Source organism: Pithys albifrons, chromosome 2 (assembly GCF_047495875.1).
Source record: "Pithys albifrons albifrons isolate INPA30051 chromosome 2, PitAlb_v1, whole genome shotgun sequence".
Taxonomy (NCBI): Eukaryota; Metazoa; Chordata; class Aves; order Passeriformes; family Thamnophilidae; genus Pithys; species Pithys albifrons.
The window spans coordinates 115,020,148-115,089,247 of NC_092459.1; the positions used below are offsets into that span (position 1 = coordinate 115,020,148).

The following is a 69,100-nucleotide window of genomic DNA, read 5'->3' on the forward strand; positions in this document are numbered from 1 at the left end:
TAAAACACTGGACTCAGAGAAGCAGAGAAAAGCTCTGCATTATGTCTCTGCTTAGGCTGAATGGAGCACTGGGAAAACTTCTTAGTTTTGCATCCTAATCCCATAAGTAAGGGCTAGGATGTAAAAGTAGCCACTAAAAGTAAAAGCTCATGTAGCCAGGAATGGCACACATCAGAATGTTCTGGTCTGAGAACAACCTTCAAAGTTTCTGTAATTGCTTTGTCAACTGTTGAGAGTAATCCAGACCCCAATTTGATATTACTCCATGGCCTTTTCCATGCAAAGTTATTTGCTCATGCACAGGTACCTGTATTTAAATGGCAATAATAAGCAGGTAGCTTACCAAACTGTCCTATGAAGATCTAAAAAGCCATTGAGCCAAGACAGTGCCAAGCAGCAGCAAAAGCAGAGCTGCTCTATGTGGAGGGATGAGCCTGGACTCAGGCAAGGATCAAGCACCTACCCAGCCTGAGCTCAACTAGGACTCCTGGAACTGGTCCCAGGTGGGTCTAGTTGGGGTGATTAAAGGCCTATCTGTGTCCTCAGGTGATGGAAAGCTCTGAAAGGCTTCATGAGCTCTCAAGTTTCTGCCTCTGAGGGTGTCTGATACTGACAAACCCTTAGTGCATGTACAGACAATCTAAAGAGCTGAGCTTGATCAGAGCAGCTCCGTGACCAAGCCCAGGGGAGCAAATATCCTGTGATATTATCTGCGGTTTGACAACTTCACAACTGCTTTGTTCTCATTAAAGTAACTATTTGTTGCCCATGGCGTGTCAAATATGCATCCTTTATACTTCTGCAGTCTTTTTCCAGGGTATGAGTTTAATCTGAAAGAATTTCCATTATTTTCTCTGTTTCTCTGTCCTGTCGGTTTGGTTCTCTTTTTCTGCTATGCTTTACTTAGGTGTTATACCCCTGAGAAACTCAGAAGTTTAATGGAAGGAAGACTTTCTGTGGAAATCTGGCTCGTGGAAAAGCATTTGCCCAGTTCCTGTCGATTCAACCCCCTTTAATTCTGTGTCTCCTAACACAACTGCACCTCACAAACACGCTTTTCTGGGTTTTACCATTGCACCTCTGGAACTGATTCTCTCAGGGCAGCCCCAGCCCAACAGCAACCCCCGAGGAGGCTCGATGGTCTGGGGGGGTCACCTTGGAGGTGGCGCGACAGGGGGGCAGAAGTGACCCCGAGCGGCCGCGTTCCCGCCGCGCTGTCCCGCGGGGCGGAGGGAAGGGGAAGGAGAAGGGGAAGGGGAAGCGAGGAAGGGCCGCCTCCCCGGGGGTGCCGCCGCTCCTCCCTCGCCGTGTCTCAGAGGCCAGCCAGGTGCAGGCGGAGGGCGCTGAGGCGCGGGCAGCGCTGCCAGCGGGGCCGCAGGTGAGGGACGCGGGGTGATGCGGGCGCGGGGCACCTGCGGACGGCTCTGCGCTGGGGCGGCACTGCCCGACAGCCCGGCTGTGTTTGTTTGACAACGCTCCTCGCTGCCGTTTGGCGCTCCGGGCCCCTGCAGGAGCCTCCTCCCCGGGGCCGCGGCTGCCCGCACTTCCTCAAGGGCGGGCGCTGCTCCCCGGGCACCCCTGGCACCTCCGGGCACTGCGGCCCGAGGGATTCTGCGGGAAACATCGTTCCACCGCTCTTGACCTCAACCCCGGGTGCTCAGCATCTTGAGCTGGCTCGGCTCGCATCGTGCTCCGCTCCCGCGCGCAAGTGGAAGTTTGGGGCTGTAAGGGCTGCGATCTGCGGAGGGTTCGGGCTGCGAAGCCACCGCCGCACTCTGAGAGCCGCGATGGGCAGAGTGCGCCGTGGGAATCCCGACTGGAGTCAGCAGTAGCCTGGAGACGTGTTTCTGGCCTGTTTGGTCTGCCCGTGCCAGGCCTTACAGCTGAGCCCACGTGGAGACCAGGGGCTGGAGAGCGTCCCCGAACAGGTTCAGGCTGCCCTGGCAGTTTGGGTTCGGTTGGGTTTTAATCCTCGGTAGTTTGTTGTCCTCGTTGCTTTACTTGATCCCATTTCACCGCCAGGTTTTGTTTGTGCTGTGTACTCCGGTAGATTTACTAGTGTTTGTGTTGTCTCATATTCAAACTGAAACCTCCTGGATTGCAGAGAGGTGGAGACGAGGGCGGCTCTGGGGAGTGATGGAGCGCCAGGATTAGCTGCACTGAGGCCATGGTTTTCCAAGCCAGCACGAATGAAGGGAAGGGTTTCACCCACCCTTTGGGCTGCTCATTTTCACCCATGTCAGCACAAGCATTTGTGTGCAGAATTAGACTGGGAAGCGAAACCAAATTTAAAAAGAAACAAAAAAAATCCAGATCATCTCTCAAACGTACTCGTTGTTACAAGAGGGCAGATAAGGCTGGTGCTTCTCTGTAACTACTGGTTTATAGTGGGACAAGGCTGGGCACGAGTATAGTTCATCTGCCAGATTCCAGCCCTGTGCTGCTGAAATAAAATCACTTAGTTCTCATCCTTAGGCCATCTGTGGATTACTTTGGAAGTTGTTATTGATGCTTAGGAAGGTGACTATGGGCATTTTGACTTTTCTAAAGTCAGGAATGATAGCTCTTCTCTGCACCTTGTACTGCCCTCATGCTGAAAGCCTCATCTGCCCAGGAGACACCTCCGGAGCTGGGTCCTGGATGCTTCAGGAGTCACAGCCCTTCCCCTCCACCAGGTACCTCCTGGTTGAATGCATAGCTAAGCTCTTAAATCCATGTGGCACACAGCAGCACAAATTCCAAATCCTCTATCCCAGAGACAGGAAAGCCACAGTGTTTCCCAGTGTCCAACACAATGCCTTTATTTACCAAGGCAAGCCAAGCAAACTTCTTGGATAAGTATCAACCCTTGTTGGTTTAGTAACTGTTTGGTGAGCAGGTGTGGGCTGGCATATCCAAGAACCCCGGTAACAATAGTGCCTGTTCAGTGGCCTCTTGGAGTCACACAGTGAGGAAGTTGCAGTTTTCTGACCTAGGGCTGTCTAAATGTCATTGTAATTTTAGAATTTCCGGGCAGACTCTCAGCACTGTTTCAGTGGAACTCATTGGTAAGGGGATTTCCCCCTAAAAAGATGGCTTTGAGCTGTTTTTATATTCATTCATTTCAGAGAGGATCCATCTAATCCTTAACACCTACACTGTCTTTGCCTTTTTGTTTGGAATCACTTTTCCTTATTAGTAGAATTTGTCATTACCACCTCATTTCTGTTATCCCTTTGATACCATTTTACATCAGAAGGGTTGACACTCTAGGAGTTGAAGGAACCATGTCTACAGCTTGGTGTTCTGAGAACAGATTTTAAGAGAACTTCACTGGAACAGATGACTTTGATTTACACTGTGCTCCATAACACAAATACTGCATGAAATGTAATGTAACAACGTATCAAAAGTCATCCTGTTGAAATTCTTAAATCATAATATGCTAAGAAATATGGGTAATGCCAAAAAATCTTGGGAAGATTAAGCTGTAAAAGAATGGCTGCTCAGGTGCAAGAGCCTCCCTGTGAGCCTGGAAGGGAACCCCAGAATGAACACTGAACTGGGCTCTGCCTCAGAGTAGTATCTTTTGGCACTAAAAGCTTCTTTTATTATCTACTTGGTAACATAAAGCTTTGTTGTTATAAATTTGGTAAATAGATGATTTTAAATTTTCACCCTGTATCTACACTTCAGCTTAATTTTACATTAGTGTAAACTAAGCTGGTCTGATCTTGCCCTGCAGTCGGTCCTAGAACAGATCATTCCTTCTCTTCCTCTTCGCCTGTGACAACTGTCCTTGATTTTTCTGGGTTTGACTTAACTTTCAGGTTAAACATTTTGAATTACTGAATCCTTGTTTTTAAAAGAGATCTACAACAGCCTGTTAAGATTGTTACATCCCCTCTGGCCTTGTTTGTAAACATCTCCCTGGTTTTTTTATGTTAAAAGCAGCCTGTGCGGGGCACCTTCAGCAGTGTCTGTCACCGGGGTCTTGTGTCTTGCTGAAAGTCTGCATAAGTGGAAGTCATTCACTGTAGTGCCTAAGCCCCAACTGCAAAGGCTTGTTTTGGGACAGAGCTGATGTTGTATCTCCTCTCACGGGTTAAACAACACAAATCCCACCTGCAGCATCAGTCACTTTATACCTACGAGCTTTTTCTCTGGAAATTAGCAGAACTCAACCAAAGCTTCTCCTTGGATTCTTCTCTGGTTTGGCTTGGCACAGTTAGTGTGTACCTGTCCTGGCAGGAGCCTGGTGGGATCTCAGACAATTCCCCCTGCTGAGCCAGGACACATCCCCGTTCCAGGCAGCAGGAACTGCAGTTCTGAGCCTGGATATTGCTGGCAGAGAGCCACTCAGGTTAATTGTCTCCCCTCTCATCTACCCACACAGGTAAAACTGCTCTCTGGATGTGGTCCCACGGGACCAAGCTGGCAGAACTGCAAGTATAAACTTTGATTTGCAGTGAAAATTAGAGCCCTAAGCGTACAAGTCAACGAAATTCCTTGTTGGCTGGACAGATTGCCAAAACAGATCCCAGCCACAACTGCAGCTTTATGGTGTCCAGACTGGCAGATTAGCACTGGATGGGGAGAGAACACGGGTGAAACTGGGCCATCTCTACCCCACTGGAGGCAACTGAGTTGGGGGCACAGCAAAATCCAAATAAAGCCCAAAAGCCCCACATTCCTATCTTGCAACTGTAATCACCAGAGCAGAGTCTAGTTCTGAGGCAACAAGATAACCCCTCTGAAGTTCCAGCCAAGCCGCCATGAAGTCTTGGCAGCATGGAATTATGTTGAGACTGTGGAGAAATGCATTTGTTGGGAGAGTGGAGGGAAAACATCCTGTTTGTTTGATTTGTTTTTGCAGAGCTCACACAGACCTCTTTCAAAATGACTTCCTCAAGTGAATATGGGGCTCACACCTGGGAGCTCTTGCTGACAGTTGAGCATCAACTTGAAGATGTAGAAAAGGAATTTTTTCTACCGGTCACAGGGGACCTTCATATTGGAGGCCTGATGCTGAAATTAGTAGAAAAAATCAGTGAGTAAAGACCTCTTTAATTTACACAGTGTTATGAAAATTATGAGTGCAGCTTTCCCTCTACAAAGAGAGGCTCTGCCCCACTTCTGTGTCACAGCACAGAGCATGGAGGTGCTCTCAGAGTCAGGGTTTATGTGGTCAGAGCCCCTCCCTGTCTGTGGCTAAAGCCCCCATGCTATCACAGCGCAAACAAAGCTTGGGGTTTGCCTTCCAGTTAGACAAAAATAACCAGGCTGATTACTCAACTCCCTTTCCAGCCAGGTGTTATAGGTGGGTATTCTGCGGGTTTATCTACATATGGCAGTCAGAGACAGGATCAGTTGTTAAAAGGCACTTCAGAAATTACTGTTCTCTGTGCTACTGTGGCATTCTAAATCTGAGCCACATTATCCACTGCATACATTCAGGAAGGAACAGCTCAGACTGACCAAGTCAAAACTAGGAAATTAAAAGTAAAATACCCTGTGTACAGTCACAGCAAGTGAGCACAAGTGGAAAATACTTCTGTCACCCTGTGCACACTTACACATGCAACTGAGCCAGAAACGGATGCAGCCAGAGTTTCCACTGGGTCAGAAGACTAATTTTTCACAGTATTTTTTTCTGTAGCACTCAACTAGTGTGAAAAGCTTTCTATGTTAATATTTAAAGCAAATCTGAGACACGGTTTTTACCAGGGAACTCCAAAATAGGACAGGGCTCTGCTGTGTTAGACACACTGAGGAACAGCCTCTGCCTGGGGGAGCTGATGAGGAGGAAGGAGGAATGATGGAAAAGACTGAAACAGCCTGACCAAGAGCACACAGAAACTTCACCTCCTACTACACATTGACAGTTAGTTCCCAGTGACTGCCACAAGTATTCAGCAAATGGGTCTAGGGCTGTGGTTGCTGCCTTGATGTAAATAAATGTTGTTCTTGGCAGAGAACTGTTTCCAAACCATGTTGTTTTGTGTATTTGCTCCACAGTTTATTAACAAGCATATTGTATTTTCCTAGATGTGTCACAAGATTGGTCAGACTATGCTTTTTGGTGGGAGCAAAAAAAGTGTTGGCTCCTGAAAACCCACTGGACCCTGGACAAGTGTGGGGTGCAGGCAGATGCCAAGCTGGTCTTCACCCCCCAGCACAAAACGCTGCGGCTCCGCCTGCCAAACATGAAGACTGTGAGACTCAAGGTCAGCTTCTCCACTATGGTGTTCAGAGCTGTCAGTGACATCTGCAAAATTCTCAGTAAGTAAAGCTAAAGCCCCTCTGGCAACTAAGTTGGAGCGTTTTATTGGGCAATGTTGTTTTGATGTGAAGTCCTTCCTCACAAAACTGTTGAGCTCAAGGAGAAAGTTGAGTCAACCCCATGACAAAAGACAGAGTTGTTGGTTTTTAGGATGCAGTGTATGTCAGTGGTTCTCAGTCTCTGTGATAACTGATGCAAACACTGTCAGAAATGTGTCCCATGAGCTGCAGGAGGACTGGATAGTCAAGGTCCTGTTGGTGGGTTTGTAGGAATCCTTGTCCTGCTGGTTATTCTATGCCATAGACTAAGAGCTTGGGCTTGTCAATGTCCTACACCAGCCTTCACCACAGGCAATTTTATGGTGTCACCTGATTTATCACCTGTTTTCCCTTAGCCTATTGGTCATATGTATTCACTTCAGAAGCAGCATGTTTTAAATGTTCACAACTTCCACCTGGCCAAACCTGTTCAGATCAGGCCATATCTCATGACCCCACACCAGCTCTTGAATGTCTCACAGCACTGAGTCTCCAAGACTCTCTTTCCAATAATGGAGCACCTCCAGTAGAGATGAAGTTTTGGATCATCCAGATGTGTGCCTGTGCTCAAGAGGGAATAAACTGAGTCTGCAAACAGTGTTCAAAATCCCTTAGTTTTAGGGTAAAATGGGGATTAAAATCCTTATTTAAATTTAGATCTTCAAAGCTTAGCTCTTTAACACACTCATCTGCAGAAGGAATTTACTGCCTCGTATTGACCATAGTGCAGCTTTTAATTTCATGTCATGGCAGTGCATTGTGAAAGGTGCAATCTGTCTGTATTACCCTTAACAGCTCCACTGTAATTATGCCATAATTGTACAACTGGCATTTGCCCAAATCAAATATTTCTTCCATATTGAGTCAGTACAGAAATGCTGTGACTTTCCTCATGAGTGAATACTGTCAAAAAATGTCTTTGTTTACCCCAGGGTAAAGGTTCTTCAGAAATGAAGTGCCAGGTTTGCAGCTGAGAATATCTGTCTGAATCAGTGGTGCATCAGGGAATAGTGGGCAGCAAAGACAGAATCCCCTGTGAGAAATCCAGGGAATAATAAAAGGCTTGGACTCCAAATACAGTGGTTCTTCCTTATTCATAATTCAGATATTATGCCCAAAGGTGATTGCAGAGCCATTAGTGAAAGAGTTTTTCCTGGTGTTCTAAAATGCAGTTACACTTCCTACAAAAGCAGGCTTAAATCCTGTCAAAACTCATAGTCCAAAGCCTTGTTATAGAATTACTGGATCTTTCCATGGCTACTGCTTTCATCCTGCTAAAAATAAAATTCAGATTGCAACATGAAGCTTCCTGAATGTGCTAAGTTTCATCTTGCTTCACTTCCCAAACTGCCATTGTAGATATCAGACGGCCAGAAGAACTGTCTTTGTTGAAGCAATCAGGAGACACACTCAAAAAGAAGAAGAAAAAAGACAAGAACAGCAAAGAACCAGTTACAGAAGATATTTTAAACCTGCACAACTCCCCAGTGAGTTCTGGATTACCAGGTAATGAAAAGTCAATATGATTTTATTCTTCTGACTGAAAGTCAAAAAGAGGAAGTTCTTTGTTATGAAACTAAACCCAGGAAGACCAGTTTATGTAGGATGGTGGTCACAGAGACATGGCCTGAAATGAGTGGCTTCAAGAAATCTCCAATATATCAATATTTTCCTGTTGTTTCTATACATGTTTTCCTTTTCATTGATATGGAAAGGCCATACCAGAAAACAGGATGTGCTGCTGCTGTTTGAAAATGTGAGACCCCACTTAAAATATTCATGAAATTTGGCAACCTGCAAGCAAAATTAGAAACAAAGGCTTGAAAGTATTATGTGTGTCCCACGTCCAACACAACTGAGATATCTCACAGGGCAGGAAAGAGCATTTCTGGCCCTGAGGTCACCTCACCAATAAAAGCACAAGGCCAGGTGGAAACAGCAGAGATAGGAGATTGTCTTCAAAGAAACGGGGGTTTATGTCAGGAAGTGGCAGACAAGACCATTTTCCCCAGAAATAATATGTTACACTCTTAATTTGCAGCCAATCCAGGATTGTACAGCAAAACCATGACACCCATTTATGACCCTGTCAGTGGCTCACCAGCTTCTTCCACCATCACCTGGTTCAGCGACAGCCCCTTGTCGGGTCAGAACTGCAGCGTCCTCGCCCTCAGCTACCCCAGCTGCTCCCCAGAAATGCTGGCAGAGATGTACCAGCCACGGACCTTGGCTGACAAAGCCAAGCTCAACGCAGGGTAAGGTGCCTCCCTTTGACATCCTGTGCCTTTAGAATGATGAGGGATGTCACTGTGCAGGCTCTGGACTCAATTCTGCTGTCAGATGAAGGCAAAGTCAGTTGAGCACTGTGGGCACGGCTAAAGGACAGCTTGGATAGCAAAGTCACAGGGCTTTAAATGGAAATGGGCATGTGCATAATTCAGTAATTTTACATCACAAAGGGACTTACTGAGTTCTGCACAAGCAAACATTGCTTATTGTCCAGCACAGAGAACACAGAGCACTCAGGGCTCTCATGGTGCATCAGAGAGGATTGTCTCTCTAGCACTAACATTTGGACTGTCATTCATCTGTGGGGCATTTAACAGCGACTTGGATAATTTGATTGGATCTCATTGGATGACAGAAGTAGCTGGAATTATAAACCAGCCAATACTGGAATCAAAATATTACAGACAGATTCTTGCTTAAATGTACCTCTTTTTTCTGGCAATGAAGAAGAATCTCACTGGCATCATCCACCCCACAACTAGTTACTGCTCAGTCTCTGGCATCTGCTCCTGATGTTTTGAGTAGTGCTGGAGAAAAAAAAATTAGGAAGATTGTAAGTACTGTGTTTATACAATGAAAGTTAGAAATCCATACGAATATTCCACCTTCTTGAGTTATGTGAATTTTACCTGGACTTGCAGGAATTAGAGCTGCTTTTTCCCACTTTTTGTTTCACGATTGCATTGGAGCTCTGCAGGCGTGGTGGTTTTTCCTGTCCAGATGAATCTGTGGGTTGTTTTCTTCCCCAGCTGGCTGGATTCCTCTCGATCCCTCATGGAACAAGGCATTGTGGAGGACGACCAACTTCTTTTACGTTTTAAATATTACACTTTCTTTGATTTGAATCCAAAAGTAAGAGCTTTGTTTTTATTGCTGTTCATTGTTTGCCTGCTTTCATGTCAAGGAGCTATATAATAATAGAGAATACAGAGATAGATATATAGGATTTTAGGTAGAATTTGTTACAGGCCCTTCAGAAATCAACTTCTCCCCCTCAGCTACAGCCCCACTTTTACCCTCTGGACACTAAATCACCGTTTCTCACCTGAAATAAGATCTTGAGTATAAAGATGAGATCTGAAGAGCACCAGAAACAGTATTCAGTTTCCAGAGGGGTGGTTTACTTTCTCTCTCTCTTTTGACTTGAAAAAATTAAGAGAAAAACCAGACCAAGAGTATCCTAAATGATGTCATGGTGTAAGCCCTGTTTTTGAAAGTGAACTTTAAAATGACATTTATGTTCCACTGCCCTCACTGAGTTTCACAGCTTTTCTGGGTTGAACCCCTCAGAAGTGGTCAGGGCACTTTCCAGCTCATCTGGCATGTTTTTGGACAAATGCCACCCCCACTAAAATTCAATCCCAGCCAGTCACAGAGCCATAGGGTGAGACAGCCCAAAAGAGCTCCAGGCAGCTCAATACCTCAGCTCTGCTGGGAGAGGTCACGCCCCATGGTTTGCTCTGGGGCTTGAATATTTCTGTGAGTCACTTCAGCTTATTAACCAAGTAGATAATAAGAAACAATCACTGTCCAAAAAACAGGTAGTGAGTAAAAGCAGACATGACAAATACGAAGTCAGTGCAAAGGCAGAACTGGAAGCGAAAAAGCCAAGAGCCAAGAGGGGAAGTGAGGGACACGAGTTCCGCGTGTCACACTCGTATCAGCCATGTCACGTTGTTCTCACTCCCACAATGTGGTTTCACATTTCTGTTAGGCCACTCCAAGGCCTGCTGCCTCAAAAGGGGGTGTCTCAGCCTCCCCTTCTGCCTCAGCCAAGGGCTCCTGATGCATTTTCTGTTGGCTTAGCAAGTCACTGTGACCATGCACACAATCCACAAGCTGGTATAAGGGAAGGATAGGAACAAGGCAGAGGTGGGAGGAGGAAGGAGACGAGGGTTGTGGTTCAGCCCCAGTGCTGGCTGAGCTGCAGCTGATTGCGGCTCTGTACCTGGTGGTCACTCACGGCCAGTGCTGTCCCTTCCCTCAGTACGACGCCGTGCGGATCAACCAGCTGTACGAGCAGGCACGCTGGGCCCTCCTGCTGGAGGAGATCGACTGCACCGAGGAGGAGATGCTGATCTTCGCCGCCATTCAGGCACGTACTTGATCCGGGTGGCAAAACCTGTTTCCCAAGAGGCAGGCACAAGTTGGACAGGACTGAGATAGAGCCAGGCCAATAGCTCTGCTTGCACTGGGGGTCTGCTCCCTGGGTGAGACACAACAGCAGCGACCAGCAGCTAAACCGCCTGAACTCAGGGGCAGCAGTAACACCATTATTCAAACTGGCACAGACAAGTATGGAACCCCAACTAACATTGTCTAGAGCAAACCACAACCAGGATGCAACTTTGATACCAGATCAGAGGATTAATATGAAGTGTAGTCCCCACATCAGCTCTTCTTCCTGAAAATTTCTGTAATACCCACATTTGTGCTGTAGCCCAGGGGGAAGGTCAGGACACTATGGAGTACATGGAAATTTAACATGACCAAGCATGGCTTAGTCCCTGACCATAGATAACAAGGCACAAATGTTTATTGGTAATAAATTCCTTCCTTTCAAATGTAAATGGAGCTGCCAAAAATTCAGAGCCTGCCACTGCAGAACACCAGAGAGTTTGCTGCCAAGTTTCCACCTGTTATGGATGGCACCTGAAGTTTACAGTTCCAGGGATGCAAATGTAGCACCTTGTCAGACTCCCAGAACAGGGACAATGATACCAGCAAAGGAATGCAAACACTGGCAATTAAAATAGGAAACTGTTATCAGCTGTTGCACTGCAGGTCACAGTGGACATCCTCTTTCCTTGTGAAAAAACCCTGGTTCTGTGCTGCAGAACTTCACACACCTGTTCAGGTCCTGGAGGACTAAATGGCCCTTTTCGTATGCTGTGATTGTGTGTTGCTAATTGATATGCTGACTATTGGATACTGATGTTTTATTTTAGTATCATGTAAGCAAGTTGTCGTTGTCATCAGAGGCACAAGATTCCACCTGTGAGTCAGAAGTAGATGAAGTGGAAGCTGCACTTTCTAACCTGGAAGTGACACTGGAAGGTGGAAACACAAGTAACATTTTGGTATGTCCTTTGGGATCCTGGAACTGCTTTCACTGTGTCAAAAGTGTTGACTCTGAGGAGCCTACCCAGTTCCTGAGTTTTTTAACGTGATTACAGAGTATATTGTACTAAAATTATTCCTAATTATTCCCGATAGGAGGACATCACAGACATCCCAAAACTTGCTGATAATCTCAGGCTAGTTAGGTGAGTTGTTGAAATAATTAATAAAACATGCAAACCTTAAGCTTAATAAAACAGGATAAAACAGGCTTAACCTTACAAGAGATCTCCTGAGTTTTTCATTCCATTCTAACAGTAGATCCTGTGGTTATAAATTAACAAATATCCCTAAACCAGCCTAATACCATCCTCTTCCAGTCTTTCTCTTGCTGCTTCTGGCAAAGTTTCTTGGCAAGTCTTTCCAGCTCTTGGGGTAACTGTACTTATTAAAAGCTCAGACTGTTTGTATTTCCTTGTGCTCACCGGTCATCACCTCTAAACAAAAGGGCTGACAGTTTTATTTTCAATCACATTTTACCATTTTTTCCAGTGAAAAACTAGAAGAAACTTGTGGTTCTCCCTGAGAAGAATTTCTGAAAGCAACCCTGGGGAGTGTATTTTTTAAACAAAAGAAACAACCCAATTACCCCTTTCTAACCAAACATGGAGGCTGTTTTTTTAACATCAAAATTACTTTCTGTGATCTCACTATAGTATCTTGATTTATATGTGATTCAAATGACTGCAGAGACCTCAAGTCTGCAGTACCTTTTATCATAAAACAGCCCTTGTGTTTAAGAAAGATAAAGTTTCCTGTTGCACAAATATTTATCAGATTCATTCCGTTGACAGATGGTGTTTAATAGGCAGGAACTGAAAACTGCACCTGAAAAATTGTAACTGTTGTTAACTGTTAGGAATTGTTAATTATTAATTTCCAATTAGGAATTTTATTTGACATTTAAATTATTAAGGTGGCTTCTGATGAAAGGGAATTTAAGGTTTTAACAGTGGATTGTTTGTTTTCCCCAGCAGTAGAGCAGTTTGCTTTTAAAAGTATTCAGAGGTTATTTTTCATGATGAAAAAGTTCCTGAGTGCTTGATAAATCACTTTCTAAACCTAAGACATTGTAGGAACTAGGTAAGGTGTAAAACATCTCTTTAAAGAAACAAACACATTTTGCTACTGTAATTATTTGCTTAATTGTAAACCTGAATGCAAAGCTTTGCATGTCCCACTGCTTCACTCTTCATATGGGGAACTTCTATTCCTATTTATTCCCAGTATGCACCACATTAGCACACTAGAAAATGCTGTTTCCAGGTGGATGACAATATTGTGATGACAATATTTTTTCCAAAACAACAAAAAGCTTTTCATAAAGTTTTCAGCAACTTTTCTTTAATAGAAAAATAAATTTGTCTAAAAAAATTAAAGTACCTTATTTTTGAAGAATGTCACTGTAGAGGAGAATTAAAAGCCAAATTACTTGGCAGCTTTGAAAATCCACAATGTTCTTCTAATTGAAACATAAAAATTGCCATTTTCTAGAAAGGATTCTAGACTATGATTTTTAGAAAGGGTCTAGGGAAGGTAAAAGTGTGTATAATAAATCACTGTTTTCCAGAGAGCTTTATACAACTTGTAGATTTAAAGGAAGGACTGGAATGTTTTTTTTTCTTGTTTCTTTTTTCTAACTTCATTGCTGACTTTGTTGCTACTTGTGAAGTGCTTCTCTACTAAAATAGTGCTAATACCTCTGTTTTTCTCTCCTGTAATTAGGGAAGGAATATAATTTTGTTGTGTTAGATAAAGCCAAAAAGGTGGTCTCTACTCCCTTTCAGTTTGATGAATATAAATTGGTTTTATGGGTGCAAAGACTCAAGATCAGGAGCTGTGAAAAACTGTTGCCAGTTCTGGTGCACATGAACAACCAGGGGGTTACACTGGTGTTACTGACTTCATGGAAAAGCCAGAGATGGGATTCAGCTGGAATCTGGGGTAAAACCTCATCAATACCCAGGATAACCAGGGTTGATTCCAGGCATTTTCCACCCCTCTCACTGATGCAGGTGTAACTCACTAAAGACACAGTGTGACCTTGAATTTGGGATCCACCATAATACTTGGGAGTGACTTGGCCATTTGTACCTGTCAATACAGACAAATGTGATTTCTTTGTTTCCTGTAGGCCCAAGAAGCTGGCACTCAAAGCTATCAAGTCATATTGGTTTATCTTCAGAGACACTTCAATATCTTATTTTAAAAACCAGGAATCCGCCCAAGGAGAACCTATTGAGAAACTAAACCTAAAAGGTAGGAATTTTCCTTTCTTTCCTTTCCTGCTGTATTCATGAACGGAGGAAGTCAAGCAATCCCTGCCAGACTCAGGCAGACAAGCACAACAGCCTTTAATCTTGGAGCTTTTCCAGTCCCTGAGACTCCTAAGCAGGCAGACCACACCTGCAGAGAGGCCTAAACAAAAAGTAGTCAGTAGTTCAAACCAAGATTATCTGAGCCTGATTTTTAAAATGACAGGTACTGCTGACTCCTTAAAGATGTCAGATAGAGAAGGTGACCTGTGGGATACTTTTATTTCCAAATATTTTTATCCCACCTGCAATGGCTGTGTTCAGCTCTGTGCTTGGCAGACACTCCCTGGCAGTAGGGAGGGCAGCAGGGACGAGGATGCAGGGGCAGGAATGTGCAACCCTGTGCTGTGCAGGGACAACTCCAGCACCTCCTGGGGGCCTGGTTTGTCATGCATGGGATTCCATGGGCACAAACAGCTTCTGGAGGAGCAGCCCTGGGTGTGCCCACGGAAACACCAGCACCCTGGACAGCCTCCATCTGCATCTGCTCCTGCAGGGACACCCTTTGGGCACATCAGGATTCATCCTGGAAGAAACCTTTGAAATAGAAGATTGACCCCTGTGAACACATGACTCTGCAAACCAATCTGCATGTCCTCAGTAGGTCAGAGAAGTGCATGGTAAAACCAGCCAGGGGAGCTGGAGCCTCACCAAGTGGCCTCTCAGCAGTTCCTCTCCAGTTTTGTGGGCATTCCTGTCCTTTCTGTTCCACACTGACTCTTGTGCTCCCTGAGCTCAGAGCTCTCACCCCTGGCAAGCCAGACCAGGCACGGAACTGGAACTAAAACCTTTCCTTAGGCCTAAGCTTCCAAAGTCCTCTGATCTCAAAGGAAAACAACTTCAGTATTAAATTCAGTTCTTTAGTATTAAATTAGTGATTAAAATTAGTGATATAGGAATGAAAACAATTCACTTCCTTCTGATTCTCTGTGATCTAGGATGTGAAGTTGTACCAGATGTAAATGTTTCAGCAAAGAAGTTTGGAATCAAGTTACTAATTCCTGTTGCTGATGGCATGAATGAAGTGTATTTAAGATGCGACAATGTGAGTAACAAGACAAGGGAAAGTTGGGATTCCAGATTTATGGCAGATTGATTAGAAGACCTGTTGTCCTGTTTTAGAATTTGTGTGGAAAAATAAGGATGCTGCAGAGAGTTTATTATCTAAATCTTTAGTAAAATTTAAGAATGATGTGGTGGCCTGAAAAATACGTAACAGTTATGGGGACAAAAGGACAATAACCCTGTGTTTATCATCAGCTTCTAAGTAAAGCTGATAGAAAGAAAAAAAAGAACAAACTATCAAAAAAATAAAAAGAGGTTACAGTATTTTGTTCCAATGTTTTCAGAGGGCTGTGGTTTGGATTTTGTTCTGTTCTTTTTTCTGAATTAGATCTCTCCCCATTCAGATGAGGGCAATGTGATAAGGATCTTACATTAGTTTTCAGTTTATTTTGTTTGTATTGAAATGTGTCAGACCAAGTTGTGCAAAAATGTTCCGTGGGTGAAAACTAGTCATGCAATAAAATTTCCATGAGTGTCTACCCCAAAGTACTGGATTTCTTTGAAAATGTAAAGCCTACCTGTTCTGCAGAGGCAGCTGTGTGGGTGGCACTGGTGCCCCCAGGGAGGAGCAGTGTCCAACCTGTCCCTGTTGATTCCAGGAGGATCAGTACGCTCGCTGGATGGCTGCCTGTGTTCTGGCCTCCAAAGGCAGAACCATGGCCGACAGTTCCTACCAGCCCGAGGTCCAGAAGATCCTGTCGTTCCTTCAGATGAAGAACATGTCTTCCCAGGCTACCTCTGACCCAGACAGTGTGGATATGAAACCCGAGTGCTTTGTCTCCCCACGCTATACCAAAAAATACAAGTCCAAGCAGGTACCCTGGGCATGGCTGGGTGGCTGGGGGTGGTTCAGGGGTTGCTGAGGGGTGAGGATGCATCCAAGCAGCATTTCAAAGCTGTGAAGCAGAATCATTTGTCCCTTTGCACAAGGCCTTTTCTTTAAAGTGAACACAGGGACAGGTGTCTTGTACCTCTCCTACATCCACACCCCCTCCTAAGTCACCCATGATGTTCTGCTCCTGATACACTGTCCCTGGAAGTCCCTTCAGAGTAAGAAAGGAGGGGTTTAAGGACAGGGAGCTCCTCTGCATCTGAAACAACAGGGTCTTCCTGTCCCCTTGTCCTGAGTGCCTCTCCTTCCTCTGCACCTAATTCCTTGTCCACTGCTTTTGCTGCAGAAGGGCCCAGCCTCTCCATGCCGAGGACAGTCTGCACTGCTCTGTCCTGCCCTGGGCACTCAGCTCTGTCCCCAGGTGCTCTCTAGGGCACACCTGCACAAATGGTGACGACCAAGTGTCCGAGCATGGGACCAGAGCTAATGGTGTTTGATTTAGTGATTTTTGTTCTCCACTCAACTGAAACCTCTCTCTCTCCCCCTGTGTTTCCCAGCTGACCGCTCGCATTCTGGAAGCCCACCAGAATATCTCCCAGATGTCCCTGGTGGAGGCCAAGCTGCGCTTTATCCAAACATGGCAGTCCCTCCCCGAGTTTGGCTTATCCTACTACATCGTAAGGTAATCCCACTCCCACAGCCAGGCCAAGCTGCCATGGCGTGGTCATGCCCAGTGATTTGCAGGATGTTCTTTGACTCCCTGTTCTGGAAACATTCCCTATTTTTTCCCTGCAGACTTTTTTTACCTCTGGTGACATATAAAATATTAAATCTCTTTTGATTATATGACTTAATATAACTAGAAGAACACGTGTCAACATTATAGAAATGAAGGAACAAAAATTATTTTTTGCATTTTTTCCAGTAAAAATACAAGCAAATTCATACATTCAGGAAGAACTTTTTTGAAGAAAACAATGAACTGGAAAGATTTCAGCCAGACCTACCTGCCTGATTATTTCCCATCTTACACCATGGTTCACTAGCCCACACTTTTGCTTTATAACCAATCCTGTTCAAAACAAGAGTCCAAGCTCTCCTCAATCCCACATTTTTTCACTTTCAGAGGAGAGCAGGTGAGATGTTTCTCTAGACAGAAACCATTGCAAACCAGATCCGCTCAAAGGTTTTGGGGTTTTTTTTCAGGTTTAAAGGAAGCAAAAAGGATGATGTGCTTGGGGTGTCCTACAACAGGCTGATACGGATAGACATGGCCACAGGAGATCCCATCACAACATGGAGGTTCTCCAACATGAAGCAGTGGAATGTGAACTGGGAAATCCGCCAGGTAAACCTGGAACAGCTCTGCCTTCGGTGCTTGCATTTCAGACACACTGGAGGATGCTTTCAGAAAGTATTTTCAAACCTCAGGGAAAAGATTTTGAACAAGTTGTGACATGTCATTAATGAGCTGCCTGAAGTTTTTCCTAATGGAGTCTGCAGTCAGAAACGAGAAACTAAAAGACTGCCAGTTTTAGAGGTTCCTACCAAGCTTATTCTTTACAAGTTGCCCTTGATTTTGATGGAATGAAATACAGAGACTTCAAGGTGAATTCTGACATGTTACATTTATTGCTGTCAGTAAAAACCTCATTTTATCTCTCTGTGCAGTGCAGCTCATGCATCATCCTCTAAATTGTGGTGATTCAGTCTCTATTACAGACTGAGGATACAGGATTTGCCTTTCAAATCCCAAACTGAGATTGCAAGGGCTGCAATTCTGTGTCGATATGTGGTCCCTGATTTGGGGTTTCAAAGCTTGAAGCCAGCTCTGTAAATTATACATTTCTGGGGTGGAACTGGTGTGACCTGATGTAAATTGGAGCAGCCTGAGAACTGTTCCTGCTTACAGAGTTTTCCACATCCATCTGCCAGAACCAGGAGAGATCAGACACGCTCTCTGTTGCTCTGCTGCAGGACTCCCTCTCTCAGAGCCTGTAATTGTGGTAAAGTTGCTGGGTTTTCTTTAAATCCCTCTCAAAAAAGAGAGAAACCACAGTTAGCAACAAAGCTCAGTCTGCTGTATTTCAGAACTGACAGTAGCTGGAAACCAAAACCTGGAGCCCAAATGCAGATTTAAGGCCAGCACATAATAAGGGACAGATTAAACATTAATGAGTAAGTGCACAAAGAGTCAGGATTGCCATTCCTGCTCTTCCCAGTGTTCACTTTATAATGCCATTGGGAAAAGAATTACAAGCACGAATTTGTTGCCTGCCTGAACAAGTAAAAAGATTTTGACCACAAGAGGGCCCTGATAGAGCAGAGAATTAAGGGACAAGCGGCCAAACACCCTCACATGCAGCAGAACAGAAATCCCGGTTAGCAGAGGCAGGTAGTGCTCCATCACAGTACTTGTGACCCAGCTGTGCTGCCACCCGTTGTTTCTCTTCCCAGATGTGCCTTATCCCTGTGCCTGATTTTGCCATACCTGGTTTTTTAGGTTGCCATCGAGTTTGACCAGAACGTGTTCATCGCTTTCACGTGCCTGAGCGCAGACTGCAAAATCATCCACGAGTACATTGGGGGCTACATCTTCCTGTCCACACGTTCCAAAGACCAGAACGAAACCCTGGATGAGGAGCTCTTCCATAAATTAACTGGGGGTCAGGAGTGAGGCAAAGTGAACTCTCTTCCCTCTGCCTGCTGCTTGTTATAGCTGAGACCAAACAAAAATCTCTCTGATTGTCATTGGTGGCTACTAATTATTGTACATGTCAATTAATCTTTGTACTATGACTAGGACTGTTTACAGTTTTTGTTAAATATTGAAGGTCATTGGATGTCGTATCGCAACTCCCTCATCAGTACTTCAGAAAATGAAATAATTTTTGTTTTCCTTTTGTACAGCTTGATGTTTTTAAATAAAGAGTGCCTGGCCACTGGTCATTTTTTTATATCTAGTATTTCTAATTGCAGCAATCTGTATAAATATCCAGGACATGTAACCTGAGGGTTTTGTACGGCAAATTTTCTCTGTTACAGTCACGCAACATCCACTGCTAAACTGGCTGTTGTTAAAGAGCCCAGCTTTTATCAGAACCAAACCTGAATAAATACATATTTTAAAGCTACATGACTTGTCTAACACCTGCCCTGAGAGCACAAAACATTCCATCAGTGTTCCAAAGTCCTGCAGACTCAGATATCGAAACTCCTGTAGTGATTACTCAGTTGCTCAAAAATGTAGCACCCATGTCTAACTTCATCCACTCAAGTGGTTCCTTGAGAGCCAGAGACGCTACAAAATATTCATCTTGGCAAAACTGGATCCAGAACATTGATCTTTTGAGGAACTTTGTTGGTAACCTGTTAAAAAGGCCTTGGAGTGTGAGCCTTTCTTTCTGTCCCTGTTACTCTGTTTCACTGTGACATCTCACTGAACTAAACTTGCTCATGTGTGAGGAACTAGAATTCTGAAGAAATGATCCTACGGGTGATGCAAACTGCAAAGAGATTGATGCTCCAAGGGCTGGAGCACCTCTGCTCTGGAGACAGGCTGAGAGAGCTGGGGGCGTTCGGCCTAAAGAGGAAAAACCTCCAGGGAGACCTCACAGCACTTTCCAGTAATGGAGTCCAAGAGGGCTGGAGAGGGACTTTGGACAAGGGCATGGAGTGACAGGACAAGAGGGAATGGCTTCTCACTGACAGGGGGCAGAGTTAGATTGAATGTTAGGAGGAAATTCTTCCCTGTGAGGCTGGTGAGGCCCTGGCACAGGTTGCCCAGAGAAGCTGTGGCTGCCCCATCCCTGGAAGTGTCCAAGGTCAGGTTGATGGAGCTCTGGGCAACCTGGGATAGTAGTGGAAGGTGTCTCTGCCCATGGCAGGGGGATTGGAATGAGCTGAGCTTTTAGGTCCCTTCCAACCCAAGCCACTCTGATTCCTCAGTGATCCTGTGCCTGAGGAACCAGCTCTGCAGCCACCAGCCCTGCCTGTTGGAAGGAGCCACAAACACCAGGTTGAAAGAAATTCAATTCTACTCTGCAATGCACAGTGATCAGTAAAGCAAGGACAGGGTGAAGCTGGGAGAATTCATGGAACTGCTGGACAAGCCCAAACTGGTTTCACATATCTAAAGGAATACAGTGGGGGCATGTGTTGTCATATCACCAAGAGATGCTGCAGAAATCACTGTGTTAATTCATAAACATCACTGGGACCAAAAAGCCCTGATTATTATGCCATGCCCTCTGCTCTTCTCCAGTGCCTGTCAGTAGGCTGCACTGTAATCACTCCCAGTTTGTGCCAGTTCAAACTATACATTTAAAAAATAAAAAGTACAGCCTGCTTCCCAGCCCCTTGTTCTTCCCTCTCCTCAGCACATTTTATACAGGCTGAGGGACTGAAGGACCATCAGTTTTCCCTCAGTACTTTCCCACTTCTCCCTTGCTTGACACAGGCCCAGTATTTTCCTCGTGCTATGAGAACCACCTATATGAGTGTCCAAATCCAAACATTTGCCGTATTTAAGGCCTGCTCATATGTGCCATGGGAGAGCTGAATGCTCTTATTAGTGCCAGCACCTCTTACACAGACAGCTGCTTTCCAGGCTCAGCATCCACTCAGGCTTTGCAGTCAGGATCCTGACCATGCCTGCATTGGAGCCCCTCAATTGGCACAGACTCCTATAAATTGCTCCCTGGGAAGCACAGCCCCCTGCAGTGCAGCCCCTCATTTGGCAAGGACAGACCCCTATAAATTGCTCCCTGGGAAGCACAGCCCCCTGCTTGGCACTTCTTGGAGAAGAGCTTGCTATTCAACTGTTAGATGGAGGTCCTGGAGCTGCCACTTGCCTACGTGACCTGAACACCGGATTGCAGAGACGGGAAATCTGAACCTAAGTTTCATTATGAGAGCATGTGGCTCATTTCGCTGCTGAACAAGCACATCCACTTGCAATCCAAGCTGACTGGACTGGGATTCCAGAGAAACTATCAAATATTTCCATTTTCTTTCCTGCCCCTCCTTTAATCCCATCCCATGTGTCACTGCTACTCTGCAAGGAGGCTCTGCCAGCTCATCCTGGCTGGCTGTCAGCCCTGTCCTTTGCCTTCTGGCTTTAATGGAATGATCCCCTGCTGCTGTCCTCTCTCCACATTTCTTTAAGTCAACAGCTTATCTCCTTGCTCCACTCACCTTGCAAGGCTTTTCCATTATAGGTAAGGAACACTAAGGAAAGGAATCTCAGTCCTGCAACGACCTGATCAGACCTGGTTCATCCCACCTGATTTTCACACAGGGTTAAACACCACAGGGCTCTCTGGTCTGCAGCAACCACTCTATTCATCCCACAGTGCCCGATGTGGGAGAGGTTTGCCAGAGTGAGTGAAAGCAGGACAAGGGCGTCTGCCTTGAAGTTTTGCAATACAGAGATGAAATCCTGGACAGGAATGTTGTTTAGATGAAAACAAAAACCTTTCAGGAAACTTATACCTCAGCTCAGCCACAACCCTACTCTGTACACGGTGCTTCGATAAACCCAGGTCAGGGTAAAACACCGCAGATGTCAGAGGTTTGCTCTTACTCACATCAAATTCCGTAGGGAATTTCACTGCAACGTGTGTTACTGCAGCAGAGACATACACCCAGTTTTCTGAAACCTCAAGCTAAATAATCCTATTCCTGCATTCTCTCCCTGTTCTCTATAGGAAAATGTCTTGCTCGTGCTTGCTCTGTTGACAGACCTGCAAAACATTTCTTTTGTTGGCTTTTAAATCCGTACTCCAGATTTCTTTAGGATATTTTCATTCTTAACCATCACTTGGATCACAGCCAGCGAGAAACATTCACCTCTTAAACTTTACAGCCTGGTACCATCCTCGCCTTCTGCTCTCCCCAAGCTCTGCTTATCTTGGTGTCACTAAGGAATGCAGGACTCAGCCCGAGCATTCCTGCGGGCAGAGGGGCTTTGTGCAGCCCTGGATCACCCCGGGGAGGGGGCGTCTGTTCAGCCCCTTATGCATCACCCCTGTGAAAAGCCTGACAAAAACGCCAGCCTTTACTGAACACTCCCTCAGGTTGCCACTGAAACTGTTAGAAAAGCAGAAAAAAAGGAGAAGAATAAAAGGTGGCATGAGAACAAACCAAAGTGAGTCACAAAGGGGAAATCTCTGCCTGTTGTTACCAGGTATTTCTTAAAAAATGGTGAGAGAGGGCTGCTGCCTGCCCTGGAAACCTTCATCAGTAGTTGGGCAGCAGCTTGAGTTATAGGACCACATTCCAGATGATTGGAGTTTGCAGCTAAGTAGAGCTGGGAAGATACAACAACACCTGCTGCCAAAACTGGGCATGCAAAAAGCAGAAACAAAGCAGGAAAATAAAAACAAAAGCTCATTTTCCAAGGTTGCTCTGCCTCTTGCAACAGGTCCTCTGTATCACTCAGAAATCAAGTGCCTCTGGGCAAACAAAGCCACCACCTCCCTTTCACCTTCACAGAAATGAGCCTGACAGTCTGCTTGTCTCCAAAATAGTCAGTAAGGTTGAACTCATTAAAATTAAGGAAGCTTTGGGTTCACCAGGTTTCCTGGAGTATTTTTTGTAAGCTATCGAAAAAATAAGATAACAACTATCCTAAAATAATCAATGAAAATTCACTGTCTAACTACTGAGCTAAAGGCAGCAAACCACCACACAGGTAGTTCCCAGCCCAGGGCAAAGTCAGACCACCTCCCTGCTCCCCGGAGGAGAGCTCAGCACCAGGTGTGTGAAGCCACAGGGAAGGCTAGAGGAGCCGGACTTTGCTCCTCTTATACCAAATTCTTCAGATTTTTTTAACCTCCTCCCCTGTGCCCTTTGAACCACAGGCAGTGCGGATCCCTGGCGGTACCTGCGAGTTCGCACGTGCCGGGCCTGCACTGCCCCGCTCACACTCCGCCCCACCAGGGTCAGTGTGGGATTAGCCCCTCATTTAGGAAACTGTCTGTCCTGCCTCGGAGCCGTTCCACAGGGGAACAACGTGTACATCTCGCCAAGGGAACGGCAATGGCTCCAGAGAGTCCTACTGAAAGCCCCTATCTTGCTCTGTGGATGTTCTGGTGTTTCTCAAGGTCCTCTCCCCACGCAGATAATGAACGACACGGGCTGTAGATAAGCTCTGCTTACACGTGCACATGCAGCCTCAAGGTTTTGGGGCAAGCAAGACGTTTATCTGCACTTTAGCACCAAAGCAGGGCTGTTCTGCCTCCATATCAGAGATCTGTTTTGTTGTCCTGATAAAGGAAAGCACAGACTACTGTTCTCCTTGAAAATTTTAGTAATTAATTGTCTTACAGTAAAACAGACCAACCACCCTGTTGCTTTTACTTTGGAACAATCTCTATCAATTCATCCCTTTCTGGGATAGTGACTTTATTCTCTGCTCTCCATCAGCCTGATTATTATTTGAATTGTGGGAAGGCTAAAAAACCCAGCTCAGGGCAGGTCCCTTGGTGGGAGATGGTTTACGTTGTCAATCTTACTTTTCTAGCAGAGGATGAGAGAAGTAAGGGAAAGAGAACTCTGCCAAGCCATGCGGTACACAGATGCTGGGCAGGGAACACAGCCCACGCACGCGGGACCGGGACAGGCCCGCCCTCTCCATCAGCACAGAGAATTCCTCTCCGCGGGAGCAGCAGGTGAGGGTTTCACTTCTGACATTTCCTAAGGGCCTCCTTAGAAAAGTCATTTGTCCTGCGTGAACATTTCTGGGATTTACTCCCAAAGAGTAAGAGTCTTGGAGAGAAATTTAAACACTTGAAGCCCTTTATTGGCGCCTAGAGAAAACCAAAGCCCATGTCAGGAGACAGAGCCTCAGCTTTACATCATCCTGACCTGCCAACAAAGGAACACTACAATTCCTCTCCCTCCCCCCGTCAGGGGAAGACGTGAGAGCGGGGACTACTGACATTGATCTTTTCCCTTTATCCCCCTCCTCTTAGACAAAGACAGACAGGAGCAGCCCTCCCTGAGTGTCGGGAAATACGAGCCCTCCCACCCACCTCCCGCCAGGGCCAGAGGAGCAGGGAAGGCTGCCTGGAGCCGCCCCTCTCTAGGCGAGGGAAAAGCTGGATGCGGGGGAGAGAGCCTGGAACAAACCTCGCCTGAGTTTGTGGGCAGAGCCGCGAGCAGGGAAGGCTGGGAACAGAAAAGAGGCATTTCACGCTCTCGGCTGAGTCACCCAAGTGTATAAAATCAAGGCCAGGCAATCGGAGCCGCGCGGAGCGGAGGCACGAGGCAAGCGGGACTTTGGGACAGGTACGTGCGTGCGGATGCGGTTTAGAGGCAGGGATTAAGATTAAATCCAAGACTGGAATCCAGTAGTCCAGTTCTTCCCACCCTTTCCCTGCCATGTGCTGCGGAGCAGGGAATCCAGCAGCTCTGGTGACCGGGAAGCCCTGAGGCTGCTTGGCACTTTCACGGTTCCGTCTGACAAAAAGGACACAGATTACCAACAGACACTATTTTGGTGGTACAGTGTATACGATTTTGCTGGTCCCTACTTCAAACTTGGGATGGCAGCAACGGATGATGATCTGGGCAAGACCTGGCACCATTCATGGAACACAGCAAGTAGCTATTAAAGTTTGGAATAAGTCTGAGATATTTCATACTATGTGAGGTTTAGGTCACCTCCCTATTTAATATATTTTTGGATGAGGAATGATGCCTGGCAGCACAAAAGACAGCTCAGTGAGAAGAGCACTAGTTTGGGGCTGGAGTTAATTCCCTTCTCTGACACAGATTACCTGCGGGGCCTTTCACAAGTCATTTAGCACTTTTTGGTTCTTTTTTAAATGACAAAGACGAAGATGGGGTAGGAGGAGGAGGGAGCACAGAGGGAACTGTAACACTGAATAATAACATGTTTCTTGGCGCTCAGGCCTTTGGGGCCCTGATCCAGGAGCACACTCGGTTCCTGACCGCTTCCACTGCAATGTGGTTCAGGATTTGCTTTTCCAGGCCATCCCTTTCCCAGCAGCTGGGCTCTGCAGCCTGTCAGCACGGGCAGCTGATCGGGAGCCCCAAGTGCCTGCAGGGTCCCCACCGTGCCTGTCGGTCAGAATGGGGCAGAACGGCCCTGGCAGAGCCCACACAAACCCCGGGGTTTTGCTGTTCCAACTTCTGCTAAGTGAAGGAAAACCTTTCCTAACACTTTTACCTGCCCTCTCCATTGCAACTCAGCCCAGTTCGGGCTCCTGTCCTTTAAAATTTGACAATCATCCTCTGGCTTTGCATACTACACTGCTTTGCACAGCCTCACAGAGAACAACCCTTTGCCATGGGCACACCTGCCCTGTTGTTTGGGCATCACCCCGTTGGAAAACTCTTTCCACTGGGCTGATCAAACTGGACACTGCAGCAGGACAACCTGCTGCACTGACGGTGCTGGTCTGAGGTACAACTTAGTTGCTTCTTGCATGAAAACCTGTAGGTACACTTAGACTAAGGCTTCGTGGTATTTCTATCCCCAAGGGTTCATGCTTACTTAGGCTTAATTACAGAATAGCTATTAATTATCACTGATCACTGTCTGGATGTAATAAGAAAGAGCTTTAAAAATGTTTCACTTTTAAATAGCTTGTAGTTGCCGGGGGGGGGTTACAATTTAGCTCTTACCGTTGATGTTTTGTTTTTGCTTCCCTGAAACTAAACCCAAACAGATCTTACGAATTAATTGCAAGTCACTTCGGAGAAGGATGATTTCAGGCTTGCTCATCTTCTCTCTGCTGATGGGGAGTACAGCATCTGGCCCGCTGAGCAGAGCAGAACCTGCAGCCTCCAGGGATGTCACCACCTTTTTCCAACTGGCTCAGGAAGACACTTGGGAGAATGTTAATCTCACCAGCATGTCCTGTGAGGCTCGGAAGAACAGGACCTGGGTCACCCTGCAGCTGACCAACAGCAGCCTGACAGCTTTCCCTGTCTGCCTTCCAGAGGCTCTGGAGACCCTGGATCTCAGCAACAACCTCTTACAAGAGGTGAACGGCTCGGAAATAGCGAACCTTCCGCGGCTGCGTGTCCTTTCGTTGAGGCAGAACCACCTCTGGTCACTCACGTGGGGATCTGAGCCCCTCAGCAGTCTCCTCAAGCTGGACTTGAGCTTTAACAAGCTGTCGTCTGTGCCATCCTGCCACAGCTCTGCCCTGCCTAACCTGAGGTGGTTGTCCTTGGCTGGAAATCCACTTGTGGAAATCCAGCCGCTGGCTTTTTCCTGTTACCCTCAGCTGCAGGCCTTGAACCTCTCTGCGACGCTGCTGGGGCAGGATGACAGCAAGGGAATTAGGGAGTCTGCTTTTGCCATCAGCACAGCTCCCACTGAGGCCACGGACAGGCCTGGAAGCTCCATCAACGTGCTTGATCTGAGCAGGACCTTTCTTGAGAAAAGTAAGTTTCTGGATTTCCCACTGCAAACACGGGGTTTGGTCGGGCTAGGGGAGCAGAAGCCTTGCTGGATGATGAGTCCCATCCTGGCAAAGCCCAGGGTGGAGGGGGAACACCCCACACTGGAAGCTGCAAACAGCTGGGCCAGGCCTGCACAGCACTCTCACACAGAGCAGCCTCCCAAAGGGCAGGCAGAGACCAGACACCATGAAACAGGACTCTTTGTCCCAGTGTAGTCACCCACCTCCATCCTAATTCCACTGTCTGCTACTGACAGTCATCCCGCTGTCAGCCCTGGGATTAGGTTTGGGACACAGAGGAGGAAATTAATTTCTCTTTCCAGACAGGCTGCTGAAATCTTTCTTTGTCCCCACAGCTATTGCTTTGTACCTCTGCATTGAAGGAGCACAGAGAGGAGCTTTTTGTGTCAGCCACAGCCAAATACTTCCGCGCAGGGAGACAATCCCCGCCCTGAGCGGTTTACAGGATATTTTTTTCCTCTTGCCTGCCTGCCCTGCCAGCCCCAGTTTAACAGTGAGGGGCTGAGGCGCACAGATGTTCCACGCCTTGCCCAGCTGCTCTCAGCCTGGGGCAGAGCCGGGGCCTTAGGGGCTGCTCAAGCCAGAGGTGCCACTGCAACTCCCATTTAACTGATACACCACCAAATCTCCCCATTAATTTGCCTAATCCCTCTTGTGAGTAGTGAGTTACACAATTCAGTCATGGGATGGAAAGGACCTTTTGTACCAGACCTATTCTTTCAGTTTCATGCCTCTTGGCTGTTTTTCCTGTGCTAGGAGAAATAAGAAGTTACTTGCCTTTCTTGCACCAGTCAGGGCTCTGTAAAAAATCTCTGATTTCCATCACTTCTCTAAGCAGAGAAATCCGTGTTCATTTAATGTCACCTAACAAGAAACCTGTTCCATATCTCTTATCGGCTTTATTGCCCTTCTATCTTCCCTTCTTTTTCTCTGTCCTATTTTACATATTAAAAACATACATATTACAAAAATGGAGATGCATGGGTGTTTATACACTGCTGTATGGATTTCTGCTCTATTCCTTTCCCAAACAGAACAGCTGCAGAGGATGACAGAGATATTTTATCTATATGAATTCAAACTCTCTTTCTAGGCAGAAATCCACATGAATGCTCAGTTTAGGCCACAGGTATAAATATTTTTCTGCTTTAGTTCAACCAGAGTGGACCAGAGACTTGCCCAACCTCAGATCACTTCACCTGACCGAGATGCCACAATTAAGAAGCCTGGACACTGAGTTTGTCAAGTCCATGCCTGGTCTGCGAGAGCTGCACTGCCAGGACTCCCATTCCCTGGGTTTTGTGAGGACAGAGATGTTTTACAGTGCTCCTCATCTGAGCCATCTCTCCTTTGAGAAGTGAGTTCTTTTCTTTTTTGTTCTTCTTCACAGCACCAGGTGCCTGGGAGCTGACTGTAACAGTTTGCTGTTATCAGATATTTAGGAAGGAGGTGTGGGCTTGCTGTCTCACACACTCCATGAAAACCTGAGATGTAGACCTGATAGAGCTGATACAGCCCAAAGGCGGGGGGCATAAGATTCATAGCACAGTTACTAGTTCCTTGGGATTGCATCCCTCATGCTCCCACTCTCCTGCCTTATCTCCAGTCCCATGGATGGATTCACCCAGTGCTGCTGAGATTAGCACAGATCCACTGAATCCCACTTGTGACACAGACCACACTCCAAGAGCTACAATAGCAATATCCATTGTAGATGGGACTCACTGAGGATTCCCTGCTCTACTAAGGATGAATGCTGAGAGTTTCCTAAAATCTTGGAAACAGACAAAAATCCCATCCCTCCCACTTCTAGTGTGAGAGATTAATGTAGTTCCTTGCTTAGAATTAGTAAAAGCAATGGTTTAGTCTTTATTCTAGAGGTAACACCACTGGGTATGTCACACACCTGAAATACTGAAGAGTAACAAAAGTCTGAAAGTGCTTTATCGAAACAGCACCTAAAATATTTCTATAATATAGGCCCAGGCTATAAGCATATCAGAGAACAGACACTAGAGTGTTGGCTGTGCTCTAGGAACCACTTTCAGGAAAATAAACCCATTTAAAGCGAAAAAAGTCCCACTGGATTCCATCCCTCACTATATTGCCACACCAAATTTACACAGCACTTTCCAATACCTGCAGGAATACCAGTCCAAAGTGCTAAAAATCATAACCCAGACTTAGAGGAGTTGCAGTTAAAGTTCTAGACAAAAGAGCATCTTCTGAGCACGCAGAGAGCAGGATGGTGATTTTAATAACTGGCCAGTGCTGTGGGAACTGGGAACGCTGCCTTGTGCCTTACACACACTGGGATACTGAGTACACTCCATCCTTGGAAGGTAGCTCAGCGTTTGCTAATTACTGAATTTGTTATCTTGCAGCTGTAACCTGAGTTCCTTTGATCCCTGGGACACCAATTCTTCAGGTGGCATCACCATCAACCTGTATGGAAACCCTCTGTTATGTGACTGCCAGCTCTCCTGGCTGCTCTCCAAGCCCAAGAAAGTTGTGCTGCAAAAGTAAGTGAGTTCAAGGAGATTAAATAATGCTCTTCAGAAATAACTTCAATGTGTAAGTTGTTTGGGGACAAGACATTCACCACCATGTAAGTTATTGAAATTCCTTGTGTGTTCTTCCCTTGCATAAGAGGCAGAAACGCAAAATAAAGTCCCTTTCAGGGACAAAGCATAAAGTATTATTAGGTGTGGGTTCTACTTCAGTCTGAGAATAATTCTTTCTATTTCAGAACACATTTCTCTATTAGCTGGAGATAAAAAACGAGCTGGCTTGATGGGCCAGCACTGGGAGCAGGAACTGGAAGACTTTGCAAGATCTTTAGCCAGTTTTCCTCCTTACCCTGCCATTCCCAAGCTTACATCAGCACAGGCAGTTAACAAAACCCCTTGCAAATAGCACCATTTCTCACCTATTGTATTCATGCTCTCCTACAGTTCTACAGACTAATTACAATAAGCTGTATTTAAAAGAAGTACTTTGCATATAAATGATCCCCCTTCCTTTTGAAAGACCACCAGGAAGATTTGTCATCAAATCTCTGAGACAGCAGGGATGTAGACCGTTAAAATTAGATAGTTTGTCATCAGGATGAGCTTAGCAGTTGCATTCTTTACCAAAACTTTAATGTCTGAGTAAAGAAAGAACTCGAGCTTAGTCATTTGAAAGCACATCCGGCAGGCATCATCTCACCTCCAGCTGCTCAAACCAAATGATTTAAGGATCCCGGGAATCCTGTTACATCTCTCTGCATTGTTCCCCTCTTAGTGTGCCTAACACACTCTGACTCTTTTAAGACAAGTTGCCTTGAGCCCCAACACTCCTGATACAGTCCTTGTCCCTAAGGATGTTTCCTCTTGGGCAAAAGATACACCTTTCAAAACCAAACCCCCACTCAGCTAAATTCCCCAGCCAGTGCTGTGGAAAGTCATCTGCCAAGCACAGGACTATCATTAAGACAAATCTAGCTTTGGTCTCGGTTTCGTGTTCTCACTAATATGAAGACAGCAGGTGCCAGTTGCAATCCAAGCAGCCTTGCAGGATTCTGCAATGTTCTTATGGATCTTGACTATTCTATCTTGTCCCCTCTGCAGGGCTCAGGAGACGTTCTGCACATCCCAGGGAGATGGGGGCAGACCTTCAACATCTGTCTCACTGCTAGAGCTCTATGATAAATGCCAGCCTGAGAGCAACGTCACACTCCCCGATTCAAACACACCCTCTCCTGACCACGAGGCTTTCAGCTTTGCCACTGCTGTGGCAACAGCAACAGACTTGGCGCTGCTAACCAGAGACACTGATACCAGCTCCCTGATCCAGAGGGGTGTATTGAGCACAACAGCCAGCCCAGCGCTAACCAGAGACACTGATACCAGCTCCCTGATCCAGAGGGGTGTATTGAGCACAACAGCCAGCCCAGCGCTAACCAGAGACACTGATACCAGCTCCCTGATCCAGAGGGGTGTATTGAGCACAACAGCCAGCCCAGCACTAACCAGAGACACTGATACCAGCTCCCTGATCCAGAGGGGTCTATTGAGCACAACAGCCAACCCAGCACTAACCAGAGACACTGATACCAGCTCCCTGATCCAGAGGGGTGTATTGAGCACAACAGCCAGCCCAGCGCTAACCAGAGACACTGATACCAGCTCCCTAATCCAGAGGGGTGTATTGAGCACAACAGCCAGCCCAGCACTAACCAGAGACACTGATACCAGCTCCCTGATCCAGAGGGGTGTATTGAGCACAACAGCCAGCCCAGCACTAACCAGAGACACTGATACCAGCTCCCTAATCCAGAGGGGTGTAATGAGCACAACAGCCAACCCAGTGCTAACCAAAGACACTGATACCAGCTCCCTAATCCCGGTGGATGTAATGAGTACAATGGCACCACCCGCAACAGAGCCCATGCTCACAAAGGCCAACAATTCCTCCCATGAGGAGGAGGCAGTTGCCAAATCCTCAAGCAATCTCCCTGCCTTCGCATCCGTAACCTCCTTCCCAGTCTTTCTCAACGAGCTCTTTGCTCAGTCCTCAGATTATGGCTCCACAAGTCAAACTCGAATAGAGCAGTCAAAGGGAGAGCTCAGAACGACCCACACAACGTTTCCCCAGGAAGGTCCATTCACCCAGACCACCAGTCATTATTCTGCTGGAGCAACAGGAATTCCCAACACCACAGACCATTTTATTCACTCCGTTGCCAGTCATGCTGGGGAGGGTGCCCAGCAGGGTACCCCACAAACAAGCCCCCCACAGCTGACCTCCTCCAGGAGCAGTTCTCAGCCAGAGCCTGCACCCACTAGACCACCATCACACTATGTTGATGATTACGACTATGATGAACAGCCAAAGGAAACCCCAGTGCAACCAGGACACATCTCCTGTGACTACAACCCTTGCAAGCACCTTCAGAAGCCATGCAGTGAACTTCAGAGTGTGTCCCAGTGCTCATGCCCGGGCATGTCGAGCGAAGATGAGGTTCCAGACCCACCAAGGCTCAGAGAGGTGATTGAAGTTACAGACAGCTCTGCACTGGTTCGCTGGTGTGCCCCGTATTCAGTTGTTCACACCTATGAGCTGATGCTCCATGCCCAAGGCCACGAGGACAGGCAGTTTGTCATGGACAATATTTACCCCACATCCAGGCAGTACACTCTGTATAACCTGTCACCATACACCACCTACAATGTTTGCGTGACTGCTTCAAATAAAGCTGGGTCAAGCCAGGTAACAGGTCAGGAAATTCCAGGTAATTCGTGCACCAGATTTAAAACAAAACCCAGCTACAAGTCTGTCTTTGCTGCTCTGTCTGCAGCAAGTGGATTCTTTCTCATTACCACAATTGTTTTGTCTATATGTCTGTGTAAGGCATGTAAGAAGCCTCACAGTGAGCAGTATGGTACACACTTGGTCTCCTACAAGAACCCAGCGTTTGATTATCCACTAAAACTACAAACCAGTAATTAGCTCTGGGTTATTGTTCTACACATTCAGAGCTCAGTCTCCATCACCTTGGTTAGTTTTTGTGAGACTTCCAAAGCGTCCTTCCTTCAGCAAAACTAGGAACCATCAGAATTTATAACCCTTATGTTTCTAAGGGAGAGCAAACCATCAAAAAAGAATAAGAAGTAACAAAGGTAGTCGATGAGAAAAAGGGCTCTGGACTCTGGTTCATGTTCTAAGCAGCAGCAAAGCTGGACACTAACCTTGAAAAGCTGTTTTTACAATCACCTACAAATGGAGTAGCATAAATTTCATGCAGTGAGAGGCTGCCTGGCCAGCTGTTTGCCTCCAGTATCTCTCATGGACACAGTCAGCTGAGAGCCATGATCCAAGGTGCATCTAGCTGAGCATGACACTGCTTTTATTCACAGAAGGAGGTTGGGGTTTCAATTTTTTAAAAGGTATTACCCAAAAAGAGAGTATTACTGGAGGGGATGAGTGGGCTCAGTGACAAGGTGCTGTGCAGATCTAACTCCATTAACCAGAGGCTGCAGCTGCTCAGCCAAACTTCAGTTCAGGAAAAAGATTAATTGTAAAAAATGACTGTGCAGGATCCTTAGGGCAGGGATAATTGTTTTGTCCTGACTTTGTGTGATGTTGTCCACAGGGAGTCTCCCAAGTGTCTCTGACAGCAGGTCACAGGCAGAGGGCAGTTTGCAGAACAGCAGTGATCCACAGGAGTGGTGAGGGGAGCGTGGTAGCATTTGCTTCCCAGTGGATTTTACGCTGAAGTGATTGTTCTGTCCCAGACATACTTCCCATCTACAGATTTAGCAGGTGATGATTTGGCACACAGAGGCAAAAGGATGAGTAATGAAACGATTTAATGTGTGTGTTGCTGAGACTGAAAAACTGAAATATTACCCACTGGCAGCAAGGAGTTCTGCAGACATCTTTCAGATGAACTTTTGGGTGCTAATTTGTGCTACAATGATAATAAGAGATGCTGACAATCCCAGCTTTGAGCTTGCCATTGAAATTCAGAGAGGTGTTTGTGCAAGGGGAGGGACTTGCCCCAATCAGATACTTTTCCACAGAGTTATGTTCCAGCAGCTGCCTGTTTCTGCTGCTGTATAGACACTGTAAAATGCCCCCAGACCTCAAAGGGAAAGGTGCTGTACAGTGCAAAAGAGTTTCTGTCCTGTTCTTTTTTTAAATGCTTCCAGTATTAACAGAAATAAAAGTTACAGAGCCAAGTTCTGGTTCTTTGTTGAAGACATAGATCTCAGTGTTGTCTTTACTATCTATAACATTTAGCCTGAGAAATAACTCGTTTTGTTGGTTTTGATCAAACTCTCAGCATGTAGTAAGGAAGTGTTTTTATGATGGTAAATTTGTGTTCTCTCCTGTCCTAAGGGCTTTCATTTTGTATGTGCAGAAGGTGGCTCTGCCATCCTCACCACTACGGGCTTGCAGTCCTTTCAGGGGAGTTGGTGGCACTGGCAATGACACTGTCCCATGACTCAAACTCACATGCACATGTAGAAGGATGGCATCACCTTTCACTTTGAAAATCTCTTATTTTCATACCCTGGTAGTTCAGACCTTCCTTTGCTTGGACTTAGGAATTCATATTTACTTCTGGCCTGATTTTTCCTGCATTTTCGGGAAAGTTTAGTGAGTAGGAACAGATGACAGGCGTTACTTCATCTGAAGTGAGCAAATGACTCAAAGACTCATTTTCCCAAACTGGGGCAGAGATCATTGATTCCCCTGTGTTTGTACAACAAGAGACCTTGGCTGAGGTATTTGGTTTTACCAGAAACAGCTTAGCTCTAGAAGAAGACAAAAGAAAAGATAATACAAGTGAAAATACAGATTGTTCCAACTTCCCTTTGCCACACTGCAGCTCATAATCGTTGAACTAGAAAGCCACAAAACTCAGTAGATGCTTTGCCAGTAACAGAATTTGACTTCCCAGAGGATCAGTGACCAGGGCACACTCCAACCTGACACTACCTGGAAGTGCAACCTCACATCAGCTTCAGTGTCTTGAACCTGTGAGATGCAGGTTTGTCACAACTGATCATTCCAATCAAGTCTCACTCCAGCCTCTCCTGAATTCCACAGCCAAGGCAACACCTCAGAGCCTCCCCTTCTTTAAAAGTGCCCTTCCTGAAAGCCACACAAATGTATGTCACCCTCCACAGCCCAGTTCCATCCCCCAGCCAGGGCAGTGCCTCCCCCCTGCCTGATCACACTCAACCCTTCCACAAGTGGGATGCAAAAGATAGAGCAGCAGGATTCAAAACATGGGACTTGTATTTATTGACACTTATGGTAAGTATCAGTCCTTCAAGTGCAGAAGTGAGGGGTTTTATGCTACTACCACTTAATAATTTCATCAGTTTATTTTAGTCTTTTCCTCTGTTTGAATCAGTGCTTCTCTGACTTCACTTTTCCCTGATATTTGTGCTAAGCTACAGCAAGTCTTGCTAGGATATATTATATAGATACTCTGAAATAATTTCTAAGTTATGAAAGCTAATGGCTTTATTCTGCCACACTTGAAAAATTCCAGCTTGGATAAAAAAGTCCTTCCTGTATTCCCACCCAGAACTCATGTGTCTTGTAAAGAGCTGCTGCAGCTTAAGAACAGACAAAATGGCAATTTTGCCAGAGAGCAACTCTCATTAGAGGAAGTCACAACATTTTCAAAGTAAGTATTCAAATATAAAGCCCTTCTTTGGAAGCACTGCCTATTGGTAGTTGTTAAAAAGGATGTAAACTTCTAGAAAAACTCCATCACCACGTTATCCCCTCTAGGTATCTTATTGTAACTGCATCTACTGATTTAGAAACTGAACTGTAACAAGCAATATTTTAATCAATAGGGCAGAGTTATCTTGTAGCCCATTTTCTGGTTTCTACATAGCCCAAGTATAACTGCAGACAAAAATGTCATCCCACTCCCCACCCTCAAAACCCAGAGCTGTCCTTGTAAACACAACTTAAAACCGGTTTGGATATTTCCAGTATTTCCACTGCTGTGGCTGGACCCAAGCAGTGCAGTCACAACTGTCACGGTGCTGTTGGGGACTGGAGCAGCGAGGAGAACAGCCAGGGGGCCCAACGAGACTTTCCCTCCCACGCACAAAGCCATGTTAGCCCCTCTTTGCTCCGCCTGATTGTCCCTCCCCCTCTTCCTGCTTGCACCCAAGAGCAAATACTGTTTGTACTTCCAGCTTCAAACACATCACCCTTTGGCAGCATGGCTGGGGTAACCACACACCCCTGAAACAATTTTAAAAGCTATCAAAAGCCAAACCATTAAAACCCTATAATTAATATTCCACTTACTGTTTCACTGCTCCTCTTGTCCTGTTGCTCTGTGAGAGGAAGATCACTTGGGGGTGGCACAGAGAGCATTTCAATACATCTTTTGAACAGCTTGTGTGTTTTTCTCCCTGGTTTTAATTCCTAAGAAGAAAGTCTTACCAAGATCCTTCTCCATTTGCTTGTCAGAACCAAGTCCAAGCAAAGGACGTCCACAGCAGCCAGTGGTGCCTGTCGGTACATCCCCAGGGTGTCATGGCACAAGTGCCTGCTGCTGTGTCTCTATAGCACTTGAAAATCAGTCTCTGAGTCTCATGGTGTCTCCCAGCAGAAACACTCTGAGGAAAGGAGCTGATCCCTGAAAAGGCCTCTATACAGCAAAAAAAAAGCAGCTCTCTAAGGGCCAGAACCCTCGCTGGCTGTGAGGGAACAGAGAGGGACCACCTTGGTTTTGGTGCACCAAAAGTCATTTCGAGAAGCAGTCGCTGAGAGCCCTGCAAGCAGTGGGTGGAAAGCCCCGAGCAGCACGAGGTGCTTCAGCCTGACCCTGACCCTTCTCGCTGACAGAAGGGAGCCTGATTTGGAGAGAGGTCCCAGGCACTGAATGGGCCAGCTGGGAGATGATGCACCCCAAGGCAGGGAGCTCACACCACACGTCTGGCTCCACCAGCCTCTTCATGGAAGGATGCACCAGTCAAACCACCACACTCAGGACTGCTCTGAGGGCTCAGGATCTTGCTGGTCAAGCAGCCTCAGATTTCCTCTTTACCTGTGAAATACAGAAATATTTATCACAGGTGAGAAGATGTTTCATATTTGCAGAGATATTCATAAAAGAACACGTTGAAACTCCTGGTGCTTTTTCTTTCTCTCAGCTCTCCAAAGGATGCAGTTTGTTCTGCAGCAGGGCAATGTACTACAAAGGTACTGTATTACTCTCTGAAGAGTAATCCAACAAATACTAATATTCTGAAATACGTTCAGGAGGGAACCCCTTAGAGCAGGGCTAGCGTTCTGCTGGCACCTAGAGGGAGAAGGTGGAATCACCTCCCCAGGGACTCTCCCACGTGGAAATACTCATGCTTCCACCGAAGAACTTCAGCCCGCACCGTACACCGAGGCTCACTGACTTACAGCACCCATGTGCTCAGCTGTGTGTCCCTACCCACTCACACGTGAAGGGAAACGAGGCAGAAGTGCTGAGAATTAACAGCAGCAACAGTCCCAGACTCACAAACTGTTACTCAGCAGCTTGTCTGTCCCTGCCTCTAATTCTTTTTGCAGCCTTATGACCAGGAATTTCTCTGCCAACTTGCCACGGATAAGGAAAAATGTAAATTTTTTTCTTAACAATAAGAAGGGAAAATCAGAAGAAATGGAGTAAAAGAACCCCAAGAAAACCTATAAAACCAGAATCCCTCTCTCACTGTCTCCTCCAGGAGGTGGAAGCAGTGATGCAGCTATCCCTGCCAGGGAGGGCTGGCAGCTCCTGCAGGGCTCAGCCCCAGGCACCACAAGCCATAATTTCAGGGATCAAACTCCAGGTAGAAAAGGGAGAAAAAAAACCATAAAAAACCCCACACACATAGCATTAGTCAGAGACTTTCTTCTTCTTTGAAAAACCTCACAGCTACTTGCTGTGCAAAATATTTTGTGCTGGGAAGGCACGAGTCTTGTGCTTATTAAATTTTTAGAAGCCACTTGCTCTTATCAGAGAGTGATTAAGTAATGGTACTTAATAACTTATCTAAGGCCATGGGGTGAAATGATGTCACGCTCTTTTTGGCAATCATTCCCTCTGCTGTCATCACCACCACTGGCAGTGGTTTGGTCCCTCTGCCTGAGTTAAATAAAACTTGGAAAGCCACAGAACATGGTGCCAGAATCAAATACCCCAGAGGGCAAAGCTCTGTCCTCAGCATGCCTTTGATTAAAAATCTCTCTTCTCTGTGCAGCTACCTATTCACACAAAGCCAGAAATGCAGAGTTTCTACATTTAGTCAAAATCAGGTCCAAGTCCTGTTTGAAGGACAGAGTACTAAGCACACAAATCTCATTTTTTCAAGAAATTAAGCTAAAAATAATTACAACCCCAGGATTACACGTGTGTGTTTTCTGTGTGGTTTGTTATTGTCTCACTGCTCCTTGGAAATGCTGGAAAAGGTCAGAACAGCCAGAAATTATGATGAGGGTACAGAAAACTATATAATGTGCAGGTAATTCCGAGTCTAAGCTCAGCTCTAAGGCAAATCTGAAAGGCTTCAGAGTGGTGGCTTTAAACATGACCTTGTGACACATTTGGTGCTTTGGGTCTGGTGCTGAAAGCTCGGCCGTCACCCTGGCCTGGGGCACTTCTGCAGCAAGTCTGATAGGTGGGAAGATGGATGATCTTGGAGACCCCTCCCATGAGCAACACCAAAGGATGAATCCCTAAGAAATGTCTCTCCTGGATCCGCATTAACAACCAACACATGGGTCAAAGGGACACTGCAGGAGGAATCATAACCATGAGGCTGCCCCTAAATACCTGCAAATAAGAGGAAAAATAATCTCTGTTTCACATAGAATGAAGCAAAAAACTGAGTAGCAGCCAAAGCCCTAAACAAAAGTCAACAGCTTGATAGTGTCTGCTTATCTAAATTACAGACAGCAGGTAACAAGTCATGGCAGCAAGAGATAAACCACAGTGCCTGCTCTGGATCAGTCTCCAGCCAAGGCCACCTTCAAGCCTTGCAGGGACCTGAACCCAAATCAAACCACAGCCAGGGGGCTTCTGCTGGACACAGAATGAGGCAGATGAAGAGGCAGAGGATGACAAACCCCTTAAATGAGCCAGGCAAGTCAGGATGTACCTTCCTCTTCACTCCAGTACAAGCCTGCTGGCTGATGCAGCCCTCACTCTGCCCTGAAGCTCCAGGGAAGGATCCCTGCCGGACCAAATTTGTTAGTAAGGAGGGAGCCACTAACCACAGCAGCCCTAAACTTAGCTCAGCAGCTCCCTGCAGACCAACTAAACCCCAGACTCCACCCAGCAGTGGGACAAACCTTGACCCCAAATGATTCCCAGCACTGGAGGGGCTGGTTTTGCCAACCACAGGGCTTTGTGTAACAGGGTGGCTGTGACAGCATCAGATCTAACATTCATTTCCTTCAAAATTCTGGAAAATCCTTGCTCCTAACCCTAGGGCAACACTGAGAAGCACGTGATAACTGCTGGGAACAACACAAAGCTGATCCTTAACCCGAGGTGACCAGCCATAGCAACCTGAACATACCCCAACAGCTCCTTTAAAAGCCCGGCTAGAACATTCCATCGCTGTTACATATGCAGGGTTGGTACTGTTCCCATCAGTGCTTGGGGGAATTTAGGAGCAGGGTCAGGGGTCCCAGTGAATTCAGTCATTTAGGGTGTGTTTCTGATCATTTTGGAGGTGATATAAAACCAGATTAACATGCAGGTGATATGAATCAAGATAATTACTGATGACCTTTCCCCCATGCATGACCTGGATTACCTCTTTACCCTTGCACTTAAAACTGTTTTCTTCTCTGCCTGTTAAAAACTGAATATTAAAAGGCAAACACCATTCACTTCCAAAACCTCCTCTCATTTATCTGTGTTTCAATGGTGCATAAATCCAGAAAAATAAAAATCAAAAGCGACTGCCAAAAATGAGAGATGATGAAATCACGTGACTATGGAATGTTTTTTTTTCCCCATTTTTTTATTCTGGCAACTGTACAAATGTTTGATTTTGATGTCTCACCATATGAAGCTGTTGCTGGCACTAGAAAATTGCTCACCATGAGGGCGTTTCACTTGCAACAAGCTCCTGGCACACTTGGAAATGGAAAACAACCTCAAGAGCTCCCATCCTTCACATGTTTCTTATAACATCTGACATCAGCAGGGCCTTGGATAATTGTCCCTACACAGGAGCACTTTAAACCGTGACTTTTCATACCCAGCCAGAGATATACCACAAAAATCAAAGTTTTTAGGTATCACATGGACATTTTTCTTCCAGCGACAGCTCTTTTTTTTGAGCTGCTGTGTCTTAGTTTGAACAAAATGAATTCACTTTGCAGATTCAAGCATGTGCTTTGCATCCAAACCACGTCATGTTTGCGTTCTCTCTCAGGTGAGGAAAACAATTTTAATAGCTACCCAGAAATCAATTTTTAAAAAGCATACAGAAGCTTCTTATAGCGATAGAGTAATTGAGGGAAGTTCATCCTAAGAGGTATAAGCTCTTTTTCAACTCTAACATTATTTTTACTGGTAATAAAGCCTACCTTTCTATAATGGTGATACAAGCTGAAATGAGTCCCTCAGACACAAGGGAAGTTCAGGGTGTTACAATATACATTGGGGTTTTTTTCCTGTAATTCAAGCCTGTCTAACTTTACTTGAGACAAAGCTGCTGCTTAAAGCCCTTCTGGCAACGGGTTCTGCAAAAAGATGAAAGACATAGGTGCTCAAAACCTACCCAGAACAGGTGGGGTGGCACAGCAGGTGCTGGACTGAGCAGGGAAAGCTGCAGGATGCCAGAGGGAGACAAATAAAGGGGAATGGCTGGGCTTGCCTGGCCCTGGGTCAGGGCAGGACAGGCACAGCCACACCGACACTGTCGTGCGGCAACCGGAGCTTGTGCGGCACCAAAATAAGGCTTTTATAAGAGCCACTTGCCAACCCAGGGCTGCAGGACCCGCCTCGCCCCGTCCATCCCTCATGGCGATTCCCGGGCTCTCCCGCCCCGTCCGTCCCTCAGAATGATCCCGGGCTCTCCCGCCCCTCCCTCGAGACCGTCCCGGGCTCTCCCGCCCCGCCCCTCCCTCCCTCGGGACCATCCCGGGCTCTCCCGCCCCGTCCCTCCCCCGAGACCATCCCGGGCTCTCCCGCCCCGTCCCTCCCTCCCTCGGGACCGTCCCGGGCTCTCCCGCCCCGTCCCTCCCTCCCTCGGGACCGTCCCGGGCTCTCCCGCCCCGTCCCTCCGTCCCTCCGTCCCTCCGTCCCTCGGGACCGTCCCGGGCTCTCCCGCCCCGTCCCTCCGTCCCTCGGGACCGTCCCGGGCTCTCCCGCCCCGTCCCTCCCTCCCTCGGGACCGTCCCGGGCTCTCCCGCCCCGTCCCTCCCTCAGGACGGTCCCGCCCCTCCTTGGCGCCCCCTGGCGGCCGCTCTCCCTCAGCGCAGCGCGCGGTCCCGCCGGGCGGGAAAAACCCGCTCAACGCAAGGGCCCCCCTCCATAGGTGTCCGCGGCGTTCGCCGGCCGGCCGGCCGGCAGGCGGCGTTTGCTAGCGGCGCGCAGGCGTGCGGCGGGCAGCCCCGGTATGCGGCGGTGTGGAAGGCCCCGTTCTGGAAGCATCCCCGGGCCCATCCCGGTGTGTCCCTTCCCATCCCGGTGTGTTCCATCTATCCCGGTGTGTCCCATCTATCCCGGCCATGCCTGACAGCGCGGCCGCCAGAGCCCCCGCCGGGGCCGCCAGCAAAGCCAAGGGTGCCTACCAGGACCGCGACAAGCCCGCCCAGATCCGTTTCAGCAACATCGCGGCCGGCAAAGGTGCGGCGGGGCCGGGTCGGGCCCGCGCGGGAGCGATCCCGGCGGGAGGGTGTCCCTGGGAGCTGGAATTCCGCGCGTTTAGGGGCTGAGGTGGACGGGGGTGCCCCTGGGGCGAGCGCGGGGTGCACCGCGTGTTTTTGCTGTTCCTCGGGTGTAAAATGGCTGCAGTGGAACCATCAGGTGTTCATTGATTTAAAGGAAAGGATTGTGGGGGGCAGTCCTGATACTGCAGCGTTTTACAGCATTTCATTATTTAGGAGCATTTAGGATATCCGGGAACTGCTTGACAGTGGGAGGCACTTAATGTTTGTAAGCCATTTAAATGGTGGAGTGTTTGTGGTTGTTCAGTTCAGCTTGCAAACCTTTCTTTCTCTTCCCAGCTGTTGCCGATGCAATTAGAACAAGCCTTGGACCGAAGGGAATGGATAAAATGGTAAACTCTTTTAATTTTTTCCATTTTTAAAGCATTAAGCTTACTGGAGATACAGTAAATTCCACGTGTCCAGTGTAGGATAGCACCTTTTGCCTCAGTTCATTCCCAGGTTTCAGTTACTGGAGGGAAAGTGAGGACTAAACAGGTTTGGGAAGTGAAGCACTTTGTGCTGTCTCAGATCAAAGCTCTGCAGTTGCTGAGCAGAGCTGTGTTCCTGCCCTCCTTTCCCAGATCCAGGATGCCAAAGGAGATGTGACAATCACCAACGATGGTGCCACCATCCTGAAGCAGATGCAGGTCCTGCACCCTGCAGCCAAAATGGTGAGTGGTTCCCTTCCCATTGCTGGGCAGGGGTTTGTGCTGCAGCTTCGTTTCTGGGGTGAGGAGACACAGGGACACGTCCTGTGGGTTTGAGGAGCATCACCCAGCAGGGACAGAGCAGTTTTTGGGCACTGTGCTCAGGGAACCTTTATTCTGCTCAACAGTTATTTCTTACCCAGTGTTCCTTATGCACAATCCTCTGGACATGTTTAAGGCATGAAAAAGCCCAGCCCAAACCCTCATCTGTCACTTCAGGAATGTCCCAAACCACTGGGGCAGAGGGGGATGAGTTGAGTTCTGCTCAGGTGGTGTGAGGATACAGCAGCCTCATCCTTGGGATGTTCAGTGAACTCCTGGAGGTGATTGTGGTTGGAGGTGGAAATGAGCCTCCTGTGACCCTCCTCCAGGGAAGGGAAAGGTAAACCTGCTGGATTGGTGTGCTCAGTTTTAAATTTGGGAGAAAAGCTTTGCCTCTGTAAGTGATTTGCTTTACCACAGCTTTATTTCAGCCAAGCAGGGTACAAGTGTGGGCAGGAAGTTGCAAAAGGTACAGCCTTCAAAGTAGAAAAGACATGATTGGACCTGATACAAAGTTAATTTCAGTAGTGCTGCATTCCTGGATATCTCCTGTCATTTTATTATTGTGTTTGCAATTAAGCATCATTGTATATATAAATTTCTGTCATAACTTCTCCAGTTGGTGGAGCTGTCAAAAGCACAAGATATTGAAGCTGGTGATGGCACAACATCTGTTGTTGTCATTGCTGGAGCTCTTTTGGATGCCTGTTCCAGACTCCTGCAGAAAGGTAAATAAATATGTATATATATATATTTAATATGCAGGTAGTGAAGCCTTCTGTGCACTTGTACATGTGTGGCAAAGCTTAAAGTAGCTGCTCTCAGCTGAGAAGATAAAGGGTGTATCCCACTCCAGGGAAATTGAGGAGCTTCCTGCAGAACTGTGGGAAACGCTTTGAAAACCTGATGTGAAATCAGTCAGGCTCCTCACAGGCATCACCTGAGCAGCAGCAGCTCTGGGGGTGCCAGGGGGAAAGAGAAATTGGTGTTTCAGGGCTTGTCTGTGAGGGCACATTATTTGGAATGTTCCAGCTTTTCCCTCAGTTTTAACAGTGGAAAGTATTTAAGGGAGGCCACACCCCCCTGAAGAACAGGTTGTTGAAATGCCTTTGATTTATTCTGACCTCAGTGTCTTGAGTTTTAAAATGGCAAAAGGAAGTGAAGAAACAACCAAAAACCATTGCTTTGAAAGTGTGAACTGCCCAACAGCCTTTTTTTGTGTACACCCAGGAATTCACCCCACCATCATTTCGGAGTCGTTCCAGAAAGCTCTGGAAAAAGGCATTGAGGTGCTGACCAACATGGCACAGCCAGTGGAGCTGAGTGACAGGGAGACTCTGCTCAACAGCGCCACGACTTCGCTCAACTCAAAGGTACAGCAGCCAGGCCAGGCCTTCCAGCTGCTCCCACTTCCTGACAACACCCTGCACTCTGTAAATCCAGGCTCAGAAGTCTTCCTTTAGGATTCTTCTAAGAGAAATTCAGTTATGTTCTGTTGCCCCACCAGCTGTGCAGCAGCCATTAAGGAAATGGCTTGGAGGGGAAAACAAGCTTTGATTCAAAATTCCCAAGTCAAACCCTGAAATACAACAACAGTACTCTTTGGAAATTGCTGCTTATGAGTGTTAAATCTCCTTTATTATTAAATCCCTTAGGTTGTGTGTCAGTACTCTAGTCTGCTTTCTCCAATGAGTGTGGATGCAGTGATGAAGGTGATTGACCCCAGCACAGCCAACAGTGTGGACCTCAGAGATATTAAAATTGTTAAGAAGTTGGGGTAAGAAATTACTTGTACTTAGATAAATTTTGTCTCTGTGAAATACACTTCCCAGAGTGCTGCACTCATGAACTGTGTTTGTTTCCAGAGGCACAATTGATGATTGTGAACTGGTTGAAGGACTTGTCCTGACTCAGAAAGTGGCAAATACTGGCGTAACCAGAGTGGAAAAAGCCAAAATTGGCCTCATCCAGTTCTGCTTGTCTGCTCCAAAGACAGATGTAAGTCACACTGGGACTGGAACCTCACGCTCTAGGACTTGGGAGATGCAAATGTAATGATAGCACAGGGTTTTTTAGGGTTCTGTGATGTCATCTCTGCCACAGCTCAGAGGGAAGGTCTGCTGAGTAATGCATACTCTGAACTCTTAAAAACTCTTATAGTTGGTAGTAAAGCCTGAAATGTTTAAAATGCTGAACTATCTCAATTAAGATGTATTTTACTGTCGTGCTCATTGGCTTTGAATCACAGGGTCCTAAGTTAAAGATCACAGAACATTTTGACACTTGCTTTGAAGTCAGCAGTTGCTCATTATTTTCTGCTCTTGAATAGATGGACAACCAGATTGTTGTTTCTGATTATGCTCAAATGGACAGAGTGCTGCGTGAGGAGAGAGCCTATATCCTGAACCTGGTTAAGCAGATAAAGAAGGCTGGCTGCAATGTGCTGCTCATCCAGAAGTCTATTCTCAGGTGTGTTCATAGCAAGTGTGTGCTTCAGGGAACAACTGGAATTGTTTGGGAAAGCTGGAAAACACAGTAACAGTGACTGTACCTTTAGAAAGACTGTCATTGTATTCTGAGTTTCCTGACATCCTTACTCTGTACTCTGAAGGATTTGAGCACTGTGGCCTGACTCCTGCCCTCTTTTCCAGGGATGCTCTCAGTGACCTGGCCCTCCACTTTCTGAACAAAGTTAAGATCATGGTGGTTAAAGACATTGAAAGAGAAGACATTGAGTTTATATGTAAGGTAAAGTGCGTTATAGAATGTAAGTGGCTGCTAAAGTAGCATCAGTGTTTAAAATCCACCTCAAACTTAACTGCCCAGCCAGGGCCAGTTTATTAGGACACTTTGCCAAGTTTCATGTTTTGACTGTAATCCAAGAGCACACATTTCCCTGAAAACTATTCCTGTTCTGCTGAGCAGTCACACTTCCAGAAGGATTCAGGATGGATGTAAAAGCCACAGTCCTGACTGCATTTTGCTGTAATAAGCAGAAGAACAACATGCAGGGTACTTGCTGACTCTGCATTCAGCTTGTGGATTAATTTTTTTCCCATTACTTTTTCAGACCATTGGAACTAAGCCTGTGGCTCACATTGACCAGTTCACCCCTGACATGCTGGGCTCTGCTGAGCTGGCAGAGGAGGTCAACCTGAACGGTTCTGGGAAACTAGTAAAGGTGAGTGAGGGACAAAATGTTAGTACCATCTTAACCTCTGCCAGTTGTTTTAGTAATAATTGCTAACTTTAATGGTTTTTACTCCTGAATTTACTACATTTAAATACCTACTTCAAAGTTCTGAGCACCATTAACCTGAGAAGTGCTGTGGTTTTGCTTGGCCAGACATCAGTGCTGTGACAGAACTTGAAATCACCAGTGCAAGTGTCTTTTTGACCAGAATATATTTTACCCCCCCCAAGTCTTAGTATTTTCTTAGTATTTGTTTTTATGTTGTAGATTACAGGCTGCACAAACCCTGGAAAAACCGTGAGCATCGTGGTCCGTGGGTCCAACAAGCTTGTCCTGGAGGAGGCCGAGCGCTCCATCCATGACGCCCTGTGTGTCATAAGATGCTTAGTTAAGAAAAGGTAACACCTCTGGTTCATGCAGTGTATTAATGGCACACAAAGCCTGACTTTGTGCAGCTGTGTGAGGTGAGGTTTGGTGTTCTCTGTGCCCAGAGCTCTGATTGCAGGGGGTGGGGCCCCCGAGATCGAGCTGGCGCTTCGCCTCAACGAGTACGCCCGCACCCTCAAGGGCATGGACTCCTACTGCGTGCGCGCCTACGGAGACGCCCTGGAGGTCATCCCCTCCACCCTGGCCGAGAATGCTGGGCTCAACCCCATCTCCACAGTGACAGAGCTGAGGAACAGACATGCCCAAGGGGAGAAAACAGCTGGCATTAATGTCAGGAAGGTAAGAGGAGTTGGAACACCTGGGTGTTATGAGGAAAGTGCTTTGCTGTAGGGTTGGACTAGTGAGAGGGCAAGGTCATGTCTTACTGTGGTAGTCTCCCTAAAATTAGTATTAAGAGAAATCACAAGTTGTTCTGCCAACAGCACACCCTGAGCATTGATCACAGGAGGTATTAAAAGCTGTACCCACAGGAAAAGAAATGTCCCCTGTGTCTCTACCAAAGCATTTCAGCTACAATAGCTCCATTTAGAATCACCCGTCTGTATGATCTGCAATGGAAGGTGCTCATGGGTTTGGAGTAGAATCATACCCCAGTTTCTTTTTAGTTTCTCTGCTGACCTTTTCTCTTGGCTAATTTTGACAGCATAGGTTAGTGCTTGGGTGGAGATTGTTCTGTAATGCTCCTGGTGCAGATAGAAGAGTACAAGCCTTGTATAATCTAGGAGTGGACTGTCCTCAGGACTCTACCAATAGAATATGTGCTAAATCTGTGTTCTGAATTGCACAAAGTAAAGGCTCCTTGTTCTCACAGGGTGGCATTTCCAACATCCTGGAGGAGCTGGTGGTGCAGCCTTTGCTGGTGTCTTTGAGTGCACTGACTCTGGCGACGGAAACCGTGCGCAGCATTCTCAAGATCGATGACGTGGTGAGTAGTGTCGGCATCTTTCCTGCACAAGCACCAGGATAATTCATGTCATTAACTTGCTGTGCTTCAGAACAGAATTACTGTGTAGTTTATGTTTATGTGCTACTTAAGACCATTTGACCTTTTAGTAATGGCAGTTGGAACAAAATTAAATGCTTTATAAATACTGCACCTTAAAGCAAGGAATTAAAATCACTAAACCCCCAGGATCTTTAAGCAAAGAAGTAATTGTGATGTGTCCTGTGATTTCTTATGCCTGACTGTGAACTCTTTGCAGGTGAACACGCGAGGGTAGGCTGAGATGGAGGAGGGGACTGTGCCCAAGGGACCCTGCCCTGGAGCCTGGAATACGGTTTCCTCACCAAAAGCCCCTGTGTGAACTGTCTTAAACTCCACTGAGGCTGCTGTACTTTGGATCAGGTTAACTTAACAGTTCCTGTTTTCAAAAAAGAAATGCTGTTTGTCAATAAACACACAGTAACTTACCAAGTGTTTATTTCTTGCCGATTTATAAAACAAACATTGTTACATTTGCTTTTCTGTGCTCCCACTTAGCTCTGGAAAGTTCAACAGCACCTTGGCTCAAGTGATGTGTTCTGAGAGCTCTCCTGAGGTGCACTCTGGTGACACGCTGGCTCAGAGCTGCTGCTCCTAAAGCTGCCCCCAAGGGAGTGGTGTTACTGCCCCTCCTGAGGCCAGGCTGGAGGGGAGGAGGGTCTGTGCAGTGAGAGCACTGCGGAGCACTATCACATTCCTTGCTCTGTTCTGTCTCCTGAAGCTGGCAAGAGATTCCTGATGCCATCATGTGATCCAAATATTACAAAGGGTTCCCTTTACAAGTGGTTTCCTGTCCGTCCCCCCAAATGGTTTTTCCCAAAACTGGCTGAGAAGTCAAAAAGCACACCATTCTATAATAATGCAAATTACACTTTTGCAACTTCTAATTCTTAGCCTGACATTTTGAATTACCTCTTCCATCTCCATTATTGCTCTACTGAAAGAACCTGATTCCTCTTTATCTTTAAAGGAGAGCATTCCCTGAGCTGAACTCACACTTCCATTCACAACTGGTTGGAGCTGGAGCTTTTGAGGAATCTTCCACCATGCTATTGACCTGCTGTGGCTGAAATACTCTCCTGTGACTTGCCAAGAAGAACATGGAGAATAAGTAAAATAAGAACACATAAATTAGACAGTTGATTTAGGCATTAATGCTTAGCATGAATTATCTACTGGCAGTTTAAAACTGCAAACAATGCTTTACCCCACGGGTTACTTTGATTAAAGCTTTCATTCCCCACTATCACAAACTTCCAATTCTCCACAAGAATTACAACAAGGACTCTGTGTGATTTCTTATTTCTTTACATAAAAAGTAGGTTGCTTCTTTACATAAAAAGTATGTTATTTCACTACAATAAATAGGTCCATCAATCATAATATGTTTCTACAGAGGCAAAATATTCCTGCTTATCCTAGTTTAAGATAGAACATTTCTAGGGCAGAATATTTCTGCAAAAGAATATATTCCTGCTTATCCTAGTTTAGGATAGAATATTCCTAGGGCAGAATATTCCTGCAGAAGAAGATTGCTGTTTATCCTAGTTTAGGATAGAATATTCCTAGTGGAAGAATATTCCTGCTTATCCCAGTTTAGGATATAATATTTCTAGGGCAGAATATTCCTGCTTATCCCGGTCTAGCCTTACTTATCCTGTAACTGCTTACCTCAAGCACAAACTTCAAGACGGACAAAGCTTTAGTAACAAGGGTGTAACAAACGTGGGCTCGTCACGTAGAGAGCGATACAAGTTCCGATTAAAATCCTGACGAAGTTACCTAAAAAGGAGGACGGGCAGCGCAGCAGACGCGGGGCGGGGATGCGGTCCCGATGGATCCCGCTACACCGCAGGCTCCAGCGGCTCCACTGCGGGGCGGGGATGCGGTCCCGATGGATCCCGCTGCTCCGCAGGCTCCAGCGGCTCCGCGGCGTGCCGGGCCAGCGCCGGAGCGGGGCGGGCTCGGGGCAGGGCGGTTATAACGCTCCGCGGGGGCGGAGCGGGACCGCCTCCCTCCCTCCCTCCCTCCCTTCCCCTTCTCCCTGCGCTCCGGCCGGGATGGAGGATGCCCACCGCGCCGCCCGCCTCGCCGCCTCCTGCCTGCGCACGCCGCTGGACCCGCGCACCAGGGCGCCCGCAGCGCTGTTCGAGCGGGGCCCGCCGCCCCCCGCGCAGGTACCGCGCACGGCGGGGCTGGGCTGAGCCGGCTCGGGGTGCGGAGCGGGCACAGCGCGGGGCACAGCGCGGGAGGGCCCGGCAGATGGTCCTGCCCTGCGCCAATCCCTTAAGCAGCTTGCGGGGCCGAGCCCAGGGAAAGGCTGGAGCGCCCCGGGGGGTTGCACAGCCTTGGCAGGATGCGAGAGGGCGGGATAGACACCCTTTAAACTGCCCCCGTGGCATCGGGCCATGCGTGTTTTCCACGGTAGTTAAGAGATTTCTGCAGTGAAAACCTACAGAACTGCTTGTTCCAATGTCAAAAGCTTATTAAAATAGCTGTGTGGAAAAAATGCGTTCTAATCTTTTGGGGGTAAAGAAACTGCCTCGTGAATTTTAAAAACATGGTGGTTAAAAGAACAAAATGAAGCTTTTGTAATGCACAGTAACCTGGCTGTGGTGACTTCCCTGACTTGTACAAGCTTTAAAAATATTTAAAGGCTATTACCTGCACAAACTGCCAACTGCCCAACAGTATTGGAACTGCAAGCTGTGCAGAATCCCTGTCATTTCACAGGAAGTTCTGAAAAAGGAAAACAACTTTTATACACTAGATCTCAAATGACTTATTTTTAAAATTCTTATGGAAATTGGAGGCAGAGAAGGTTCTGTTGTGGTTTTGTTTGCTTTTAAATAAAGGCTTTTTTTAGAGCTGCATAGTAATCAAGTCAAAACTACAGTTTACAAAACAGTTACATTTTTTCTTTTGGTAAATCCTTTTGATCATAATTCCTGTTACAAATATATTGATTACAGGACAGACTTGAGAAATTTTACAGGCTTTAAATAGGACCCCTAGGATATATAAATTAATATGCAATAAGATTATTCCATGTAGCTCTGCAGTAACATTTGTTTACAGGTTAACTCTATTTGGTGTTACTGTATCATTCATTAGACTAAATTAGCATAAAGCAACATTAAGAACCTTGTTCCCCTTTCTCCTAACAGTCAGAAAATTTGACAAACATCTCTTCTAGGATGGCTTTGATTTGGATTCCAATACCAACAGGGTGCAGACCCCCCTTTCAAATGGAGACTGTGACAAGGGGATAGACTTCTCCAAAATATGCAATTCCAATCAGGAGTATTACTTGAAGCTGGAAGAGCTGAAGAATGCCCACCTGGAGACCATGAAAAAACTGGAAAGTATGTATCAGAACAAGCTCTATTTAAAGGGAGCACAACCCTTGGACAGGAGAAAGGACACCTCTCCAAAGTGTTGTAGGTAAGTTGGGGGACACTTTTTAACCTGAAGACCCCCAAATGCTTTGCAGGCAGCTGTGAAGCAGCAGGATGTGTTTCTAAGGCTGGAAAGTGTTCCTCTCCCTGCCTCCTATAAGCAGATAATCAGAGAACAGTCAGTTTCAATAACAAAAATGCTCCTCAGCTCCAACAGTCTGTGAGGTTTCGGGGTGGGTGTGCAGCAGGGACTGGGCAGTGTGTTTAGGGAAGCACAGGGCCTTTCCCTGGGAAGTGCTGACTAAGAGTAGGATGTGGTGTGAGTGCCCAGTGTGCTGCTCTTTCCCTTCTCTTCCCCCTCAGCCACGGGCATTTTTGTTTCTAGTGATGGTTCCTTAAGGTGGAAATCACTTTGCATCAGTGCTGGACTGGCTCAAACCAAGTTTTTTCCCCCCTTTTTCCAAGGCCAACTTGGGACAAGAGCTCGTATCAGCCTCTAGACTGGCACAAATCCTTTTCAGACTCCGACTTAAGCGACCCCTTAGACCCCTCAATTATATCCGATGTGTCTGACGGGGAATTGGCACTTGAAGGAAATGGGAGTGAACCCAGATCCTCCTCCTTTGCTAAGCAGCAGATCCAGAAGATGTGGGATGGGTTCTCCCTAGAGGATTACATCTCCCGCCTGCCAGAGAGCCCCCCCAGCCCCCCGGCGCGCAGGAAGGCGCGGAACAGACACAAGGGCTGGTCCCCCAAAGTCACTGTGCCCAAGCCTTTCCAGATGACCATCAGAGAAGCTCAGAGAAAGGAGCAGAACGTTAAATCCAAGTCCCAGATTGAACTGGAGAATCACTTACTGAAAAAGCAACTGGAACAAGAAGCAGAGTGCCAGAAGAAGTTCCGAGCCAACCCGGTGCCCGCTGCCATTTTCCTGCCGCTCTACCATGACATCGTGCAGCGCAACGAGGAGCGCAGGAGGTCTGTGAGGGAGAGGAGCAAACTCAGGCTCTTGGCTTCCCAGAAGCCCTTTAAGTTCATTGAGCGAGAGAGGCAAAGGAGCGAAATGAGGAAAATGCAGCTGAGAGACCTTTCCACACCTGGAAATCCAACCAAAGTGTTCAGGGCAAAACCAGTTCCGAAGTGTGTGTATAGTCCAGACTTCCAGGAGAGGCTAAAGGAGGAGGAGCTCTACAGAGAAATCAGGATCAGGATGAGGGCAGAGGAGCTGCTGCGTAATTCCTCCGTGCCCAACAGCAGACTGGCCTTAAAAGAGACCAAGAAAAACAAGAAACCCAAGAGCACAGAACCAAAGCCACCAGAACACAGACCCAGGATCAACTCGAGCGTTCCGGATTTTGAAAGGTTGTATGAGAGGTTCCAGAAACGGCTCCTGCAGCAGAGAAAAGTGAAGGACCTCACAGTGTGTGAGCCTTTCAACCTTCTCACCTCATACATCCCCTCTAACAGGGGCAAGATTCTGAAGGACATCCAGGAGGATGAGGAGAAGCTGAAGGAAACGCGGTGGCCGTTTGCCTCTCCAAGACGGAAACCCCAAGGGAGACATTCAGGTGCAAGTGCCCATCTCCTGGGATCTGGAAAATCCAAGTCTCCCAAAAACACAGAATCCATGAGACGACGGCTACAAGCCTTAAGGTGACTTCTTAGGGATGCTCTACTTTATATATACTTCAAAAGTAGGGTTTTTTCTACACATGTGGTTAATTCTTCCATGCAGTGAATATAGGACTTAATTAGTTAATATAAGGGCTTAATTATAATATAAAATTAAAAATAATATAAACCTTAAAATACTTTAAATTTATGATTGTTGAGGAAACAGTAGCGTGTATTTCTGAGTGTCCCTTGGAAAGGAACAAATGACTGCTGTTTCCCAGAATATCCTGAATCCCTTAAAATGGCACATACCTTCTATCCTCTCATGGCAACTCTGTTTTCCTCCATGGAATCACCTTTGCCAAAGCTTCCTTTGAAGTGGTGCTCTTGGGCTAACATGAATTCAGCCTTAGTTTATTTTCCCCACCAGGAATTCACTTGAGGAAAAGAGAAAGCTGGAAGAACAACAAAAAAGGAACAGAACAAAGCAGAAACAGAGAATGAAAAAATTCCAGAAAATTGTGCTGGCTCGGGCTGAGGCCAATGACCCACATCAGAGCCTTGCTCAGATGTCTAAATCCAAACTAAAAACATTCAGGTATTTTGTTGCATTCCCATGAATCCAGAACCTCTCACTCAACAACAGCAGTGGGAGGTTCAGGATTGCATTGTATGTTAAACATACAAGGTGTAAAAACGTTGTCTAAGTTACCACAGTTACAGGTGGTAAATTCAACACTGTGCAAGCAGACAGTGGAAATGGTCACATTTGGTGTTCCTGCTGGGAAATACTGAAATCAGAACATATATACAGAAATACAGAGAGAATGTAGGGATATATAGTCCACCTTAGCCAACAGGGGACTCCTGTGTTTCCTGAGGTGACAGATCAGCTAAAGAGGAAAAGTTTATAAAAATTCAGAGCAAAAGGAATGGTGTGATTACAGACTATCCTTGCACAGCTGGATCCTGCTCTGGGGTTGCCACACTGGTCCAGTGAACGTTTCACAAGTCACTCCTTTGTCCCAGCAGGTCCCATTGAAGAGGGAAAACTGGAGCAGGGATATTATTTTAACTTCACAGCCGTAACTGCAGCTGCCCAGGAAGCTGCTGGTGTTTGGGAGGAACAGGATCCAAAGTTCCCTGTGGGAGAGATACAGTACAGAATGATTGAGGAAAGCAGCACACAGGGGAAACACCAGTGCTGGGAGCTGGCACTGCAGAGGGCTCCAGCTCTGACACAGATGTAACTCCAGAAGTGCTGCCTGACCTTGTGTCTGGGGCTAATTTAACCATTTCTGCTTCTTGCACTTTGTAATCCTAGAAAAAATGAGTCCTGTTTGAGAGTCTTTAGTGAGGTTTGTGGTGTGGCCTGGCATGATGGCACTGCAGGAGAATCAGCAGGTTAAGGTGAGACAGTGACAGGCACTGACTGCTCTGCCCCCTTTGCTTCATGCCTGGGCAGGATCCTTGGGCAGCAGCTGGGAATCCCAACTTCCAGTGACCAGGAATTGTGTTAACAACAGGAGCATCACAAGGTGTCCTTGGGCAGATGAGCTGCTGACTCTGGGACAGAAGCAGAAAACAACTGGAGTCAGAGTAGGTGGGGAGTTAAAGAGACAGTGGGTGTGTTGGCAGATTTGATTTGAGCTCATTCAACAGCAAAATTCACACTGCAGTGTTTGGCTCAATCAGATTCCAGGAGCTCTGCAAAACACTCCTGTTTAATTCTTGTCTGCACAGAAATGATGCCATCACACAGCAGGATTATTTCGCTGGTGCTGAGGCTGCTCCGAGGGCTTAATCTGCTAATGCTCATTCCAGCAGAGCTGGGTGAGGACTCTGTTGGGGTAAGAGCTCTTTCCAGCAAGGAACAAGGAACTCCAGTCCCCAGAATGGTCAATAACTTGCATTTGTGCACAGCCACATCACAGGAACTCAGAGATGGTCAGGGAGAGAGGCAGGAGGGTAAAATTCCCCCTTGAGCTCATCCTTGCCCTGAAGTGTCTGACCTAGTGAGGTGTCTGTCACACAGGATTACACCCCATCCCACCTGGATTATCCAGGGTTTGCTGTGATCCAAGAGATCATTTCAGTGATCAATCAACAGTTTCATCATCCTGCTCTGTTGACTGGGCCAGGAAAAGTGTTCTGTGATGCAGAAGGTGGGAGATCAGCTGCTAAAGACTCATCATCAAACTTGAGAAGTACTGATTTTTATTCAATGCTGTTCATTTCCTGTGGTGTATTCTAATTTTGCTTAGAGCAACTGGAAGACCTTTATGAAATCAGCATTTAAAAACCCCAAGTATCCAATTTTTTGTTTTTAAAGTCCCCAAACCCCCCAAGAATCTCAACTCAGCCTCTCTTTAACCTCAGTGGCCACGACCTGTCTCTGCTTAGCCAAAGTGACAACTTCAGAGATGAGTTTGTTCAACAGTTACTTTTATGTGTCTTTAAGTAGGACAATATGTAGTTTGTTACAAGCAATTTAGCTGCTGTGGAAAGTTCCTTGTATTATAAATTACTAATAATCTCTCTTGTACTGTGCTTCCCTCAGGAACAGTGAGAAGCAGAGAAGGCAGGAATACTTGCAAGAGTTGCAGGAAATGGAAGAAAGAGTAAAACAAAGGCCACTGCTCTTTGAAAGAGTCACTCAGGTTGCCTGTTTCTGTATTACCGCTCAATCTTAACTTCAGACACCAAGTAAGACATTTGCAGTCCAACATTTTTAGCAGATACTTGAGAAACACTTTCCAGACCATTTTAATCTCTGTTGCCCCATAAATTTACTCATTTTTGTGTCTAAACATTGTAAATGTGTGTCCAGTCCAGTTACAACATGAGTGACTCTGAACACCACCCAAAACTGCCAGTGCAGAGAAGGCAGATCTGGTGTAACATTCCCCAGCATTGCTTTGCCATCCTCACAGCAGTGAGTAACAACTCCCTTGTCAGCTGCAAGAACTGAAACACAGAATTAATGCCAATAAAAGCATCCAAAACAGGCAGTCAGTGCACTGGGTAACATGTAACCACTGTGCTTTTCCTACAGAAAAGTGCCAGAATAGCTGCAGAAAAGCATTATTCCAACAGACTGAGAGCTCTGGGGATAAGCCCAGAGTTTGTGTCAGAGAAAGGACAAACAACTGTAGTGCTCCAGTGCTCCACTGCTGAAGATTTTATCTCCACTGATGCCAGAGAAAGGTAGAGACTACTGAAGGCTTTTTTTAACCCACTACATATCTAATTAGAAAGTAATTTTTGGTGTGTAAATTGGGGGGGGGGGGGGATGTTAATTCTTTGTAGTTTTTTCCAGGGAACTAATTAACTATGTGGTTTGCTTTACTAATGCTAGTGCTAGTATGTATTTTTTATTGTTTTACCTGAATTAAATATTATTTCACAAAACAGAGGAGAGCATTGGTTATGCAATGCACTTTAAATAAAAATGAAGAAAAACATTTGTTATTTGTTCCTTTCATTCATTATTTGTTCCTTTCACTAAAAATTCTGGCACCTTGCAAGTAAGTCCCTTGATTCTTCATTACCTTTACATTTTTAATTTTTTAAATAAGCCTTATAAGAATAGCTAAATGCATTAATTGTTAGGACATAAAAGGAAGCAGAAATAAAAAATGGGACTATATAAGCAATACTTTTGAGTTACTTTCTAGCATGAAAAGATGTTCTGGTGCCCCCCTTGCTTTTTCCTTCCCCAGCTCCGTGCACCAGGATTTGTCCTGGATTACATGAAGGTGCTTTAAACCTGCTGGAGAGAACCTTCCCAGAAAACAGAATCTCACCTGCAAATTGTCTTTCCAGAGTCATCGAGATCCGAGTGAGGGACAGGAAATCCCTGGAGGAGGAAGCAACTGAGGACAGTCCCCACTCTGAGCACTCCTGGGAGGAGGAGGAGGAGGAGGAGGAGGAAGGGGGAAAAGGTGTGAGAACCTCCACCCCAGATGAGCATTCTAGTGAGCTGGAGGATGAGGAAGAGCCCAGAGCCAGACCTTGTGCTCCTGAGCCTGGGCCCAGCCTGCACAGTGAGGAGGAGGAGGAAGCAAAGGCAGAGCTGTCCCTTGGCCATTCCCAGGAGGAGGAGGAGGAGGAAGAGGAAGCAAAGGCAGGCCCATCACTTGGCCATTCCCAGGAGGAGGAGGAGGAAGAGGAAGCAAAGGCAGGCCCATCACTTGGCCATGTCCAGGAGGAGGAGGAGGAGGAAGAGGAAGCAAAGGCAGGCCCATCACATGGCCATTCCCAGGAGGAGGAGGAGGAAGAGGAAGCAAAGGCAGGCCCATCACTTGGCCATTCCCAGGAGGAGGAGGACGATGGTCAGTCCAGCCCCAGCTCTCGGTCTGAGCGGTCCCAGGAGGAGGAAGGTCAGTCTGACCCTGAAGCTGAGGGTGCCTTCCAGTATGAGGATGAGGAATATGAAAGTGATGACTCTGAGGAGCAGCCCAGTGATGAAGATCCTGACTGACAGATGTCCTGGGGCTCAGGAACCTCTTCCATGGCTGCAAGAGAAAGAGACACCAGAGGAAAACCTGGTGCTTTGCTACTGACACCAAATTCTGTGAATTTTTACCTCTCAGGTTCAGAGTCCTCCCAGTGCAGAAATTCTGTCTGTTTTCCAGTAAGAACACTCAAGTTGCTGGTTGCCACCAAGCAAATAATTTACTTTTATATTAAACTTCTTTATTCTCATCTTCTGTGACATTACTGCCCCTCTGTTCTGAAAAAGAGCTGCAACCACTGAGTGATCCCAACACTTTATGTGCTGTGGGAGCACTGAGGGCTCATCCAGCCCTTTCCATGTGCGGGGAAGGAGCTGGAAATGCCATTATATCCCTGTGAGGGAGACTCGGGGGACTGCAGTTGTGTCAGGCTGTGGTCAGCAGAGCTGCAGCACCTCTGGTTACTCAGGACTTCACAACAAATGGAAATAAAAGCTCTGGGGGTTGGTTTTTCCCTTCCATCAGCAGTACCTTCTCCTCCTAGGACTGAATTCCTTGCTAACCTGTCCCACTCTGTGCTGGGAAGCATCACATTCCCATAAAACCTGTTACTATTCCTTCCTCCTTAATTTCTTACTCAGCTTCTCAATGTTTGAAAGGTTTTTAGTCATCGTTGCTTTTATTTATTTTTTAAATGTGAAAATAACTTATGTGAACTTGAAATGATTTTAAAACTTAAATATTAATTAATAATTAATTAATTAAAATATTGATCATCACTTCACAAGGAAATCACAGTTTACAATGTCTGGTTAAACTTGGAGCCCCACAATCCAAACTTGTGGTTTTTGTCAGTGTTCTGTAATTCTGGAGAGTTGTCCAATTAATCATCACACGTTACTGGGACTTGTCTCTTTAGGAAATCAAACCCTTTTCCAAAAGAAGGCAGAGGAGCTTTGCATTATGGTTTTTCTCAGATTACTTGAAGGGATTTCAAATCAGAAAAAAAAATCAAATGTGTCTCTAAGATCTGAGAGCACTTAATTGTCAGATATTTAATTGTTATAAATGTAATTGTTGAACTATTAAAATAGGGAATAAAAGTGCTACTGGAATTCCTTTGAACTGGAAGCAAAACCAGTTTTAAGGTTTTAGGAGGAGGAGTTGTATCATTTATATGGAGTTTTTCACTGAATTTTTACATATTAAGCTTAATAATAAGAGTTAGTCAACACTGATAAATGTGATATAACAAGGGAGGGTCAGTAGAGCTTTGGAGCTCAAGCCTCAGCTTCTTTTAGCATTTCTGCAGAGGTCAGGCAGGATCATGTGGACTAAGGAGAGCCAGTGGAGGTGGTTCTCCTGCATTTCCAGCCTGATGGAAGAACAGGTACAGGTCAGTTTTCATCAGTGCCTGTGAGGGGAAAATAAATTCCCAAACCACACAACTGGGGAACAAGCACAATTCCATCCTGAGGGCTGCCTGGGGTCCTGCTCCTCCCATCCTCACAGGGAATATGTGGCTGGAAGAGGCTAAAAGGATGATCAAACACAAATGGGTTTCATACAGGAAGGCAGTTTAGTTTTCAAATGACAATATCCACCAGGATTCTTTAATTTGGGAAAGATATGGGAGATCAACCTTGGGGAGATTAAAGGAACCACTTATGGAAATGAGCTTTTCCAAGTGGGAGGATGATGAGATTTAAGTCCCAAAAAAACCTCTTCAGAAATTGCATAATAAACATAAAGGGATAAATATTCCGGTAAGGAATTAGAAAGGAAAGAAAGTCAAGAAAACTCAGAGATGACAAAATAGAAATGGAGACAGACAGGTCAGGGTGAATTAAACCTCAGGGAGCAAAGTAAAAAACATTCCCAACAAAGAAGAGGCACAAGCAGGCAGACCAGAAGGACCAATAGGGTGACAGCACTGAAAGAAAATCACTGTATTTAAAGAAAAAAACCAATAACTTCAACATGAAACTCCAAATCCAGGTGAAAGACTTTGGCAAATTCCCAAAGTGCTGAGTAGGAAAGAGAATTGGGATGTGGGACTTGGTCAGAACTCAAAAGAGTTTGAGCAATTAACATGGAAGGGAAAAAAATAGATCTTTTTTTGATTCACAAATGGCATAACAGAAGCATTTTGGGGTAAGAAGCTCATTAAAGGAGAAGTGCTGATGGGTTGTGCTTTCAGGGCAGCTGCAGGAGGGAAAGGAATAGGAAAGTTTCTCACAGATTATTGAATATTCTGTCTTTAATATTTTAATTAATGGCCACAGCACAAAAGTAGAAACATGTTCAAAAATTTGCAAAGAAAATGAGCAAGGTGTATCTGAAAAAAAGGATTAAAATACCACGTGGGAAGAAGGGGATAACTTTGCATGTGGATTGAAGTATTAAGCAGTAAATTCAAAGTGCAAGGAGAGTGTTTCTAGGTAATAATTCTATATATTTATTTTTGAAATAAGAAGCCAGAAGCTTTGGGTACTGTGCTTTTCAAGCATTTTTAATATTTAAAATACTGTTTCCTCTAGAAACCATCTCCTCATGTACATAATTATCACAACATCAAGCAGAAGGTTAAATTCTCTTTTCCTCTGAGGAAAAAATCATTACATCATTATCTTTCACAGCTGCCCCAGAGGAAGGGAATAACAAAAGACCTTCCTCACCTCTCAGTGCAATTACAGTCTTACATGTCTGGTTGTATAATATTTTGAATAAAAGAAAAAGAAGAAAAGCCTTTGCATACTTCAGCAAAACTCAAAATTGCTTCTTTCTTCAACAGGAATTTCAGGTATTTGAGGAATGGCAGGTCAGAACTAAGACTTACAAATACTATAGAAAAAAATGCTGTCCTTACTTGCTATTACAGCCCCAGCAGTGGGCTGGGAGAAGGCAGGTGTTACACCAGGCAAGAAATGCTGCCGTTTCCTGGTAATTATTTAATTTCATGAGCACAAACAGTGCAGCAAAAGCCAGTTGTCAACAGGAGTGAACACAAATCTGTCTGCCCTGCTATAATAGTTAGGGCTTAGTAGCCAAAGCTGATTACTAACAATAGTTAGGCAGGTTACAGTAAGAAGGGGAGAGGATTAGGCAGGTTACCAACCAGCAGTGACCCCTCCCAGCACAGCCAGCACATTGTGGTTTCCAGGAGAAGGGGTTGTTCCAAACATGATTCAGAGGGATCAGACACAGCTTTCCACACTCAGAGGTACCTGGTGCTCAGCAAAGGCTGCTCTGCACTCACTCTGCTTTTTAATGGGTGTGTTTCACAGCAGCCCATGGTTCCTAAAATGAATAAAAGACACACAAATTACATCTGGGGTAAGTAGGAAAAGCAAACAAAGAATCAGGTTTTTGTGTGTCTCACTGTGATTCAGTTCTGCCCTGGGGAGCTCAGGCCTGCAACACCTTCATCCCTGAGGGACTGGAATTGCCAAGGGCACCATCCAGGGGCTCAAGCCATGGGATGTGGCACTCAGGGCCTGCTTATCCTGTCACTGCAGGACAGACACTAATCAGGAACACCTATCAATGGGTTTATAAAGTTTGTGATACTGCAAAGCTGTGACACTTCCCAGGGCAGAGTGTGAGAACTGAGATATCAACCAAGACTCAAAATAAACCCCAGAGAACACATTTGCAGAGTTGTCCACTTTGAAGACTAAAAAAACCCCCAAAGACACCATTCTTTCCTTTAAATCCCTATTAATTTCATTTCATCAGTGAGAATGTCCTTTTATCCCTTGCCTGTTGAGGAGATTCATAGTTTATTCCTGGCTGGAACCTTCCTCCTCCTCCTCCTGCCCAGTTGCTGCTGATTTAATTCAGGCCCAGCAAGCTGAGGCTGAGTTTGCCTGTGCCCCTGGACTGCCTGGGTACCTGTGCCTGCTCCAGCTTGTTCCTGCCCCTGGGAACTGCCTGCCAGGCCCTGCTGTTCACACAGCAACCTTTCCTCCCTTTCCTCCCCTTCCCACTGACAGCCAGCTCATGTTGCCCAGAAACAGCCTGGTTTTCCACCCAGCCACACAACTACAGGTTAACACCTTTGTGTGGGGAGGAACTGGGAAAGAGCTGCTCAGTTTTGTGCCTCTCTGAAGGGAACTGTGTTCCCACATCCTCCTAAAGCAGAGGCAGCAATTCCAAACCATGAGGCCACTCAGCTGAGCTCTGGGTCCCTGTCAGCACACTCAAGTTAACACCACATGGAGAAAAAATCCACCCTGGAAGGTGTTTCTGGGAAATGGAACTGCTCTCTTAGCACAGAGTTGCCACATCCCAAAGGAATTTCCATCCCCTGCCATCACTGGGGGCTGAAAGGGCAGGAAACCCATGTGGGGATTGTCCAGGTACACCAAGGGCCTTCCAGCACTCACCCTACAGTTCCCACCCATTCCCACAAGGCTGTGTCTTGACAAAGAAAGTTCCTACAGGCCTCCAAAAAGCTGTGAAGTCCTCAGGCAAGAGGAACTCTGGGATGGCCAAGTATTAGGATAAAAGAGCAAAGCCTGTGGGGGAGATTCCAGAAGGTTTCTCAAAGCAGAACACAAAAACACCCAAAGAAGCTGCACAGCAGAATTTGTCTGCTTTTGCAAAGCACCTTGCACAAACCAAGTTGTTTCTGTGATGTGGCAAGATTTTGGTGGCTTTTTTTTTTAAATAACAGTTTTATCAAAACCTCAGTGAAACTGAGTATCTCAACAATGGCACAGAGAGGCTGAAAATCTGCTTCCCTTTCTCTGGGAGTCACATTCCAGCCAAACTCACCTCCAGGAGCCCCTTTCACACATCACCTCCTCAACACAGCCCTCAGCTCTGCTGTTTCCTTCTGCAGACACCCTGGAAAAGAATGGAAAAGATCATAACTTGGTGAATTATTTGTGATTTGGGCATACATGGCTATGAATGCACTTCACAAAGGGCTGAGGCAGCAGGACATCCTTGATTAAGTACTTGTGAATTTGTTTTATCCTTAACCAACCTGGTTTCACAGCTTGAAATGAATTCCAAGGGAGCAAACCCCCTCCTCTCTCCTGGCCACCTACTCTTGAACAGGGTCCAAAGGCTTGTAAAGTAAAGATCAAAAAGTCCTTCTGAGCATTCACTCATCCCAAAGGATACAATAAATTCCCACTGGAAACTGTGGCAGTCTCCTAGGGTTTTGTTTGGGTTATGGCTTTTTTTGGGAATGACAGGGGAATTGTGTAAAGTTGGGGTTTTTTAGAACTTCCTGCAGCATAATCTCTGTGGAGTCTGGATCCCAGGGAATGTGCTGAGGAACACCCACCTACACCCCAGTCACACAAAGAACAATCACAGCAAGAAGCATTGTGCTCTCTACTATAAACAGTAGAATAAAATGGGAAGATTAAGGAAAAAAATAATTAAAAATAGAACTCTTTCCTTTCCCAAGGAAATAACATGATTTTTACCCCAGTACCTTTGTCCCTGCTGTAACAATGGCTCAATTTGGCTGTATCTCAGTGCACCCAGACCCAGCAAAGCCTGGCACAGAAGTGCTGTGGCAGGGCTTGGTTTGCACTTCTCAGGGACTTGGGAGTGGTTCACAGAGCTGTTCCAGGGGGGATGTTTTCCCAGAGCACAGTTCTGGAGAGCTCTGCAGGGTAGGACAGTGATGGTGGAACATCCCATCTCTCCAACCAAAGCTGTCCCTCTTGCACTGGGGCAGAGCTCCAGTGACCCAGCTGGATCAAAGAGGGATGTGTGGCAGCAAAGCACCGAACAGCACATTTCCAAGCACTCATTCCCAGTCAGATCCCTCCCATTGATTTACAGGAACTACAAGAACTCAAGTTCTCAGGATTTGGCTTGTTAAAGATAAAATACCTATCCATCCCTCAGCCCCACAGCAAGCCTGTGGCCTGCAAACTCCCAGCCCTGGAGAACATGGAAGTACTGGGATATCTTACCTGCATTCCCAGAGGGAATACATCCTCACAACACGTCACCTTTCTTTTCTAGATTGCAGAAGTCAAACCTCTTTGGAGGAAGCACAGGAACTGGACAGAAAACTGCTGTGCCCTCACATCACACATCCACATTTCCTCTGCTAAGCAGCTTCTCATTTTTCCACAATCAAGGTCTTTTTTTTTTTTTTACTTTTCCCCACCTTTCTTTGCCCTGTAGAGCTTGGATTTTTAACTCTTCCCTTTCAAAAGAACAGCTTGCTGTGTTTCATGTTGGTCCTTTGGGTCTGCACCTTCTCTCCCTGCAGAGTTCCTTCCAACTTTAATTAACGAACTGTCCTGGGAAGGGGGGAAAATACCACGTGCCAAAGGTGTATTTTGAAAAACAGCTGAAACTGTTGGTGTTTGTTGCTGTTAAAACTCCTGATGCTCAGCAAGAGTGAGCAGTTGTTTGGAACAGTGAGGTGGGAGGTCAGGTCTGTGTGGGACAAGTGCTTGGATGGAAGCAGCGACCAGGATTTCCCTCCCATCTCGCTCAGGACCCACTTTAAAGCACTGAAGATAAATGTTATAGCTGGGCCTGTGCCACAAGGAAGACACCAGCACCTCCACCACCTCTGGCAATTTGCTGTATTAAAGCTGTGTGTTATCTTGTCAACAGGTAGAACTCTGCTGTAGCAAGGCCATTAATATCAATTAAATCATGTTTATCTAATCTATCTGCAGCTCTTCACTCACTCATTTGCTGCCTCTCCATTAGGATTCCTGCCCACCACCCTCCCTATTCCATAGCTCTGGAGGGGAATATTCTGGCCAAGGAAATGCTCATTTCCTGTGTCATCTCAAGACCATGGTGCTGGATCTCCTGCTGGGCTGATTCACAAGTATCTTCAGACCTCTGGATTCCTTTAAACAAAAAGTTGCCAGTCAAAGTTTAAAGAGCCAAGACCGACTTTCCACTCACTCCACCCACTCCCCTAAGGAGCAATTCAAGGCTGGAATTCACCTACACTTGAGTTCCTCTCAGCTGCTTCATCTCATTGGCAGTTTTGGCAAATGATTCCTGGGCAGGGGGGGCCTGAGGTTCATCCCAGTGTGTGACAGGTCACCACAGGGACATCAAGCTTAGAACAAATTAACTTTGTGGCCAGAGACAGCAGTGACACTGGGGAGCATCCAAGAGTGACTGCCTTCATCCTCATCGTGGGAAAAATGGAATATGCAGTGGTGTGCTGATTAAGTGAACAGAAATCAGGGAATTTCTAGGATGATGGGAACAACTGGTGGTTTCCAAGCAGTGGTTGTGCACTGACAACTTTGGGAAAAACCAAGTTTTCTTCACCCACTCCAGCACAGAGGAGGAGTTACAGGTCAGAGTGAGCTCAGCAGGAGGTGCAGGGCAGCAGATGCATCAGCAGAGGAAGGAATCAATCCAGTCAATACAGGAATTGATACCTGTCTATAGTTAGAAAGTGCCTTTTACAGAACAAGCTGTTCCTCTGCATCACTGAGAAATGAAAGAGTTTTACAGAGTTTCTAAATAGACAATATGAATTATTCATGTCTCTGTGTAACTGCCAGGCATTTAGGGTGTTTCAGGATTTTAAATGTTCCTTTCTTTTGTCCTTCCCTCCTCAAGAATGCACCTCTCAGCTGTGGGAGAGAGATCAGACATGTGAGAGTTATGAAGTTCCTCTGTAATGAGCACACAAAGCTTGAAGGAGATACAGAGAATTCTTTGGGACCAAACCAACCAAGAGATGCCTTCCCAAACACCACAGGCAAGCTGGTCCAAGGGGTGAAGAGCTTTCCTAAGGTAAAACTGGCACCAGCTGTGCAGAAAGGCTCACCTGGTGTTATGGAGAAAGCGTTTTCTTACAGGTGCAAAAGCTCACAAACATTCCAGGAAGGAACATCTGACCTTCACTTCACCTACTCCATAAAAAAACACTTCATCAAGATGGTTGTGGGACAAACTTAGTGGATTATTCCAAGTTATCAGTTTTGCCAGCAGACCAAACAAACAATGAGCCTTTTGGTACCACTGATGTCACAAAGAAGTGAAATCACTGACAAAGAGCTGCATCTGAAAATTAAAAAGAATCCCCAATACCCAGCAGACATAATCCGTACCACCAACACTCTTAACCCTTCAGTTCATCTCAAAAATAATGAAAAAGGGGGATTTGTGAAGTGGGAAACTAACCTGGATTTGTTTTCCAGTTTACTGTGTTTAGAACTATCAAAAGTAAAACTTTTCAACACCCAATTCTATACTTATTCACACAGGCAGTTTCTCTGAGAACCATTCACACAGTAACACAAGAAACAATTATATTTTTTTCTTTCATATATAGGAAAACAAGCTTGGAAGTTGCATGGCTAGAACCTCTTAATTTTTGAAGGGAAGATGGGAGGAGCACAAAGGGCTTTGTAGCAGATGGGCCCCAGCAGCAAAACAAAACAAAATTAATAAGCACCAACAGAATTCAGGGGAATTCTCACAGCCTTGTTCCTCATGGGTAACAAACAGCCTTGAACTTACCTTGGTCTTACAAAGCTTTCAGAAATCCCATTTTGCACCAGTAAAGGTGAGAAGCGGCAGTTTGAGATGAACAGGATTGCACTGCTCATGTCAGCACATGTCCCTGCCTGCTGCTCCTGGGAAGAGCTCCAGGCATGTTCCCCAACCCCAAATCAATTACAGTTAGTCCAGTGGCAAAAACTTTGGCTTTACCTTCCTTTCTTCTTGGTTTTCAACCTCTTTTTTTCCCTCTTGGAGTGTTCTGAGTGCAAAGTGCCCACTTTGTCTTCAGTTCAAGCAGGAAGAGCAGAAGATCCATCAAGGTTTTCATCAGAATGACAACAAAATCCAGTATGTCCCACAGAACCAGAATTTATCCTCTCCACTGAGGTGATCTGCCATTGGTGAAGGAAAAATCTTTCTTCATAAATAAGTTATGAATTAAAATAGAGCTTTGTGAAGGCATCTCCCTGTAGATCTGAGAGGTTTGAATCAGAAAACTTCACATCTGCTGCAACACCACAGCAAACCTCCCCTAAATAGAAAGTGGGCTTTTGTTAGTTCTGTGAATCAGCATCCCTGGGATTCCCCAGGGCAGGGCAGGGCAGGGCAGGGGTCCCCATTCCTGGAGGGATTTAACATGGTTAGTGCTGGGGGAACAGTTGGACTCAGAGATCTTAGAGGTCTTTTCCAGCCTAAATAATCGAATGATTCAAGGGCTTTGAGTGATATTTACCCTTCAGCCCAGGGTGAGAAACACCCAATGTTTCCTCCAGCTCCTGTGTCCAATCCAGTCACACTCCTGCTGGAACTGGGAGGCCTCAGTGAGAGGTGGATCAGCAGCAGAGGTTCCAAACCCACCTCTCTGCAATCCCAAGGAAAACTCCCTCAGTGCTCTCCCAGTGCCTGTGTTTATCCACTCAGAAATGCACGCCTGACTCAGTTTGATATTTTACAATTAGAGGGGAAATCAGCAGGGGTGGAGGAACCTGGGAGGGGTATTCATTTAAACTTACTCATTTAGATCTGCTCATAAGAAAAATCAAGTATTTTAGAGTCCACAGAAACTGGGTGAGCTCACCTGGAAAAGACACCTGTCTACCACAAATAGTTTCCAAAATCTGCCACAAAAACATTGCCAGGAAGAGAAAATATCTACATTATACCTGTCAAGAGCTGTCCTAAAATAGGGAGGGCTTCACAGTTTGAATTTTATCCATCTCACTTTACAGACACAGCTCAAAGAAGTGACAAAAAGCAGAGCTGAGAAAATAAAAGATCTAAGTTTTGATCCTGACAAAGACCTCAACATCATTTCAGGGAATGCAGAGCAAGGACTGTGCCCTCTTTCCAATCTACAACATGAGGGATTAAAGCAGAAAAACTTACATTCTGATTACAAATAAGTCCCATATGCACAGTATAATATATTTTAATAGTGACTTGTCCTTGATTCCAAAGTGGTTTCATCAGTGTTTTCACCTTCTGCTTCAGAAAATTACTACAGTGTGACTAATTCCTCCAGGGAAAAAAGAGAAGGAATTAAGGACAGTACCTTCCAATAGGAATAAAACCTCTTAATCAATGTTTTAATAAAATTCCTGCATTATGGAAATGGCAAAGTCCAGACTCAAAACATGTCTTCAATAAGGTTTTCAGGAAACACATGTGCATTTTAAATTTTAATATATTTAAAAAATACATCCTTTGGGTCAGCAACATCCTCTGTCAGACACTGGGGTTCACTGTGATGCTGAAAATGGATCAGCAACATTCTGTCCACCTCTGGCTTCCAAGATCTATGTGCAGTTTAGGCCTGTGGAAATTTAGGATCTATGTGGAATTTAAGCCTATGTGAAATTCAGGAATCTGAATAGATAAAATGAAGGATTCATGACATGCAATTCTGCAATTAAGAAGGAAATCAATGCATTTAATGTTTATAATAGAATGTAAAGAATTTCTTCAGACAGAAGTACAAAGCTTGGAATTTCCTTGAATAAAAATTCCTATTTGCAGCTTGTACCCTCAGCAAAAAGAGAATAAAAATGTAGGGAAGTGTCACAGCCAAAAGGAATAACTAAGCACATGGAAAATAATAAATATTAGGTACTCAGAAGGCACAAAGATGATAAAGAACTCAGTTTAGGTCACTTTTTCAAATGATAATGAAGTGTGATAATGAAAGGCCTCCCAGCAGTAAAACTGGAATGGATCTCACAAAACACATTAAAAGGAAGATAGAAATGAGTTGTTCACCCTTTTAACAGTGCAAGTAATTCAAGGGCAGTATCACATGAGGAGAGCTGCAAATATTGCACAGATAGTTCAGAAATGCAGGAAAACAGGACACAGTCACTTTGCATCTGTGAACCCCACTTGGATGAGGTGCAGTTTAAAGAGATGCTTTTGTAAAACAAAGATACAGAGTTTAATAGAAAAAATGAGATAGAGATTTCGTACCAGGTTGCCCAATATCACAGGACACTTTAAGAACAAAGTTACAAATAAAGTAAAATAAAATAACCCCCACAACACAATTCCTTGCCCCTTCTAAGTGGGATTAATTGAGAATTTTAAACCAGCATGTAGGTGCCTCCCAAACAAAGTCTAAGCCACACAAATCAGCTCTGGGGGCTGTTTAATCCATGGAAGCAGACATTGAAAAGGCTACAAATACACCTCGCAGGTCACAGTTCTTGGGAGGTAGAAATATTTCCTGTATTTTTCATGTTTTGGATCTAAACACACAGGACTGGTGCCCCTGGACACTACAGTGACATAAAATGAGTGGAAATCCTGCCCCTAGAGATGAAATAATAGTGATTCTGAAGTCCCACTCCGATTCAATTATTTAGGTAGTGTTAAATGACCTAATTAAAAAGTTCTGTTAAAGAGTTCTGTTCAGTCATTCATTCCTGATTCAGACAGATAAGGTGTCAGTGTCCACAGCAATTCCTGCTTTCCTGGAATGCCAAAGTGCCAAAACACACTCACAAACCCAAGCAGCTTCGAGGTGGCAGGAGAAGAGGTGACATCAGCACTGCAGCCCATCTGCTGGAAGAGCAACAGATGAGGAGCCAAAATCCCTCCTGGCTTCAAAGGATTGAGTTCCACCAACTTCAGGAAATGTATCCCGATGTTCCTGTGCATGACAGATTAAAACAATGACACACTTTACAGCCCAGCAGAGGTGAAATGAGGTTAAAGCCACCAAGGCTGGTGCAGCTCATTTAGAGCAATTTATTCCTTTCTTGACAAAGCCAAAATGCTAAAAATGAGACTGTGGTGCTGCTCACACAAGTCAATACGCTGGGAAAGGGGGGTATTTCTGCAGAGATAAGAACATATGGTTCTTATTACCAGCTAAGGGTCCCTTTTAGAACAATTTTCCTCCATGTGATTTGCTTCCCAATTACACTAAATCCTGCCATGATTGCTCTCCCCGAGCACTCTCAGATTTTGGCTTCCCTCGAAGATGTATTTTTCCTCGCCCTGGTTACCGCCTTCAGGGTTGATTTTTGGCTAATCCCCGCAGCTCCCACAGAAAGGGGTTGGCAGGTTTCCCTGGAGTCCTGCAGGTCATATTTCCCCTCTCCCCAGAGCATCCTTCCAGCCCTCGGCTCTGCCCGCGCTGCTGGGTTGGGCACTCACTGCCCGGGGCCAGCGGGGGCACCTTCAATGCCCTCTCACCATCTAATAAAAGGCAACATCTGCCCTCTCAGCAGAGGGAACCTGGGCCACAGAGGGCTCTGCCTGGGCAGAAATGAGAACTCAACAATGCTGACCCCACGGGGCAAAGTGTGGCACAAATTTGGCCCATTTTGTCCTCTCCTTATTGGGAGGAGATTACACTGATTTGAAAGGCCCTTTTAACCAAGGCAGCTGTACTGTAAGCAGAAAAGTACTTTCATTAACACCTCAGACACCAGAGGTTGTATGAGAGCAAGGAGGGTGCTTTTGTCACAAATAACAGGCTAAATATTCTGTTAACAAATAGAAATCACAGCCCTGAAGACTGGGCTGCCAGCAGGTCAGCTGCATTCTGAAAACTAATTGATGGGCTAAACTGAGAAAAAAAGAAGCTTAAAGACACTTTTTTTAGCTATTAATATAAAATTTAGAACTAAAACCTAACTAGAACTGCCTCTGTGAACATCCACTATGGTTGAAGACTTATTTTAGTGTAGTTTGTGGGGTTGGTTTTATTTTTGTTTGGTTATTGTTCAGGGGTTTTTAATTGAGAAAAACATCAACTGTGGATTTTTTTTGTTTGGGTGTTTTTTTAAGGCAGAAAAGGTTCTTAATTGAGAAAAATACCAACTATGGATTCTTTGTTTGGTTGGGTTTTTCTAAGGCAAGGAAGGAAGAACTGGATTATAATTTTGGACAGAAAAATCACAGAAAACATAAACCAGTTCGGATTGGAAGGGACCACAAAGACCATCTACTGCCAATGCCCCAAATTTTCCTCCAAGTGAATGGAAAAATCTCAGAAACCACAAAGGAAACACGAAGATGTCAAGGCCTATTAAACATAATTAAACCATTTTCCCTTTTATTTTTAGAACTGGCAGATGTGGCATTTACACCTTGGAATGAAGGCAGGGACAGACACTCTGAAGAGGTGCAGAGCTGCTCGGAGGAAAAGCTGTGCCTTATCCCAAAATTGAGCCCTCCAAAGGAAAAGGGGCGGAGATGCTCAGGGTTAAACTTTGCTTCTCCCCTCCCTGCCATTCCAGCAGTCCGGAGATGGGCTGGCAGCAGCTCCAGCCCCGGGAAGGCAGGAGAAGTGCGGCACATCCCGGCCCTGCCCGTGTCCCTCCGACAGCCGTCGCTGCAGTCCCGGGGCTGGAGGAGGGCAGGGCAGAGGGATCGGGCAGGGAGGAGGCAGCGCAGGGCAGAGGAGGCAGCGCAGGGCAGAGGAGGCAGCGCAGGGCAGAGGGATCGGGCAGGGAGGAGGCAGCG

At 45.9% G+C, this 69,100-nt stretch overlaps 4 protein-coding genes and 1 long non-coding RNA gene across 10 annotated transcripts; 4 read left to right on the forward strand and 1 right to left on the reverse strand.

Annotated features, from left to right (window-relative positions):
* Window positions 1-1,270: 1,270 nt before the first annotated feature.
* On the forward strand, window positions 1,271-18,880 carry FERMT1 (FERM domain containing kindlin 1). Of its 3 annotated transcripts, none has more exons than XM_071582170.1 (15): window positions 1,271-1,378; window positions 4,856-5,029; window positions 6,028-6,261; window positions 7,660-7,806; window positions 8,342-8,555; window positions 9,339-9,441; window positions 10,577-10,684; window positions 11,538-11,669; window positions 11,806-11,855; window positions 13,844-13,968; window positions 14,963-15,069; window positions 15,689-15,904; window positions 16,479-16,603; window positions 17,128-17,269; window positions 18,425-18,880. In XM_071582170.1, the coding sequence occupies exons 2-15, from the start codon at window positions 4,879-4,881 to the stop codon at window positions 18,596-18,598; spliced, it is 2,028 nt and encodes a 675-aa protein (XP_071438271.1). In that variant the 5' UTR covers window positions 1,271-1,378; window positions 4,856-4,878; the 3' UTR covers window positions 18,599-18,880. The 3 variants fall into 3 exon arrangements, with proteins under 3 accessions (XP_071438271.1, XP_071438272.1, XP_071438270.1); XM_071582171.1 differs by lacking the exon at window positions 1,271-1,378 and adding an exon at window positions 1,709-1,928; XM_071582169.1 differs by lacking the exon at window positions 1,271-1,378 and adding an exon at window positions 2,493-2,675.
* Window positions 8,769-10,705, reverse strand: LOC139685392 (uncharacterized). The gene is made up of 3 exons (XR_011700100.1): window positions 10,538-10,705; window positions 9,219-9,496; window positions 8,769-9,116 (listed from the first exon to the last, which is right to left on the reverse strand). It is a non-coding gene; the product is annotated as an uncharacterized lncRNA (long non-coding RNA).
* A 5,148-nt stretch (window positions 18,881-24,028) lies between the features above and the next one.
* LRRN4 (leucine rich repeat neuronal 4) lies at window positions 24,029-33,127 on the forward strand. The gene is made up of 5 exons (XM_071548103.1): window positions 24,029-24,213; window positions 25,620-26,343; window positions 27,534-27,738; window positions 28,766-28,903; window positions 29,993-33,127. Exons 2-5 carry the CDS (start codon window positions 25,656-25,658, stop codon window positions 31,872-31,874), a joined length of 2,913 nt encoding a protein of 970 aa, XP_071404204.1. The 5' UTR covers window positions 24,029-24,213; window positions 25,620-25,655; the 3' UTR covers window positions 31,875-33,127.
* A 7,372-nt stretch (window positions 33,128-40,499) lies between these two features.
* CCT4 (chaperonin containing TCP1 subunit 4) lies at window positions 40,500-46,628 on the forward strand. The gene is made up of 14 exons (XM_071582172.1): window positions 40,500-40,746; window positions 41,127-41,179; window positions 41,411-41,500; window positions 42,198-42,306; window positions 42,809-42,951; window positions 43,234-43,355; window positions 43,444-43,576; window positions 43,908-44,047; window positions 44,230-44,326; window positions 44,649-44,759; window positions 45,039-45,169; window positions 45,263-45,497; window positions 46,030-46,143; window positions 46,421-46,628. The coding sequence occupies exons 1-14, from the start codon at window positions 40,629-40,631 to the stop codon at window positions 46,436-46,438; spliced, it is 1,614 nt and encodes a 537-aa protein (XP_071438273.1). The 5' UTR covers window positions 40,500-40,628; the 3' UTR covers window positions 46,439-46,628.
* Window positions 46,629-48,249: 1,621 nt separating this feature from the next.
* On the forward strand, window positions 48,250-56,746 carry FAM161A (FAM161 centrosomal protein A). Of its 4 annotated transcripts, XM_071582175.1 has the most exons (8): window positions 48,250-48,377; window positions 49,397-49,644; window positions 50,064-50,960; window positions 51,066-51,251; window positions 51,643-51,810; window positions 53,773-53,872; window positions 54,268-54,419; window positions 55,038-56,746. In XM_071582175.1, exons 1-8 carry the CDS (start codon window positions 48,261-48,263, stop codon window positions 55,693-55,695), a joined length of 2,526 nt encoding a protein of 841 aa, XP_071438276.1. In that variant the 5' UTR covers window positions 48,250-48,260; the 3' UTR covers window positions 55,696-56,746. The 4 variants fall into 4 exon arrangements, with proteins under 4 accessions (XP_071438276.1, XP_071438274.1, XP_071438275.1 ...); XM_071582173.1 differs by having other exon boundaries at window positions 50,064-51,251; XM_071582174.1 differs by having other exon boundaries at window positions 49,429-49,644; window positions 50,064-51,251.
* Window positions 56,747-69,100: the final 12,354 nt, after the last annotated feature.

Bases quoted from the DNA above. Each gene is read 5' to 3' on its own strand.
- CCT4 (XM_071582172.1), top strand. From the start codon at position 40,629: ATGCCTGACAGCGCGGCCGCCAGAGCCCCCGCCGGGGCCGCCAGCAAA. The intron at 42,307-42,808 runs GTAAATAAATAT...GTGTACACCCAG, and splicing joins TTCCAGACTCCTGCAGAAAG to GAATTCACCCCACCATCATT. The intron at 44,048-44,229 runs GTGTGTTCATAG...CCTCTTTTCCAG, and splicing joins ATCCAGAAGTCTATTCTCAG to GGATGCTCTCAGTGACCTGG.
- FAM161A (XM_071582173.1), top strand. From the start codon at position 48,261: ATGGAGGATGCCCACCGCGCCGCCCGCCTCGCCGCCTCCTGCCTGCGC. The intron at 53,873-54,267 runs GTTGCCTGTTTC...CTTTTCCTACAG, and splicing joins TCTTTGAAAGAGTCACTCAG to AAAAGTGCCAGAATAGCTGC. The intron at 54,420-55,037 runs GTAGAGACTACT...TTGTCTTTCCAG, and splicing joins TCCACTGATGCCAGAGAAAG to AGTCATCGAGATCCGAGTGA.
- FERMT1 (XM_071582169.1), top strand. From the start codon at position 2,591: ATGCTGAAAGCCTCATCTGCCCAGGAGACACCTCCGGAGCTGGGTCCT. The intron at 5,030-6,027 runs GTGAGTAAAGAC...GTATTTTCCTAG, and splicing joins GAAATTAGTAGAAAAAATCA to ATGTGTCACAAGATTGGTCA. The intron at 9,442-10,576 runs GTAAGAGCTTTG...CCCTTCCCTCAG, and splicing joins TCTTTGATTTGAATCCAAAA to TACGACGCCGTGCGGATCAA.
- LRRN4 (XM_071548103.1), top strand. From the start codon at position 25,656: ATGATTTCAGGCTTGCTCATCTTCTCTCTGCTGATGGGGAGTACAGCA. The intron at 26,344-27,533 runs GTAAGTTTCTGG...TTTCTGCTTTAG, and splicing joins CAGGACCTTTCTTGAGAAAA to TTCAACCAGAGTGGACCAGA. The intron at 28,904-29,992 runs GTAAGTGAGTTC...TCCCCTCTGCAG, and splicing joins AAGAAAGTTGTGCTGCAAAA to GGCTCAGGAGACGTTCTGCA.